The sequence below is a fragment of the Capricornis sumatraensis genome, chromosome 6 (genome assembly GCF_032405125.1).
Source record: "Capricornis sumatraensis isolate serow.1 chromosome 6, serow.2, whole genome shotgun sequence".
In the NCBI taxonomy this organism is placed as follows: domain Eukaryota; kingdom Metazoa; phylum Chordata; class Mammalia; order Artiodactyla; family Bovidae; genus Capricornis; species Capricornis sumatraensis.
In genome coordinates, this window is record NC_091074.1 from 57,269,604 (window position 1) to 57,341,692 (window position 72,089).

The following is a 72,089-nucleotide window of genomic DNA, read 5'->3' on the forward strand; positions in this document are numbered from 1 at the left end:
CTATATGGATTACAGTGACATATTGCTTTTAAGGGAAAAATAAAAGGCATATTCAAATGGAAAAGTCAAGTGATGATTCTGTCTCAGGTATAGGCCTAATGTCACCAAGGGAAAAGAGCAGATGATGCAAGGGTGTGTCCACTTGGAGCCAAGAGGCTGCCTGTGGTCAATTCATGTAGCTGGTTGGTCAACACTTACTTAACAAACATGTGTTTGTATGCCAATCACTTTATAAAGTACTAAGAAGTGTATAAAGTAACATGAGACAATTATCTTTCAAAAATATGCCATCCACCTGGGAATATAAAATATAACCACAAAGAGACAGTTCATTACGAGGTGGTGGATTCCATGTCACACTGGGTGACCTAGAGCAGGAAGAAGGGAGGAGAGAGTAAGGGTGCTTCAGAAAGGCTTAAGATAGTAATAAACCAATTAAATAGCAAAGTATAAGGCCAAGAAATTAACCAAGTTTTGTGTTTATACACTAAAGGCAAAAAAGAATACCTGGGCCCAGACTAGGTAGCCCTGAGCTAACCACTTTGGACTCTGTTCCACTTGTTTTATGGATGAATATCTGTTAAATGTGTTTCAATAGAGAAGAGACGTTATGTGACATGTTTCAGGAAAGTTAATCCAAGAAACTCTACATAATGTGTCCTTGAATCGCATATGAATTTAAATGTTGAAAGAATTACTATTATTTTTTCAAAAGTCATACCTCTCTAACATTATTGTTATTGTTGTTGTTGCTTAGTAGCTAAGTCTGTTGTTTAGTAGCTAAGTCGTGTTTGACTCTTCACAACCCCATAGATTATGGCCTGCCCCACTCTCCTCTGTCCATGGGATTTTTGAGGCAAGAATACTGGAGTGGGTTGCCACTTCCTTCTCCAAGGAATTTTCCTAACTCAGAGGTCGAACTTGAGACTCCTGCACTGGCAGGTGGATTCTTTACTGCTGAGCCAACAGGGAAGCCCCATCTGTTATTGCCTATCCCCATAATTTATTTTTTCACGTAATTTATTACTATGTGACATTATATGATTATACATGTGTTTGTTTGCTGTATCCCTCATTGGTTACAAATCCATGAATGCAAGGACTCTGTGTCACTTTTATTCACTGCTGTATCCCTAATTTCTAAGACAGCAATGGACACTGGCTAAATATTTGTTGGCATTAGAGATAAACAAACTTAGACAGCATATTAAAAAGCAGAGACATTACTTTGCCAACAAAGATCTATATAGTAACAGCTATGATTTTTCCAGTAGTCATGTATGGATGTGAGAGTTGGACCATAAAGAAGGCTGAGTGCTGTGGTGTTGGAGAAGACTCTTGCAAGTCCTTTGGACTGCAAGGAATATCAAACCAGTCAATCCTAAAGGAAATCAGTCCTGAATATTCATTGGAAGGACTGAGGCTGAATCTCTAATACTTTGGCCACCTGATGGAAAGAGCCAACTCATTAGAAAAGACCCTGATGCTGGGAAAGGTTGAAGGCAGGAGAAGAAGGGGACAACAGAGGATAAGATGGTTGGATGGCATCACCAACTCAACGGAAATGAGTTTGAACAAGCTCCAGGAGATGGTGATGGACAGGGAAGCCTGGAGTGCTGCAGTCCATGGGGTTACAAAGAGTCAGACATGGCTAAGTGACTGAATAACAACAAAATAGATACATTTATGTTGAAAGGCAAAAGGCTTGAGACAAGGAGAGCAATTAGTTGTTTATCAAAAAGTAAAACTCAATCTTGAATAGAGGAAGGAAAAGAGAGGAAAAGAGACATTCACTATTGTAAAGAATGAATAAACTAGACTTGATAACTCACTGAATGAGGCTGGGGAGGGCAGAAGAGGGATCTAAAACTGCTGAGGTTTCAAGGTTATGTGCATGGGAAGATAATGGTAACTGTAAAAGAAAATTAGGGTCATCAGTTAGAAAGTATGTGTTGGCTAGATAACAGAGTAAGCTTGTGACATAGTCCAAACTGTTGAGGGGCAGTTAGTGACTTCTGATTAGATCTCAGGAAGCAGGCTTACAGATTTTGCCTTATGGCAGAGAGGATAACTGAAACACGAGCTTAGATAAAATGTCTGTGGGATGAACACTAGAGGTAGTGAGGAAGAGAAGAGAGAACTGAACTCAAAGTTACCTAAGTTGTCTTCAAAGCTGACCTTCAGCACTGTGACCCATTCATAATTTATGCCTTCATCCTATATATGTCTGGTAGTAGTGGTGATGGTTTAGTCGGTAAGTCGTGTCTGACTTTTGTGACACCTTGGACGCCTCTGTCCACGGGATTTTTCAGGCAAGAATACTGGAGTCACTTCCCATTTCCTTCTCTAGGGGATCTTCCCAACCTAGACACTGAACCCGTGTCTCCTGCGTTGCAGGCAGATTCTTTACCACTGAAACACCAGGGAAGCCCTATGTCTGTTGAGCTTAACTAAAAAACACACGATAGGAGGATTCTGGGGGGAACTCACACTCTAGTAAGGGAGACAAACCTGAAGAAAAGATTTATACTCAAGACTCATTGAAATGAATTAGCTACCCCAGGTCCAGCCAAACATAGACCTGGCGTTGCCAGATCTTATGATCTTTTAAGACAAGCTGAGTTTTTATGTGAGAATTTCTAATACCTAAATATAGGACATTAATTAAAATGTGTGGGCCAAACAAAACATTTTTGCTGGCTGTATTTAAAAAATTACTTTATTAAAGTATAGTTGATTTACAACGTTATGTTAATTTCTGCTGTAGAACAAAGTGATTCAGTTATACATATATGTATTCTTTACCATTATAGGTTATCACAGCAAACTGAATCTAGTTCCCTGGGCTATATAGTAACACCTTGTTAATCTATACTATATATATACTTTTAATTTTAAAAGAAAAAAACCAAACTTTTTATTTTATATTGGAGTATTTGCTGTTGTTGGTTGGTCGCTAAGTTGTGTCCGACTCTTGCTACCCCAAGGAACTATAGCTTGCCAGGCTCCTCTGTCTGTGGGACTTCCCAGGTTAAGAATACTAGAGCAGGTTGCCATTTCCTTCTCCAGGGGATCTTCCCAACCCAGGGATCGAACCCATGTCTCCTGCTTTGGCGGACAGATTCTTTACCACTGAACCACCAGGTAAGCCCCTATATGGGAGTATAGTAGATTAGCAATGCTGTGATAGTTTCAGGTGGATAGCAAAGGAACTCAGCCATACATATACATGTATCCATTCTCCCCCAAACTCCCCTCCCATCCAGGTTGTCACATAACATTAAGCAGAGTTCCCTTGTTGTTTATCCATTCTATATAAGTTTACATCTGCTAATTCCAAAATCCCAAACTGGTTGGATTTAATTTGCAGCCAGCCCTATTGTTATCTCAGTCAAGAAGTGTCCTCTTTCCCCCTTACCCCTTAAATTGTGCAATCTCAGGGAAAATGCCTTAGTCCCATAAGAATCACATTAAACAATTTGGTTTGGAGGAGTGATTTAGAAAGGTCATTGTGTACTGCTAGACAGGATCTCTTTTGTACATAGGTTGTACTCATTCAATTATTTATTTAATAAACATGTCCATATGATAGGGTAAGAACTCAAAATACAAGGGTAAGCAAATTAGACAAACTGACATTTTGTTTAGGTAAACTTCATCAGGTAAGAAGAGTCTAAAGATTATTACCAACAGGAAGAAGAGAACTCTAACAGCTATCTACCTGATGTTCTGGCTGAAACTGCTTTAATTTTATAAGAAAGCAGAGTAGAAAAGAAGGAAGTATTTCTAGATGACAAGTTTATCTCTGTGAATTTGTGAGGGAGGGTGGGGAGAGGCTGTGAAAGGTCCCTAGAAATATCTAGTGTAGGCAGGAGAAAAGAAAATTAATAAACAGATGTCCCATTTGTTACCCATAGTTAAAAATGGCAAAGAATGAGTTTGATTTGAATTCTGATTAAACCAGTGACTTTCAAGCCTTTGATTGTGTCACAGTAAATAAACTATTTCTCCTTTCCACATATTATACAAAACACACACACATACATGCATACTAAAACAAAAGTTTCACATATTAATATTTATATTTACTATATGACACCTTGAGATGTTTTCTATTGTTATTTCCAGAACCAAATATACCATGTTTATTTTCAGAGACTTTTTAGTTTAACTGAAAATCAAGTTAATCATGATTTTGAAAGTCTACAAACTGAATTTAAAATAAAGGCTATCCAGGAAATTTTTATTTGTAGAACTTAAGTTTACTCTTAAAGATACTCATGAGTAAAATATTAGTGATAATTGAGAATTAATTGAGTATTGCTTAAAAGTACCACATAGTAATGACATTAGAAAAAGATGTTGAAGTTTCAGAAATATGGAAGTTTATTTATTAATATGGACTCATGCTACTATTTTTTTCATTGACTTTGCTAATTTGATGGATATTGAAATTAAAAGAGCAGAATATGACACAGAAATCACTATATGCGTATAAAGTTTCTAGAAGTTGAATTTCTGGAATGGGGTGTAGTTTAATTATAATGCTTATATTATGTTCTTTAGAAAATGACTAGTATAAGTTGAAGTGCTATAGAATTACCCTGACACTTTTCTATCAGGTAACACATTTTAGGGCAAGAAAAGAAGACAGACGCCAAATAGGAAAGAAAAGTACATGCATGTGTGTGCTAAGTTGCTTCAGTTGTGTCTAACTCTTTGAAACCCTATGGACTGTAGCCCGCCAGGCTCCCCTGTCCATGGGCTTTTCTGGGCAAGAATACTGGAGTGTCCTGCCATTTCCTCTTCCCAGGGATCTTATCAATCCAAGGATCATACCCTAGTCTTCTGAGACTCCTGCATTTCAGGCAGATTCTTTACCGCTGAGTCACTGGGGAAGCCCTAAGTAAGTAAAGTAAGGAAACAGAGAAGTGATAAACCAAGACACACCAATACAATAAAGTTTTATATTAATTCAAATTTTTGGACTACATTTCCCAAGTAATAGATAATAAACATGTATTTATACAGGAATGGTATCAGGTCAATTCCATGATACCATTTGATTTTCCTGCCTTCACATTTTATAATGTGGCTGATGCAAAAGGAAATCTTTGTGATATTTACAGAAGTCATTATCCTTTTTTGAGAGATTATATGAGAAATTCTGTAATTATTCATGATGTAATGAATGGAGGTTGATAATGTAGTTTTTGGATTCTCAATCAAATTCAAATCCTGGCCTCAAATTTAATTAGCTGTGTAACTTTAATTGTGCTATGACGACAATTGGACCCTTTAGGCAAAAATGCCTAATTTGAACATAATCATAAAGAAACATGAGACAAACTTACGGTTAACAATATTCTAGCAAAGACCTAGACTGTACTCTTTTAAAATGTTAAAGTCATGAAAGACAAAGGAAAACTGGAATGATTCTATATTGAAGGAACCTGTAACAACATGGCAACTACAGGCAATATGTTTTCTTCTGTTATAAACAACATTAACAGGCAATTTGAATTTGATAATATTAGTGTACCAATGCTAATTTCCTGGTTTGAGTCATATTGTAGTTATTATAAGCAGAGACAAAGAGAATGATAAAGGTAATGTGATAAATGTTATCATTTAAGGAGATTGTTTGAAGAGGATATGGGAATTTTTTGTACTATTCTTGAAAAAAATACCATCGAACCACAGTTAAATGCGCAGTTATACCAAACTCAAAAAGCTCTTGCTGCTGCTGCTGCTGCTGCTGCTGCTAAGTCGCTTCAGTCGTGTCCGACTCTGTGTGACCCCATAGACGGCAGCCCACCAGGCTCCCCCGTCCCTGGGATTCTCCAGGCAAGAACACGGGAGTGGGTTGCCATTGCCTTCTCCACAAAAATACTCTTATTTAGGATTAAATAAGACAATTTGTATAAAACTCCAAATAATCCTCCAAAAATGATAGAAGTTAGATGTTTTTGCTACAACACCACGTATCTGTTCCAGAAATACCTCGATTTCTGCAAAAACGTACCCCAAAGGACTTATTGGAAAAACAGGGTTTAGAGTGGATCACTCAAAAATTATTCCTATTTGTAACCAGAGTACAAACATAAATAACTAAAATCTTAATAAAATTTCAACAGTTGAATATCCATTGACAATTCTACCCTTTGCAACCTTTAGTCTCAGGTGAGGACTTCTCCCCAGGCAAATGGATTGAAGAGGGTCTTGATTTTTTAAAGAAATCAGTTTATTAGAATTTTTTTAATGGTCTAAGATATAGATTTATTAATCACTTTTTGGTTTTTAAACCACAAAGAAAATATTTTTGGAGATTCTTTATCTGCACTCTTAGTTTTACCAAATAGCTAAATATGTAGAAATCATAGCCACAAAACCAGCCACTGAGAAGACTCTTTCAGGATTTAAGGCCCCCCAGTTCTGCTAAAATCTTCAAATATTGATAATGATTCTCTTTAACTGAAAGATAGTTTGCCACTGCTTAATTTAAACATTAATATGCTGGGAGAAATCACAAATTAAATAACCAGACTTCCTTTTTGAGTCCCTGGTGGCTCTGACAGTAAAGAATTTGCCAGCAATGTGGGAGACCTGGGTTCAATCCTTGGGTCAGGAAGATCCCCTGGAGAGGGAAATGACTACCCACTTTAGTATGCTTGCCTGGAGAATCCCATGGACAGAGGAGCCTAGAGGGCCAGTCCATGGGGCCGCATAGAGTCAGGCACAACTGAACGACTAGCACTTTCACTTTTTCTTCCTCTTTAAAATAACACTATTTTCCTAAAGGATATGAGCACATTTCTTTACTAGAAACTTGCATTATAAGAATAGACTTATTATTTCCCAAATAGAAAGAATAAGAGGGGATGAATTTTGTAAAGAGCATAAGTATTATTTGATTCAGAAATAGTATTATTCAGAAATTGAATGTGTTGCTGAGTTCCTAAGTTTTGCCCAACTCATTTGCAACCCCATAGACTGTAGCCCTCCAGGCTCCTCTGTCCACGGGATTCTGTAGGCAAGAATACTGGAGTAGTTTGCCATTTCCTTCTTGGTATCTCCTTGACCCAGGGATTGAACCAGGGTCTCTTGCAGCTCCTGCATTGACAGGTGGATTCTTTACCACCGAGCCACCTGGGAAGCCCCAAGAAACAGACTCTTTCTAATAACAGTTATAGAAATGTGAATAAAATAATAAAGGGCCATTTTCCTGGAGTGGCTGAGTCCTTAGAACTGATGAATTGGTTATCTTCTTGCGTGTACTTCCAGCCCTCTAGTTGGAGTCTCTGTATTCTCAAGTCAAATCCAAACCTATTAATGCAATCATAATAATTATTCCTGGAGGCCAAGCTCTCTTTAGAATTATTTTTTCAAGAAAGAGTGGCTTTTACATTTAAGAAAATGTCAAATATTCAAACAGTACAATTTAAAAATAAAACTAAAAAAAACTCCCAGCTTATTCAGCTCAGAAATTTTTAGTAGTAATATATGAATAAAGGATTAAACATTAATCACATTGATTAATTAAAATTAATTATGTTAATTTTTAAAATTTAAAATGCTTGGAAAAAAAGTTTGATCACATGTTCTTTGCTTTAATGTTATACCGTGACATTAGCTGAATGAGAAATACATAATAAGTTGGAACAGCGTTATAATACTATGTTGAGAATTATAGTTTGTTCACTGAGAATGTCTCATTTTCTTTTTTTAAATTATGGTATATACGGTGTGTGTATGCGTGTTCACTCAGTCATGTCCAACTCTTTGTGACCCCATGGACTGTGGTCACCAGGTTCCACTGTCATGGAATTTTCCAGGCAAGAATACTGGAGCCAGTTGCTATTTCCTTCTCTAGAAGGTCTTCACAAGCCAGAGACAGAAGTTGTGCCTCTTGAGTCTCCTGGATTGGTAGGTGGATTCTTTACCACTGAGCCACCTGGAAAGCCCCTGGTAAATATATATATATATAATATATATTATATAATACTAAGTCACTTCAGTCATGTCTGTCTCTTTGCAACCCTATGGACTGTAGCCCACTAGTCTCCTCTGTCTATGGAAATCTCCAGGCAAGAATACTGGAATGGGTTGCCATGCCCGCCTCCAGGGGATCTTCCCCACCTAGGGATCGAACTGACATCTCTTAGATATCCTGCATTGACAGGTGGGTTCTTTACCACTGAGCCACCAGGGAAGCCCAATATATATATGTGTGTATATATATATATATATAGTATGTATATATATATATATCAGTTCAGTTCAGTTCAGTTGCTCAGTCATGTCCGACTCTTTGCAACCCCATGGGCTGCAGCATGCCAGGCTTCCCTGTCAATCACCAACACCAGGAGCTTGCTCAAATTCATGTCCATCGAGTCAGTGATGCCATCCAACCATCTCATCGTCTACTGTCCCCTTCTCCTCCCGCTTTCAATCTTTCCCAGTATCAGGGTCTTTTCAAAAGAGTCAATTCTTTGCATCAGGTGACCAAGTACTGGAGTTTCAGCTTCAGCATCAGTCCTTCCAATGAATATTCAGGACTCATTTTCTTTAAGATGGACTGGTTGGATCTCCTTGCAGTCCAAGGGACTCTCAGGAGTCTTTTCCATCACCACGGTTCAAAAGCATCAATTCTTCAGTACTCAGCTTTCTTTATAGTCCAACTCACGTCCATAAATGGCTACTGGAAAAACCATAGCTTTGACTAGATGGACCTTTGCTGGCAAAGTAATGTCTCTGCTTTTTAATATGCTGTCTAGGTTGGTCATAGCTTTTCTTCCAAGGAGCAAGTGTCTTTTAATTTCATGGCTGCAGTCACCATCTGCAGTGATTTTGGAGCCCCCTCAAAATAAAGTCTCTCAATGTTTCCATTATTTCCCCATCTATTTCCCATGAAGTGATGGGACCAGATGCCATGATCTTAGTTTTCTGAATGTAGAGTTTTAAGCCAACTTTTTCACTCTCCTCTTTCACCTTCCTCAAGAGGCTCTTTAGTTCTTCACTTTCTGCCATAAGGGTGGTGTCATCTGCATATCTGAGGTTATTGATATTTCTCCCAGCAATCTTGATTCCAGCTTGTGCCTTATACAGCCAGCATTTCTCATGATGTACTCTGCATAGAAGTTAAATAAGCAGGGTGACAATATACAGCCTTGACGTACTCCTTTTCCTATTTGGAACCAGTCTGTTTTTCCATGTCCAGTTCTAACTGTTGCTTCCTGACCTGCATTCAGATTTCTGAGGAGGCAGGTAAGGTGGTTTGGTATTCCTATCTCTTAAGAATTTCCCACAGTTTGTTGTGATCCACACAGTCAAAGGCTTTGGCAATAAAGCAGAAGTAGATGTTTTTTTTCTGGAACTCTTGTGCTTTTTTGATGACCCAATGGATGTAGGCAATTTGATCTCTGGTTCCTCCGTTTTTCTAAATCAGCTTGAACATCTGGAAGTTCATGGTTCACATACTGTTGAAGTCTGGCTTGGAGGATTTTGAGCATTACTTTACTAGCATCTGAGATGAGTGCAATTGTGCAGTAGTTTGAATATTCTTTGCCATTTCCTTTGTTTGGGATTGGAATGAAAACTGACCTTTTCCAGTCCTGTGGCCACTGCTGAATTTTCCAAATTTGCTGGCATATTGAGTGCAGCATTTTCACAGCATCATCTTTTAGCATCTGAAATAGCTCAACTGGGATTCCATCATCTCCACTAGCCTTGTTCATAATGATGCTTCCTAAGGCTCACTTGCCTTCACATTCCTGGATATCTGGCTCTAGGTGAGTGGTTATAACCATTATGGTTATCTGGGTCATGTGATCTTTTTTGTATAGTTCTTCCGTGTACATGTAATAAAACTTTATCCATTTATAAGCATACAGTTCAGTGGTATTAAGTACATTAACATGGTTATCCAATTGTTACCACCAGTCTTGTCCAGAACTCTTTCATTTTCTGCAGCTGGAACTCTGTACCCACTAATCAATGCCTCCTCCATTCCTTCCTTACCCCAGCCCCTGTCAAACACCAATTGTACTTTTAGACTCTATGAATTTGATTACTCTAAGTGCCTCACATGAGTGGAATCACACAATACTTATTCTCTTTGGCTGTTTTTTTTTTTCCCCACTTTGCATAATATCTTCAAGGTTGATCCATATTGTAACATGTGTTAGAATTTTTTTCTGTTTAAGGCTGAATAATGTTTCATTGCATGTACATGCCATATTTTGTTTGTCCATTTTTCCATCAGTGGACAACTGAGTACTTCTAAACTTTAGTAATAGTGAATAATGCTGCATTAAACATGAGTGTACAGATATCTATTTGAATTCCCAGTTTTGGTTATTTTTAGTATATACCCAAATGTGAATTTCTGGATCATGATAAAGGAAAAATTATCCTGATACATATTAAGCCAGTGAGGGAGACTTTATTCAGAGCTATGGTGATAGTTGTCAAGACCATCACCACAAGGGAGAGATTGGGCTCAACTCTGAATACAGTGAGGAAACCCAGGGATTTGTAACCAATGAGCAGATTGAGAGGAGCAGTGGCTGGAAAATAAATGTGAGAAAACATCACAAGTAAGGGCATTCATGCTAAACTAATCTAATAGTATTCTTGCTAAAGGCTGGCTGACCAGGAGAATCAGTTATTGTGGATGCAGAAGAAGAATTTGAACAAGGGTGAGAGATTTCCTCTAAACTGACTTAGCAAGATTCTTGCTACAACTGGACTGCAGACCCCAGGATAATGCCTAGTCAAAAAGAGGACTCAGAGAAGCCTAGTTAAATTTTTGTCAAAGATGGAATCTTTTCCAATAATGTGATAATTAAATGTTGATTTTAGCAGAGGGGCATCATGCTGTTTTCCACTAGCACTATTTTGTTCCCATCAGAAATACATAAAGGTTCCAATTTTCCATAACCTTGATCACACTTGTTATTTCTTGAGGCTTTCTGTTTCACTTCATTTTGTTTCTATAATAACCATTCTAATGGGTAGGAAGTAGTATCTCATTGTGATCTGACTTTCAATTCCCTGATTATTAGTGTTGTTGAGCATTTTCATGTGGTTTTTTTTTTTTTTTTTTTTGACCATTGCATATCTTCTTTTAAGAAACGTCCATTCAAGTCCTTTGCCCATGTTTTTCTCTTGGATTGTCATTGCTGAATTGTAAGAGTTCTTTATATTGTCTAGATGTTAATCTTTTTCAGATAAACGATTTGCAAATATCTTCTCTCATTTAATAGATTGCCTTTTCACTATGTTAATGGTCCCCTTTAATGCACGATGATCTATTTTGTTGTTGTTTTCCCCACAATGTTTTAGTATCGTGTGCAAAAACTTATTGCAAAATCCAATGTCATGGACGTTTTCCCCAAGTTTTCTTCTGATACGTTCATAGTTTTATTATAAAACTAATTTTTACTGTGATATATTTACTATTTTGAGTTAATTTTGTATATGGCATAATAAAAGGGTCCAACTCCATTCTTTTGCATCTGGAAATTGAGTTTTCACACCATTTGCTGAAAAGACTATCCTTTCATCATTAATGATCTTGGGACTTGCAGCAAAATATTTGACCATATATGTAAATATTTTTCTGAGCTTCCCCAGTGGCTCAGATGGTAAAGAATCTGCCTGCAATTCAGGAGACCCAGGTTCAATTCCTGGGTGGGGAAGATCCCCTGGAGAAGGGAATGGCAACCCACTCCAGTATTCTTGCCTAGAAAATTCTGTGGACAGAGGAGCCTGGTGGGCTACAGTTCATGGGGTCACAAAGAGTCAGACATGACTGAGAAACTAACAGATTTCATTATCATACATGTAAGGATTTATTTCTGGGTTCTTTACTCAATTCCATTGATCAATGTGTCTGTGTTTATGGCAGTACCAAACTCTTTTGATTATTATTCCTTTATAGTAAGCTTTGGTGTTTTTTTTTTTTTTTTTTTTTACTTTATAATACCGTATTGGTTTTGCCATACATCAACATGAATCGCCGCGGGTGTACATAAGTTCCCACTCCTGAACCCCCCTCCCACCTCCCTCCCCATACCATCCCTCTGGGTTATCCCAGTCCACCAGCCCCAAGCATCCTGTATCCTGCATCAAACCTAGACTGGCAATTCGTTTTTTATATGATATTATACATGTTTCAATGCCATTCTCCCAAATCATCCCGCCCTCTCCCTCTCCCACAGAGTCAAAAAGTCTGTTCTATACATCTGCGTCTCTTTTGCTGTCTCGCATACAGGGTTATCATTACCATCTTTCTAAATTCCATATATATGTGTTAGTATACTGTATTGGTGTTTTTCTTTCTGGCTTACTTCTCTCTGTATAATCAGCTCCAGTTTCATCCACCTCATTAGAACTGATTCAAATGTATTCTTTTTGATGGCTGAGTAATACTCCATTGTGTATATGTACCACAGCTTTCTTATCCATTCATCTGCTGATGGACATCTAGGTTGCTTCCATGTCCTGGCTATTATAAACAGTGTTGCAAAGACAGTATGGTACTGGCACAAAGACAGAAATATAGATCAATGGAACATAATAGAAAGCCCAGAGATAAATTCACACCTATGGACACCTTATCTTCAACAAAGGAGGCAAGAATATACAATGGATTAAAGATAGTCTCTTTAACAACTGGTGCTGGGAAAACTGGTCAACCATTTGTAAAAGAATGAAACTAGAACACTTTCTAACACCATACACAAAAATATAGTAAGTTTTGAAATCAGAAAATATGAGACCTCCAACTTTGTTGTTATTTTTCAAGACTGTTTTTGGTGTTTAGAGTCTGTTGAGATTCCATGTGTGAAACTTATCAGAATGAAAAACATTAAACAGTATTTGAAAGAAAATACTTGTGATTTATAAAAATTGAGACTGTATAAGGCTTTAGCACAGTGCAGAATATGCCATAGACCAAGTGTTGTCTATTTCACCAACAGGATAGCAGGCCAATGAAATCATTCATTACTGAGTTCCTGATCCCAGACTTAGACAGCTATGTTGGAATATCTTCCATAGGACATCTGCATGACTAATCTCCAATCACATCTCTCTAAGAGGGCTCTTGATTGAGCCCTAAATTTAATGACAAGTGCCTTAATAAATGCCACACAGAGGAGAGACTGGGAGAAGACTGAGACAGAGATTGGAGCAACACATCTACAACCCAGGAACACCTGGAGCCACCAGAACCTGAAAGAGACAAGGCAAAATCACCCCTCTAGCCCTTAAGAAAGAGAAGGGTCCTAATAACACCTTGATTTCAGACTGCTGACCTCCAGATTGTAAGTTAATATATTTCTGTTGTTGTAACCCACCAAGTTTGTGATGATTTGTTACAACATTCCTTGGAAATTAGTATTCCATCCCCGACCATTTGGTACAAGCCACACCTGACAACCTAATACATCTCCTGTATTATGAAGTCACATCAGTAAGGATTGCTCTTGTAACCAGCAGAAGTTTCAAAGTTTAAACCCATGAATTCTCTAGTAGAAGGCAGTATAATCGGAGGCTAAGAGCACAGCTGTTGTTGCTTAGTCACTCAGTCCCGTCTGAATGTGACCCAAGATCAGCAGCACGCCAGGCTTCCCTGTCCTTCACTATCTCCCGGACTTTGCTCAAGTCCATGTCCATTGTTAGCCTATTTTCTAATTTCTCTTTGGCTCAAAATTTATCTGCCAAACAGAGAAAAAAATAGCAGATCTTTTAAAAGTTGGGTATAAGAAATAATTTATATAATATGTAAAGTACTTTCAATGCTTATTCCTTGTAAGTGCACAATAAACATTAGCTGCCACAATTATTATAATGGAAAGGATTTTCCTCTTAATCAATGGGAATGCAGGGCAATTCTCATTATCGTCTACTAACAAAGCTTTCAAATGACACACTGCCAAGCAATTATTACCGATTGTCTGTAACATGAGTACTCGAAGGAGGAATTTTATATAACTATGTAATGTCTATACATTAATCCAATGTGGGGTTAATTTTACTAAGAAGGTAATACTTAAAGAAAAACTTTAGTACTAAAAAAAGTGGGGGTTTTTGGTAACTAAGTATGACGTGACTAAATGCTGGTTAGGAAAAGTTCTGCCCCTGCGTCAGAAAGTCCCTATGGTTTGTAAGCCCTTGTCAGATTTTTTTGTTGTTGTTCATATTATTTTGAGAATTTCAATATTTAGAGATATATGATGTTTTGTGAATAGGATACCATAGCTCAGGGCCTGAAGGTTACTCTTTGAGGTTTAGCACTCTCTTTGTGAGCTTGCTTTCTTCATAATGTGAGAAAGTACTTGCTATCAATGATCTTTCTTGGACAATCTCATTAAAAGCTGACTTGAAATCGTAAATAATTATGGGGCCAAAAACACCAAAGCTTTAAAGAAAAACCTATTATGTAATAACTCATAGACACCTTGACAGGAAAATGTCAATGAGCCACACACCATGTCTCTAATAACATGTAGAAAAACTAGACTGTACATGCTGGAGAGGTAGAAAAATTGATGTTTATCCTGGTCAAACAAAAACTTGATGTGGATAATTTTTTCTCAAATCAAAGCTATGAATGTCATACTCAGAAGTTCACTGTTCTAGTTGTGGAAAAACGAATCTGTCCACTTGATGAAGACTCCAGAGATGCTACCAACATGCCGGCAAAAGGGAACCTGAGTTTCCTAGTTTTTTTCATTTCATCCATCTTCCTGCTCCTGTGCTTGGTGCCCAGAGTGCTGAGAGCATGCCCCAGGTTTCCTGAAATTCACAGTAAAGCAGTACCTCTGCACCGTTGTCTTTTTCCTTCCTGCTCTTTGCTTCCTTGCTACATACCTTTCCACCACAATTCTGCTTATCAGCAGCAATTGAAAAACAGTTAAGTTTTTCCATCCTCCTTTCCAAAATAAGTTTCCACCCGACACCCTTTTTGAGACACCTTGCTCTAGGCGTAGTCCCTCTCCCTCCACTCACGCTGCAATTTCCCAATTTCCAGGATCTAATTCTGGCTGCAGAGACCTCTCCAGTCCTCTCTCTAACTCTCAAACACCCTAACCTAGCTCCAGACTCCTCCCCACACGGGTCCAAGGTCCACCCCTCACTTTCTAGAACCAGAATGTTCTCTCCCAGCCTTGCCCCAGGCCTGCTGCTTCTGCAACCACACTGTTCCTGTTTTCTAGGATAACCTCAGCTTTCTTCAAAACCTTGTCTGTCGTTCGATCCTTCCACCAGATTCCTCATGTTTGACTGCAAGATTGCTGGGTACAGGTGAGCCTTCCAAGCTTCATTGTAACTTAACTGAATGGATTTGTTGATCTCACAGCCAGTTGTTTTCTCCCCAGAAAGGACAGCAATTTGGAATGCCCCTTAGTCGTACTGAGGAACTTTTAACATGCCTCCGCCCCTAGAGATTTGGATTTAATTTATCCATTTGGGATGTGGACCCTGTAATGTTTTCACAGCTTCTGGAGGAAGCCTGATGTGTGTGTGTGTTTAGTTTTGAGAATCAGTGCAAAGGCCTTCAACTTCCTCGTGCTCTTTTCACCTAGTTCTCTTAAAGGGTTAGAGTCACCTTAATTCCATGCAAATAGGAAGCAAAAGGGTTAGAGTTCACCTTGAATTTTTGACGATGCAGCAGGCCACCCTTAGTGAGATAAACACCCTCTGTTCTCAGCCCCACTTCACCCCAAAACAACAGGAACAGAATGTGCGTTCAGAGCTTTCCAAGAAAGTTGCTTGGAAAGTTGGCAATGTGTCTGGGTCTGGTAAACTGCCAAGGAGAATGTCTTAAAGACTAAAAGGGCCCAAGTTGAAAAAGAATCCAAGGCAGTCACACAGTTACTGACATTTGTTGATGAACCGTTGACTGCTCTGGAAACTCTGGCAATTAACCCTGGACATCACACTCAGGCTTCTGTCCAGCATTTCCTTCTAACTTTGACTACTGAAGGCTTCAGCTGGCCTTCAAGGTCTTCTAGTCTGAAGGGACCATTTTATAGATGAGAAGACTGAGACCAAAAGAGACTATAATTTAATGGAGTTCCCACAGCTAAACAGCAGGAGAGGTAGGCAGGCCAACCCAGTCATCTCTGTGGGAGTCAAATCACTCTTACTTCTAACCACACCCATTCTCACCTACTTTGTAGTCGTCTGCTTTGAAAACACCAATAATAGAACTATTGTCAATAATACAAATTAGTAGTTTGGTGAATGCCTAAGAGAAATGGACTTTTTTGACATTTGTGAAAAAGCAAGTGCTCCAAGTAATTGGTGATTTGATATTAAGCTTAAAAAACATGGGAAATAGGGACTTCCCTGGTGGTCCAGTGGCTAAGACTCTACAAGGTCCTCAGTTGGGAAACTAGATCCCACATGCTGCAGCTAAGAGTTTGGACTCTTCAACTGAAAACAATAATGGAAAAAAAAGATCACCAGGCCACAATTAAAGGTTTCCCATCACAATTAAGACCTGGCACAGCCAAATTAATAAGTAAATGTATTTTTTAATGGGAAATAAAGGAGGAAAATGATTTTTTTATCTTGTGAAGCCTTTCTGTAACAGGATAATATATTACCACACAGAGGTATGAATTTTGAAAGACAGTGTGGATTAGTGCTTAGTTCTGGATCTGGCACCTAGTACCTTTCATTCCAATCCCAAAGAAAAGCAATGCCAAAGAATGCTCAAACTACTGCACAATTGCACTCATTTCACACGCTAGTACAGTAATGCTCAAAATTCTCCAAGCCAGGCTTCAGTAATATGTGAACCGTGAACTCCCTGATGTTCAAGCTGGTTTTAGAAAAGGCAGAGGAACTAGAGATCAAATTGCCAACATCCGCTGGGTCATGGAAAAAGCAAGAGAGTTCCAGAAAAACATCTATTTCTGCTTTATTGACTATGCCAAAGCCTTTGATTGTGTGGATCACAATAAACTGTGGAAAATTCTGAAAGAGATGGGAATACCAGACCACCTGACCTGCCTCTTGAGAAACCTATATGCAGGTCAGGAAGCAACAATTAGAACTGGACATGGAACAACAGACTGGTTCCAAATAGGAAAAGGAGTATGTCAAGGCTGTATATTGTCACCCTGCTTATTTAACTTATATGCAGAGTACATTATGAGAAATGCTGGGCTGGAAGAAGCACAAGCTGGAATCAAGATTGCCGAGAGAAATATCAATAACCTCAGATATGCAGATGACACCACCCTTATGGCAGAAAGTGAAGAGGAACTAAAAAGCCTCTTGATGAAAGTGAAAGAGGAGAGCGAAAAAGTTGGCTTAAAGCTCAACATTCAGAAGACGAAGATCATGGTATCTGGTCCCATAACTTCATGGGAAATAGATGGGAAACAATGGAAACAGTGTCGGACTTTATTTTTTGGAGCTCCAAAATCACTGCAGATGGTGACTGCAGCCATGAAATTAAAAGACGTTTACTCCTTGGAAGAAAAGTTATGACCAACTTATATAGCATATTGAAAAGCAGAGACATTACTTTGCCAACAAAGGTCCGTCTAGTCAAGGCTATGGTTTTTCCTGTGGTCATGTATGGATGTGAGAGTTGGACTGTGAAGAAAGCTGAGCGCTGAAGAACTGATGCTTTTGAAGTGTGGTGTTGGAGAAGACTCTTGAGAGTTCCTTGGACTGCAAGGAGATCCAGTCAGTCCATTCTGAAGGAGATCAGCCCTGGGATTTCTTTGGAAGGAATGATGCTAAAGCTGAAACTCCAGTACTTTGTCCACCTCGTGTGAACAGTTGACTCCTTGGAAAAGACTCTGATGCTGGGAGAGATAGGGGGCAGGAGGAGAAGAGGACGACAGAGGATGAGATGGCTGGATGGCATCACGGACTCTATGGCCGTGAGTCTGTGTGAACTCCAGGAGTTGGTGATGGACAGGGAGGCCTGGTATGCTGCAGTCCATGGGGTTGCAAAGAGTTGGACAGGACTGAGTAACTGAACTGAACTGAACTGAACAGGGGATAAATGTCATAGAAGCAGGAGAGGTTTCACAAAATCAGCATGCTGCAAAGCCGCAGCACAGCGATATTCTCACTGTTTTCTTCCTGAACTGAGAGAGAAAGAAAGTTTTGCAAACTGCAGCTGTTGCATTGATTAGGGACTCAAGTTTTCTTGCTAGTTTAACTGCACACTTTCCCCCCCATGAAAAGAAGTTGATCTTTAACTTTCAACCCTTAAGTTCATTCCTTAGGAAACAATGCCAACCAAGTGAGTGTAATTAGCCACATTTTATCTGTCAACTTGGAAAGGTGAAACAATCACATAAGCTAAGTAACAAGGTTTTTCTTGCATATTCACGGTGGGAGAGTTAAGATACACATTTCTTTGGTCCCTGGTGCTTTTTTTTTTAAAGTAGAATGTAAGTGTAGTGCTTTTTACTGCCCTATCATTTTCTTCTGAACTGAAAAACAAATTCATTGCTGCTAGCAAGGATGCCTCTCAGTGTGTATATGTATCTATGTATTTCATATATATTAAATTGAGTGCTGGCATACTCAAAAACCAAAAAAGAACTGGATATTTACACTGGCCAATGAGTATACTGCCCACCAATGTTATTTGTCTCAAGAACTAATTTGCCAAGTGTGAAATTCTGTTATATTCTTTCAAGGGAGAGAAAGTTTTGAATTCTCTCTGTAGTTACTATAAAATACAATATCTGGACTTCCCTTGTGGCACAGTGGATAGAAATCTGCCTGCCAATGCAGAGGACACAGGTTCAATTCAAACCCTTGTCTGAGAAGATTGCGTATGCCGTGAAGGAACATAGCCCATGTGCCACAAGTACTGAAGCACTCACACCCTGGAGCCACCCACTGCAACTGGTGAGCCTGCGTGCTGCAGCTACCAAAGGACAGGTGTCTTGAGTCTGTGCTCTGCAACAAGAGAAGCCACCACAATGAGAAGCCTGAGCACTGCAAGGAAGACTAGCCCCCATTCGCCACAGCTAGAGAAAGCTGGTCCTGCAATGAGGGCCCAGTGCAGGCAGATAAATAGATAAAATCGTAAAAATGCAATAACTAACAAAAATATTCTTCATGTCTGTTAAACTTTATTTTGCAGGAGAGAGAGGTATGACCCTCTTGGTAACAGAAACCAGTTTTAGCTAGTTTAAACAGAAAAGAATTCAGTCTGAGGACAAAATCTCATGAAGATACTAGAAACAGTGAGTACAAGGTCATGAGACCACTCTCTATCTTTTATTTCTTTTCCTTTTTACTTCATTTATTTTTCAGACCTTTTCTCACAGTTTCTCAGGTCCTCCTGGTAGGTGAAATGTCCTCATTTTATTTTCAGATTTATGTCTTATAGACCTAGCTGCCCAAAGAGAAGATGAACCTTCACAGTCCCAGTTTCATATTCCTAAGGTTCATCTTGGACTGAAGGCTTATCCTTGGATCAACCATTTGTGACTATACAGGCAGGTTTCAAACCAGTAGAATTGCTTCAGAAAGTCACTTTTACAAGCAGGCTGAGAAGTTTAAGAACAGACTAGACAGACAGCCAATTAGGTTTCTACTAAATGGCTTGTAATTCACCAAGTACTTTACAAAAAATAATTTTATTTGTTTATTTATTTTTGGCCATGCTGGGTCTTTGTTGCTGCATGGGCATTTCTCTAGCTGCAGAGAGTGAGGGCTACTCTTCCCTGCAGTGTTCTGGCTGCTCACTGCAGTAGCTGCTTTCGTTGCGGAGCATGGACTCTAGGGCACCCAGGCTTCAAGAGTTTTGGCACGTGGGCTGAGTTGTGGCTCCCAGGCTCTAGAGCCCAGGCTCAATAGTTGTAGCGTTTGGGTTTAGTTGCTTTGATGCACGGGGGATCTTCCCAGATCAGAGATCGAACCCATGTCTCCTGCACTGGCCATTAGACTCTTACTCCTGAGCCAGTTGGGAAGCCTTACCCAAGTACTTTTTAATGATGACTGCACTTCACCCTCACACAATGACAGATGGCACTCTACACAGTTTTTTTTATAGCACTTATTACTTTGTAATCTTATTTTTGTTCTTCTAGTTTCCTCCTTAATCTGTGAAATTTTGTTTTGTATTTTTCAGTGCCTGACATTGGGGTGTTCAATAAATATTTGTTGAGAAAATGTATGAATAATTTTTGTTAAGTAGAACACAGATGAGACAACTGGGATGCACTTAGATTAGTGACAGGATGAAGATTCCCCCAGCTAATGAATAGGAAATCAGGTTCTGTAGCCTCAATCCATTTGCCACCCACCAGGCTGCTTCCTACAGTGAGTTATCCTCTTCTTCTGTCCATGATGTCAACAACTGACATGAAAGGATTTAGTCTGATGGTTAGGATCATGAAAATAATAGAATTGAGATAGACATACAGTGAATTTTACAAGAATTTAATTTTACCCTCTTGGTGCATTGTTTAATAATAGTTTTCATCTGAATATAAAGAGTCTGTACTTTTCTCCTAAATGTTTACATGGAGAAAGACTACTTAGTCTATGCTTAGAATAGCAAAAATGATGGTTAAATTTTTCTATTTTAGGTGTTTTATACCTGAAAATGATGTTCGGCATGGCAGTCACTTCTGGAGAGGTGACCACTTCTCTCATAATTTTGGTGATGGTTTTTGTTTTGTAAGAGAACTAGGAAACAAAGGGAGAAAGGAGGTGTTTCCTCCTAGCCCATGGTCCCTCTCCATTGTGGAAAATCTTCTTCAGCTTGGAGACCATCCTTACCTTACATTCATGGAAATGAGGAAGAAATATGGAGATATCTTTCTCATCAAACTTGGCATGGTACCTGTCCTGGTGGTGAATGGGATGGAAATGGTGAAAGAAGTGCTACTCAAACATGGAGAGCATTTTGCAGCCTGACCTAATGTGTATACCTTTTCTTTCCTGGCACAATGAAGAGTCTTCTGCTTTCAATGGGGAGAACTGGAAACTTCATAAGAAAATTGCTTCCAATGCTTTACAAACATTTTCTAAAGCAGAAGCAAAATCCTCCACCTGCTCTTGCTTACTTGAGGAACATGTCATCGAGGAAGTCTCTGAGCTGGTAAAAGTCTTTACAGAATTGACTTCCAAGAGTGGCAGCTTTGAACCTAGAGGTGCTATTACCTGTGCTATGGCCAATGTTATCTGTACCCTTTGCTTTGGCAAGAGATATGACCACAGTGATGAGGAGTTTCTTAGAATTATTAAAACAGATGATGACTTACTCAAGGCCTCCAGTGCCACAAATCCTGCTGATTTCATACCATCTTTCAGATACCTTCCTTTGCAAACTATAAATGCTCCCCAGGAGTTTTATCATGCCCCGAATCAGGCATTTATCCTCTGCTATTTATTACTACTCTCTCTATTTATTCTCTATCAGGCATGTTTATTGCTCTACATGTACCAGATCATCTTACACGATAAGGTAAGGGTTTAAATGCATGACGCGACAAGGGATTTGGTGAGAAGGAAAAAAATAAGTTGTGAAATGCATTGAGAGCTCAGACAGTTGTATGTACTACCTTGGTTCTTTCACTGTAGTTTTTCCATAATGAACCTCACCCAAACCATTAATAAATGTGAAGTCCAGTCAGAGAGATTATAGGGCAGTATTACTTAGTTCTCATGTAGGGACCCAAAAAAGAACTTTGAATTTTTTGAAATCTCAGAATTTCCATACTGTGTAGATAAGGTGCATACTTGAAATATGAATCTGTCCTTGGCTGATAAATGATGATCAACATGTAAATGGGTTTCCTGAAGAAATGACCCAATAATTTTGTTTCTCTAATTTTATCTCTGAAACTATGAGGTCTTAAAAGTGTCAGCATAGTTTTTTCAGAAAGTTCTTTTAATAATAAGGAATGTCCTATAGGAAGCTTCCAGTTTAGTCTCATATCCCCCTTGAGTTTCTTTCCTATGGAGAAATGAACTTTGAGATCATAACACATGTAGGAATGTTTTCCAGATGACAGAAGCAAACCTTTTTGTGAGGCCATTGAAATGTTTTTGGCCCAATTTGATGGTCCACAAAAAGAAAATTTCTCTCTCGAATTATGTAAATACTAGAAAAAATCCTAGTTTTTAGGGAACTATTTCCTGAGAGTAAAGCATTGCGGGGGAAAACATGAAAAAGTAGATAATTGAACAAATGAAGAGAGTGAGGACTTAAGTCCCATCTAATTAAAAGGAATGGGCAGAAAACAATCTGTATCAAGATACCAGCTTGGAATTCTAGATCAGATACTGTAAATAAAACAGTTTGTGAAATTCATAAAAATTTTTTCATACTCCCTAACCTATTCCAATCCCACCTCCTTTTACATGGTGATCATAGTAAAATTCTTACAATAGGTTTGAAAATCTCTTATATCTATTGCTTAGCATTTTCTCTATAAGTTAGCCTCTGATTTTTCTAAGTGTGCTTCCAGACATAGGCATATGCTTTATTGATTGAAAAAAAAAAACTTTTAAGAAGAAAATTGAGTTTGATAACTTGGTTTTCTTCACTACACTCTTTTATGATTGAGCATTACCACTGACAAGCAAAATTAGCTGCAAGATTTAAAATGATCTACTTATATTCTTTACATTCTCAAGTTAATTGGGTTCATTTCAAGTTACATGGTAATATGGCTCTTCCTGCATGAGAGTCATATGTGCTGTAAAATGTAAGAAGGGATGAATAGTCATGTTAAGGTTTGTGTCCTCAAGACCATATCCAAGATATCACTGATGCTCTGATTAATGCATGCCACAACAAATACGCTGTCACCAAAACCACCACCTTAAATGAGGATGAAATTTTAAGCACTGTGAGTGACCTCTTTGGAGCTGGTATGTACGACTATTTATCAGTATTTAAGGTGAATGACAGTTAATCACAATTTTCTGTTTTCTGCTATAAAGTATTTCCCTCTTTTGATATTGGCCATTTACTACTCTTAAGTCTATGTCCCACACCCAGTCCCTTTCCCAACCCATTGACATTTATTCTTAATCTGTTTAAGCAGTTTTTTTGTCTTATGTATTCTTAGAAAATGCACTTGATTTTATATTTTATATTTTCATGTACTAGTGTATATTCTTATGTTTATCATGATCTTTAATATATGTAAATTACCATTGTTATTTGCATCTCCTTTCTAACCTTTTTCATGAAACCCTATATTGTTAAGATCCAATCATGGTTGTCAGGTGTATTTCTAATTTGCTGCTTCTAACAACTGCATAGTACTCCATGGTCTGTACCCTCCCCATATTCTACTAGTCCGTGTCTCAGTAATGCAGATATTGAATATCTTGCCAATGCCAAGATGACCATCTTTGTGCATCAATTTTGTCTCCTTTTTCATTGTACTCTTATGTTATGAAGCAGAATTTCTGGGTCACATAATAAAAGAATTCTTGAGTTTTTCATACAGATTATCAATATCCTTTTCAGGAAGATAATTTATATCGCCATCACACCACTATCACTCTTAACACTTCATAGTTTTTTGTTTTTCTTAAACCTTTTTTACCTATTGATGGAAGCAATTTTCAGGTATTGAGGTCTGGGGAAGTTATCATGGTGGGCACATGATTTGGCTTCAGCTTTGTGCTCAGGTTTGGATAGGGCTTCCCAAATGACTCCGCAGTAAACAATCCACCTCTGAATGCAGGAGACCTGAGACGCAGGTTCCATCCCTGGGTTGGGAAGATCCCTTGGAGGAGGGCATAGCGACCCATTCAGGTATTTTTGCCTGGGGAATCCCATGACAAAGGAGCCTGGTGGGCTACATACAGTCCATAAAGTTGCAAAGATTTAGACATGACTGAAAAGACTTATTCACTCTGAAGATAGGGGTAATATATCACCCCCTTCCTATGATACCAATTCTAGCACTCCTTCGAAGATGAAATTTCCTTCTCAGACACCATGTCATGCTGACTCAATGAAACTTTGAAGGATGAACCTCTCTTATGTTTGATGTTTGTTCTTTGTCTGACAAAATATAAAACTGTGGTTCAGGAATCTGTAATGGAGCTGGACCATCATTGTGGACATTGTTTCAGACACGTTCCTGCATCACTGAGAACTTGAATTTTCTGTGCTATATCAAACTCAAGGACAACACCAGCAGTTTTCAAAACAATATCTGCTAGTAGCTGCCAGCTGCAAACTTATGGTTTGAAGGTTTCTTGTAACTAAGCAACTATTTCGGACCCTAGGCAATCCTTGCTTAACAACCACACTTACTTCTTGCCAACTCCAGCCATAATTCTTGACAGACACCTTATGTAACTTTGCAGTTTTTTCCTATACAAACTTTCCCCATTTTAATTCTGGGGAAACACAATTCAAGTGCTTCTTGAATCTGTCTCCTGGGCTACAGTCCTCAGTTTAGCTCAAATGAAACTCTGTTCTAGGGACTTCCCTGGCAGTCCAGTTGTCTGGTTGGAGAGCTAAGATCCCATATGCCTTGTGATGTAATATTTTGACAAATTCAGTAAAGGCTTTAAAATGGTCCACATCAAAAATCTTTTTTTTAAAAAACCTCTCTTCTATTCCTATCATAGGTTGTTTATTATTTGTGCTAACACTATCATATTTATTATACTCTTATAAGATATTAGACTGTAGAAGGCAAATTCCCTTAGTATAACAGCTACAACAGCAAAATTCTAAAGGTGTTTTAACAGTTTCATTTTAGGTGGAGTATTCTTCAGACTTGTATTATCTTTTCTTCTTCATGCCATAGGTATTGGCGATTGGGTTCACTTTTTTTCCTAGGATCTACATATTTGTGTTCCTGAATTTCCTTTGTAAACAGAGGCATTTGTTTGTTTGTATTATTTTTCCTCATGCCAAAATAAATAATAGGTTGCTTAAGCCTTGATATAAAAAGAAAAGTTCAGGATGATCAAAATCTGAATCCTGATATTTATCCAAATAGTCCTAGGTCTTGAATATAATGTTCATGGCTCTACAGTGTGCAAAATCCATGTCTTTTATGCAGAATTCACGACTTGTTTTGTTTTCTTTTAACAACAAATAGAGACAGTGTATTCTGAATAGAATTCCATGTTCTTGTAACATGCTGTATGATACTATAGACACCATTGTTGGCAAATCCATGTGGGCAATTTATTTTCAGGATAATTCCTTGCACTATGAAGTCATGTTAGAAATTTTATGGCATAAGAACTGTTGAATCTACAGGCTCACTACAAGAGATTGCCCTGTTCAAAAGATGTAAAACCAGGTCTTAAGAAGAGATGTTTGGGAAGGAGTTCTCTTTGCTCTGAAGCTAAGTTTGGGTATATTTCTTGCACATGTTGTGATGCAAGGTTGTTTAGAGAACAAACAAATTCTGAAGTCCCAGTGCAGTGAAACCACAAATTTGAATTAGAGGCTCACTTTGTCTCCTGTGTGGTCCTGGTAAAATATTTAACCATCTCTGTGCTGCATGTTTCTCATCTCTAGAGTGGGACTAATTACAGCCCCCATTTCAAATGGCAGGGCAATCAAGTGATCAGTATTTGGAATTATCACTGTTATTGTTGTCATCATCATCATGAAAACCTTAAATGTTATATTGATTTAACCATTAATTTTTGTTACTAGATTTTGTAAGATTTGGTAGAAAACACAAATAACGTTTATAATGTTGGCAATAGTGTTAGTCACTCAGTCATGTCTGACTCTTTGTGACCCCATGAACTGTAGCCTGCCAGGCCCCTCCGTCCATGGAATTTTCCAGGCAAGAATACTGGAGGGGATAGCCATTTCCTTCTCCAGAGGGTATTCCCAACCCAGGGATCGAACCCTGGTCTCGTACACTGCAGGCAAAGCCTTTGCCATCTGAACCGTTAGGTCATCACTGAATTGAATTTATAATTAGAACAGCCTAGAAAAACTGTTTAATGTGATATTTCTGACTGTAGGTTTTCAAGAAAACTGATCACATTCTTTGATGTAAAGTCATCCTTGAGAAAAGATGAAGTTTTATATAGACCTTTTAGCTTTAATTTTCATAATAAATGAAAAACATCTTACCAATGTATAGATGACATCAAAAGTGAAGACACTGTGTCTAAAGAATGAATTTTTAAAATAAAATAACTTCACTAAAAGTTAGTATTTCAAAAACTGAATGTACTCAACCTTCCATTATGCACTTATACAAACTTATGGCCTTGAAGCCAGGTAAGTCCAAGTTTACATCCCACCTGTCTCTTCTGAGTTGAGTCACCTTAAGCAAGGTCCATAAAGTCTTTGAGGCACAGCTCTCTCCTCAGTGAAATGAGCATAGAACAGAATAAGCATTCAATAGCTATTTATGGTTTAAGATATTATTATTACATATAGATCGTAGCCATTATAACAATGGTTTATTTTGTACTGAGCTATTTCCAGTGTTTTAATTTGCCTTATAGTAATATCTGTACATTAAAATTGTTTTAATTTTATTTTTTATTGTGGTTGCAAGCCCCTTAGATTAAATTTACTATCCTAAATATTTTTATGTGTACAATTCAGTAGTGTCATGTATATTTACATTGTTGTGCAACAGATTTTTAGAACTTTTTTGTCTTTTAAAACTATAATTCTATGCCTATTAAACCCCAATTTGCCCTCCTCTCTCCTGCCAACCCTAGGCACCTACCTTTCTAATCTGTTTTTATGATTTTGATGACAATACCTCATATGAGTGGAATCACACAGTATTTTCCTTTTGTGACTAAGTTGTTTCATTTAGCATAATGTCCTTGAGGTTCATCCGTATCATAGCCAGTGGCACCATCTCCTTTTTAAGGCTGCAAAATGTTCTATTGCACGTATATACCATATTTTATTTATCCAGTTGTCTATGAATGGATGTGTGGATTGTTTCCATCTCTTGACTGTTGTGAATAATGCTACCATGAACATAGATTTACATATCTTTTTAAGTCCATTTTTTCAACTGTGTTGAGGATATTTTGAGAAGTGAGGTTGATCGGTCACGTGGTAATTCTCTTTTAAATATTTTGAGAGCTCTTCATATTGTTTTCTATAGTGATTTCATCATTTTACATCTCTACCATCAATACATTAGAGTTCCATGTTTTCTGTATTCTCACCAACATTTTATTGATAGCGGGTATTCTAATGGGCAAGATATTAAGCCTGTATTTTGAAATAAACCTTAATGTATAATCATTGTATTTGCAAATACAACTTATAATTATATTTATAAATACAAATTACAAATACAATTGTATTTGTAAATAATAATTATAAAAATGTATAATAATTGTTAATGAGCAGTTGTATGTAAATTATTTTCCTTGGATTCTTAGTATCCAAATACAAAGTAAATTGAAATCTGATTTTGCTAATACCTTTTTCCAAGGTACACTTTCTCTTTATTTTCACGGTTTGAAATAATATCAACATGTATATTTTGGAGCCTTCTTTATTTGGTATACTATCCAGAAAGTCAAGTCAAAATTCAAGAAGAAATTGGTAACATGCTTTCAGATGAAAATATAATTATTATGAGTATATTTTCATTTTAAATTAAAATTTTAAAAAGCTTTTTTTTTCCCTCAGATGGAAACATTGCGATGAAATCATCCAGATTTGAAGACAGGAAAATTTTACTCTACACAGAAGCTTTTATACCTCCTTTCTCCTTTTTACTATTCCTCATTGGTAAGGATATGCTTCTCCTTTTGGATAACAACTGTTCCAAAAGTGGTATGGGAGGAGTGTAGAATCTAAAGCATTAGAATGAATGAAGGAAGTTCTTTAAAAATCTATATTATGTTAATATTATTTTAATATTTTATTTTATTTTGAAACTCTTTAATGAAATTTAAACTAGAGCGAGGGAAATTATGTGAATGTTTTCCATAACTAAATTATGATGCCATTAACTTTTGCCGTATATTTACTAATTAAGGGGAGGAAAGAATATTGAAATTTGGAGCAATGGATAATCTAACCATAATTTATATTTGGCTATTAAGTGTCATACAGACTCACTTAACTTACCCCCATGAGCAGTCTTAGCCACCTGCTAATGTGATGTGGCTTCATTTTTAATAGCTAAGAATTTTGCTAGATAATAGATGGAGGAAGCTAGTGTTGCCACAAATAGATTGAACAGAGTATACACTTATAGGTATTTGAAAGTTTACTAAACTTTATGCCAGACTCTCCAGCTCCCAAAGGCATGCCAGTATAGGCTAAGTAGATAAGCTTTATTAAATATGTATGTAAACAACTTAAGTTATAGTAGTTCAAACTGTTTCCATTCCTTATAGTTAAAATAAAAAAATTAAACTCAGTGCTTTTTTCTCTTCCCATCTTTAAATAGTCAAAGTATGGGAATATCTCTCACCGCATGTGGTAATTGGCACAGCAGAATGCAGTGACCTCAGCCCAGGGACCTCAAAGGGGAAGACCACTAGCTGAGCAGTCAAACCCAGACAGTTAGCCACTCAGTCCCCTGAATTTTCCCTCTCTAGTTTGCTCTCCATATTTCACATGTGATGCTACCTATTCACAGTGATCTCTTTCCTGCAGATCCCCTTTCTGGTTGAAGCAGATTTCATCTTTAACTTAATAGAAAGGTGAAGTGTTAGCTGCTGAGCCATGTCTGACTCTTCGCAACCCTATGTACTATAGCCCACCAGGCTCCTCTGTTCATGGAATTCTTCAGGCAAGAATACAGGTGTGGTTTGCCATTTCCTTCTCCAGGAGATCTTCCTGACCGAGGGATCAAACCCAAGTCTCCTGCATTACAGGCAGATTCTTTACCATCTGAGCCATCAGGGAAGCCCCCCCAAAAGGGCCTACATTTAAAGATGCAGTTCTGTCCCAAAGGCTTCCGTAGGGTGACTTTGGGAACTACATAAAAGAATACAATCTACAAGCTTTACTAATCAGGAACAGAGAACAAATTTACCGCAGGCATTTGGGGTGAAATGAAAGTGATCATATATTTTGGGATCCTGAAAACACATCTGAGGACCTCACTAATAGGGAAAACATATTTTAGAAAATAGGTATTCATTATATTATTAAAAGTGAAGAAATGAAGTAATATATAAACTAAAAAGATCAGATGCATTGGCCAATGAGAGTAGTGTGATATGACCCAAGAATTTTAGCACAAACCTATTAATAAAAGGCATCTTATATATATCATTTGGGACTAATCCATTCTATATTTGGATATTTACTATTTTCCATCTAAAAGGACAAGGGATCAAAAAGCAGAAAATAAGTTAAAATGAAATAGATTGAAGCAAAATAAATAGGACAATCTTAGGTAAAGGGGGCAAAATTTTTGCTATTACTTATACCATATGTACACACACATGAAGGCTAAACAGTACCCTAATAAGTATTTATTGGATATACACTCTTTAAAAGTTGTGTAGAAAGGCACTTTTATATGGGAAGTTTTGGAAACATATATACAGAAAGAGAAACCCTACAATGAATGCATTAACATATTGAGTCCCCCTTTAGAATATATAATCACTCATACTTTCATATTAGTGAAATCAAATTTTACATGCTAGGTTTCCAAAGAGTAGGAACATGTGCTTTTTTATACGGATTAGAATTTGAGCAGCTGAATGCACAGAGGGAGTGACAGGAATGTACTGAGAAAGGCAAGTGGCTACACATAGGAACAGGTAATCCTTCCAACAAATAGGTCCATCCCTTTTTTGGTCTTATCCTTTGTTGGGTTTTGAGGACATCCAATGAGTAATATCCATATTATTTGCCAAAGTTCAATACCAACTACAAGATGAAAGGTCAGAGAGAGTTTCAAATATTAACTTTCTAAATTAACAGAACTAGTTTGCACAGTTTGGCTGAGAGCTAGACTACGGAGGCTTAGTCATAGTTTTCACCTGAATTAGACATGCTTCTCCACTCATACTCTGCTGAAATTGGACGACTGCAGTCTTCCTGGGAAGTATGAAACTGGCTCCTCAGTTTAGTCCATTAATAACTATAGATGAGATGTATCTTCTCTACATGTTAGGTAATCAGAAGAGAGAACCCAGAAGTGGCTAAGACAATTGTGTCCAGTGTCCATTCTCAAACTTATCACATTGAGATGTCACTGAGAATGAGGGCCATTTTGGAAGTTAGGGAGTACCATATGGAAACATACCATGACAATTTAAGCCATGCATAATCACAGAAGTATAAAGGGGAAAGGTGTACAGTAAGCATAAAGTCTGAGTATGGCACTAGAAAAATAAAATACCTGTTCTAGAAGCAACTTAGTTCCTCCAGGTACAACTAATATCATTTCACAGCTAGGAAATGAAATCATAGAGTAGATATGAGATTTGCCCAAAATCGCACTTAGAACAATAACTAGAATTCAGATTTCCTAGTTCCAATTCTATTCCAATTCCCAGATACTTCTATCAAGTACTAACTGATGTATATTTTTTTAATCTATTAGTAAAAGACAAAAACATCCTGTATACAAAGAAAATTCTTTATAATTTCCTTAAAAGTTTCTGGTTGTAATTGCATGTCTACTTATGACCAACTCTGTCATAGAAATACTGTGATGATTTTCTGGAAATTTTAGCTCATAGCAATGCCCTCAATGTATTAAATGCTCAATATGTCTAACAAATACAAAATAAAGAATAAATTAGCAATTTGACAATAGGTATAAGATACATCTGGAGAAGGCAATGGCACCCCACTCCAGTACTCTTGCCTGGAAAATCCCATGGACAGAGGAGCTTGGTAGGCTGCAGTCCATGGGGTCGCTAAGAGTCGGACATGACTGAGCGATTTCCCTTTCATTTTTCACTTTCATGCATTGGAGAAGGAAATGGCAACCCACCCCAGTGTTCTTGCCTGGAGAATCCCAGCGATGGGGGAGCCTGGTCTATGGGGTCATGCAGAGTCTGACACAACTGACGTGACTTAGCAGCAGCAGCAGCAGCAGCAGCAGATACATCAATTAATGAATGAATGGAGATTTATAGAGATGTCATATCATTATTACAGTAAAAAATAACTTTAATGGCTCAGTGGTAAAGAATCCACCTGCAGTGCTGGAGACACAGGTTCAGTCCCTAGCTTAGGAAAATCCCCTGGGGAAGGAAGTGGCAACCAACTCAAGTAATCCTGCCTGGGAAATACTGCGGACAGAGGAGCTTGGTGGGCTACAGTCCAAAGGGTTGCAAAGAGTCAGACATGATTGAGCGACTAAACATGGAGATCAGAAAAGATATATCAATTAATGAATGAATAGGCATTTATAAAAATGTCATATCATTATCTCAGTAGAAAATAGCATTTATAAAAATAGTCCATGCATTGTGGGAGGCAGCTTAGCGATGGGTTATTTGAGTTTGCAAGATGTGTTATAATGCTGTATTTCTCTTTCTTATAGTGCTACAACAGACACTACTCTGAATGGCTTTCATTCCCAGGAAAACATGCACCTTTATTAATATGTATCAAGTAAATCATGATGAGTAAGTCACCATTAGCTTTTGAACTAGGTGTTGGAGAAGACTCTTGAGAGTCCCCTGGACTACAAGGAGATCCAACCAGTCCATTCTAAAGAAGATCAGTCCTGGGTGTTCACTGGAATGAGTGATGTTGAAGCTGAAACTCCAGTACTTTAGCCACCTGATGTGAAGAGCTGACTCATTGAAAAAGACCCTGATGCTGGGAAAGATTGAGGGCAGGAGGAGAAGGGGACGACAAAGGATGAGATGGTTGGATGGCATCACTGACTCAATGGACATGGGTTTGGGTGGACTCCGGGAGTTGGTGATGAACAAGGAAGCCTGGCATGCTGCGGTTCATGGGATCGCAAAGAGTCGGATATGACTGAGCGACTGAACTGAACTGAAGTCAGCATTTATTTCTTGAGATAAAATTTGCTTAGTTCTTTGTTTGTTCTTTATTAATTTGGGAAAAGTTTTCATTCTTCTTAACCAAACTTCATCCCCTCTGTTTCTCTTGAAAAAAGTTGGAGAGAAATTCAGTTTTCTTTCTTCACAGATAATGGGAAGGATGAAATCTTAATACAAATTCATTCAGAATAAATCAAATTTCAAAAGTGGGCTCACAGGGAGAGATGTGAGCCAAGGGCTTCATGGGCTCACACTCTACATGGGTAGGACCAGCCCATATTTGAAAAGCAGCCTGAAATTCCCCACTGGCGTGTAAGCCACTAAGCAGGGGTTTGTTTTTTCTCTCTCTCTGTCTCTCTCTTTGTTTATTTTCTTTTTCCTCAACCCAAGCACCTAGGTCGGTGCCTGGCACATAGTAGGCACTCTAAATATTTGTGAAGAAAATGCAGCTAGAGGCTTGCCCATATCAATTACAGAAGGTCAGGCTGAGCTGAAAGTACCTCAGGCAGTGAAAAATGAGACTGATGGGTGGTGATGGCAGTGGTGGGAATAATGAAGAGTACAACTAATATTTAGAGAAGCAGAAGATATTAAGAAGAGGTGGCAGGAATACACGGAAGAACTGTACAAAAAAGATCTTCACGACCCAGATAATCATGATGATGTGATCACTAATCTAGAGCCAGACATCTTGGAATGTGAAGTCAAGTGGGCCTTAGAAAGCATCACTACGAACAAAGCTAGTGGAGGTGATGGAATTCCAGTTGAGCTGTTTCAAATCCTGAAAGATAATGCTGTGAAAGTGCTGCATTCAATATGCCAGCAAATTTGGAAAATGCAGCAGTGGCCACAGGACTGGAAAAGGTCAGTTTTCATTTCAGTCCCAAAGAAAGGCAATGCCAAAGAATGCTCAAACTACCACACATTGCACTCATCTCACACGCTGGTAAAGTAATGCTCAAAATTCTCCAAGCCAGGCTTCAGTAATATGTGAACCGTGAACTCCCTGATGTTCAAGCTGGTTTTAGAAAAGGCAGAGGAACCAGAGATCAAATTGCCAACATCTGCTGGATCATGGAACAAGCAAGAGAGTTCCAGAAAAACATCTATTTCTGCTTTATTAACTATGCAAAAGCCTTTGACTGTGTGGATCACAAGAAACTGTGGAAAATTCTGAAAGAGATGGGAATACCAGACCACCTAACCTGCCTTTTGAGAAATCTGTATGCAGGTCAGGAAGCAACAGTTAGAACTGGACATGGAACAACAGACTGGTTCCAAATAGGAAAAGGAGTATGTCAAGGCTGTATATTGTCACCCTGCTTATTTAACTTATATGCAGAGTACATCATGAGAAATGCTGGACTGGAAGAAACACAAGCTGGAATCAAGATTTCCAGGAGAAATATCAATAACCTCAGATATGCAGATGACACCACCCTTATGGCAGAAAGTGAAGAGGAGCTAAAAATCCTCTTGATGAAAGTGAAAGAAGAGAGCAAAAAAGTTGGCTTAAAGCTCAACATTCAGAAAACAAAGATCATGGCATCTGGTCCCATCACTTCATGGGAAATAGATGGGGAAACAGTGGAAACAGTGTCAGACTTAATTTTGGGGGGCTCCAAAATCACTGCAGATGGTGACTGCAGCCATGAAATTAAAAGACGCTTACTCCTTGGAAGAAAAGTTATGACCAACCTAGATAGCATATTCAAAAGCAGAGACATTACTTTGCCAACAAAGGTCCATCTAGTCAAAGCTGTGGTTTTTCCTGTGGTCATGTATGGATGTGACAGTTGGACTGTGAAGAAGGCTGAGCACCGAAGAATTGATGCTTTTGAACTGCGGTGTTGGAGAAGACTCTTGAGAGTCCCTTGGACTGCAAGGAGATCCAACCAGTCCATTCTGAAGGAGATCAACCCTGGGATTTCTTTGAAAGGAATGACGCTAAAGCTGAAGCTCCAGTACTTCGGCCACCTCATGTGAAGAGTTGACTCATTGGAGAAGACTCTGATGCTGGGAGGGATGGGGGCAGGAGGAGAAGGGGATGACCAAGGATGAGATGGCTGGATGGCATCACGGACTCGATGGACATGAGTCTGAGTGATCTCTGGAAGATGGTAATGGACAGGGAGGCCTGGTGTGCTGTGATTCATGGGGTCGCAAAGAGTTGGACACGACTGAGCGACTGAACTGAACTGATTGTGTTCTAGGGGCTTCCCTAGTAGTTCAGTGGTAAAGAATCCCCCTGCCAACCTGGGAGACAGGGGTTTGATCCCTAGGTCTGGAAAATCCCCTGGAGAAAGAAATGGCAGCCATCCCACTCCAGTATTCTTGCCTGAGAACCTCATGGACAGAGGACCCTGACAGGCTATAGTCCATGGTGTTGCAAGGAGTCAGACATGACTTAGCAGCTAAAACAACAACTGTGTGCTGGGTACAAAAAGCTCAGATATATCTACTCTGACCTCAAGAGTAATCCTACATAGTGGTGCTATCATAATCCCAGTTTTACTGATGAAGAAACTTTCAGCCCCGTTGAACAAATTGTTTAAGATCACATTTTCAGCAGGTAACAGAAGCAGGATTCACATCCAGTGCAAATCCTATTTAATATGCAAATCTGGTTTGATGGAAATTATATGCTCCATGTAGTAAGGACTTGATGTTTCCAGCAAACTGATAAAGACTGCATTCTTTCTTTCTTTCTTTTTTGGTTTCCTTTGGCTACAGTACATGGCTTGCCAGATCTTAGTTCCCCTCCTGAGGGTCGAACCTGGGCCCCAGCAGCAGAAGCACCTAGTCCTAACCACTGGACCAACAGGGAATCCCAAGACTGCATTCTTATACACTCAGCTAGCCATATGTACAGTACTCTGTATAGCTTCTCCCTCTTTACCCAAGACCTCATCTGACTGATGGCTTAGATGCTAGGCTTTTAGGGAGGGAAGTTATCATCCTGTGCTCCTAATAGCACCTTCACGATCTCTGTAACCAGCAAACTGGTGGAATACACCGCATAGTCTGTGCCACTGGAAAGCTTATTGTCAGAGAGATTGATACATCTCTCCTCCACCCAGTGATTACACTGGATAAACCTAAACATTTTTAAACCCACTATGAAAAGAAATACAGTCAATGTAAACTGAAAGACATTTATTTTCTGTTAGTACAACCCCAAGTATCTCAAGTGTTCTAGTATCCTAAGAACTTGTGATTCTATTGACTGTTGAGTAATGAGCAAATAAGCTCAGTTAACACAGGTGCTAATAAAGAAATACTCTTTGTAAGAAGGCACTTGTTTCAGTTAAATGAGTATGTAATTCAAGACTTGATATTAGGGGGAAATTATTCATGTTTAATCTAAAAGGTCACCAGTTCAAGCACACATTGAGCAATGGAAAATAGGAAAGGTGCATTGTGTGTTGAAGCAGTGAGGAGAGGCCATCTGTTGTATCTATCCAGCCCAGTAAACTATCGGTGAGCAGGGCATATCGCAGTGTTATCAGCCCTTTCAGTTAGAAATGGAGATTTTCTTGTGGAATCTTCTGATTTTTAAATGTTAGCAGCAATGAATTACTTTTAAAAGATTATGAGAGCAAAACGAAGTTTGTTGGAGGACTGAATATTATTTGTAAACCTCCAGGTCTATGACCTCCAGTGCAGAGAAAACAAATTTTTCTCCTAGGAAGAGGGTGACATCTATCGACAAAGAGACCCAGTTCTTTATGAAGCCAGGTGAGTCTCTGATGTATGGCTAAGGATGCAGGTAATACACTATCATTAGTTGTAGATGAGCCTGATGCCGCGCTTGTAACAAAAGATGGAAGGAGGAGGGAGAACCAAATGTGGGCAACCCCCTCAGTCAGAGTTGCTTTCAGGAGACCTGGCTCCTCTCTGTGATAATGTGTGAAGGTTATTTCCTAAACACGGTGAAAGAGCACCAGAGTGAGAGGCGTGGCCTCAATAGTCTAATCCTTCCTGTTTTGCTTAAAACCAAGGAGATTAAAATATTTATTACCTTTTATTTAACCACAATTTTGTAATATTCTATTGAGACTTTTGTGGAATTATTCATTTAAAATAATAAAAAATTAAAATACGTTTCATGTATTTTTTTCACTATTTAATGAACCAGAAACCATTTTTGTGAAAAATAGGTATAATTGTACTGTTTTATGATAACTAAATCTGTCAACATATTAAAGGGAATAATGACATATATATCCACAATAATTATCTAATTATATACTTCCATAACTATATACATATACGTTTGCATACTCAGTCATGTCTAACTCTTTTCAGCCCCTAGACTGTAGCCTGCCAGGTTCTCTGTCCATGGAATTTTCCAGGCAAGAATATTGGAGTGAGTTGCCATTTTCTTTTCCAGGGGGATCTTCCCGACCCAAGGGTTGAATCCACATTTGCATTGGCAGACAGATTCTTTACTGCTGCACCACCCGGGAAGCGCCATACCCACGCGCACACACACACAGATATATGTATATATAACTTTATATACATTGTTCTGAACTTGTATGGAAGACTTATCCAAAGCAAAATTATTATGGAGAAGTTGGCAACAAAAGCAAAAGTGATAAAACGAAGTCTTTAAAAATTTTTTTGTCTATTTTATACAGAACTATTTGGGATAATTCCAACTTGCTTAGACCTGAGAGATTTCTGAATGAAAACAGGGAACTGAATAAAAGTCTTATTGAGAAAGTCTTCATTTTTGGAATGGGAATCCAGAAGTATCTTAGAGAAGAGGTTGCACAAAATGAATTGTTCATTTTCATCACCGCAGTTCTGCAACAGCTCACACTGAAGAAATGCCCCATGGCTGAGCTTGACCTGACACCCACATATGGATTAGTCATGAAGCCAAAACCATACCAACTTCAAGCAGAGCCCCGTTCCATGGGTAGTTCCTGTTCTTAGAATCTCAGACCAGATGGAAGTTTTCTTGTTTAATTTAGAAAAATTTGGGGCTTCAAATTCACTTAGCAAGCAGTTTATTAATAAAATTTGTCCCTCTAAGCTCAGTTCAGTTCATTGTATGTCATCCCAGTGTAGTGGTTTTTTGTGTATGGTGTAGCCTGCCTCCTCATATGAGAGCTCTTATGAGGATATTTTAAGGTAATGAATTGTAATGTGATTCAAGGGTTTTAAACCCATGTCTCATGCACTGGTGTCCCAAGCGTCACTGTGAGCAATAGAGAAGGGAATGAATGAGCGCTGGTAGGTGGAGCAAGCCGGCAAGGGGCTTCTGTCTTCCTTCCCTCCGTCCCAGCTTCAATAGACAAATATACTGATATTAGTTTTCAACATTGGGGTCAGAGTAAGAACAAAGTTCTGATGTTGAATATATTTCTTTCACTGGACTAGGAACTAGGTACTCAAGAGGTCCAGAGAAGGGAGTTAAAGTTGCCCAGAGCAGCAGAGAACATTCCATGGGATAATAGATGAGCTGTGCTAGATTTGGAGAGACGAGGGAAAGCATGTAAAGAGGGGATGTCTTCAAAATCCATTTTTATATTGGCTCTGTGTTTTCTGGATTATGAATTTAACTTTAGGGCAAATTGGTATTTTTCCAATGTTATCAGTTCCTTTCGATAACCTACTAAATATACATGTGTATTAGTTTGCAAGGGCTGCTGCTGAAACAAAATATTAATACCACAGTCTGAATGGCTTTAACAACAGACATTTGTTTTCTCACAGTTCTGGAGGCTGGGGGTCTAAGAACAAGGCGCCGGCAGGACTGGTTCCTCCTGAAGGCTGTTACTTGAGTCTGTAGATGGGCTGTCCTCACGTGGCCTTTGGTCTATGCCCACACATCCCTGTGTCTCTCCTTTTTCTTGTTAAGGACAACAGTTATCTTCAATTAAAGCCTCATCCTAATAGCCTCATTTTACCTTAATTATACCCTTAAAGATCTTAGCTCCTAATGCTGTTACATTCTGAGGTACTAGGGGTTGAGACTTCAACGTAAGAATTTAGGGAGGAGATACAATTCAGACCTTAATAAACTGTTAGGAGGAAAAAAAGATAGCAACTAAAACTTTTTCAGTATAGTACCCAGCACTGTGTGCTTCTTTTAATTGAACTTGTTAATGAGCTAACACATATAAGGGACATAAAATAGACAGTGAAAAACTACTTTAGACTGAAGGTTTAAGGGGAGTTGCATTATAAAGGGCTTGAAATACAAGCAGGAAATGAGAGCATTATCTGGGGTCTAATTCAAATACAGAGAGCACTTAGGGATAACAACCTAAGGCCATCTAGATAAGGACCATCTTGACCAGGATGTCCCAATGGAAATGGAGAAAGTAAACAACTGACAGACCTGGAGGATTAAAATTAGGAGTTCATCTTTCTTTTCCAGGTACACATAAATTCAGCATTATTCTTAGAATAAACAAATTGGATGGCCTGTCCTTGTTTGTAAAAGCTTTTGAAATTGTTTGTATTATCCACGTGACAGTGTGTCAAATTGAAACTATTCTTTCATTTTTTTCTGTAAGAAACTATCAAATCTGGGTATGCAATAATAGTGGGGATGACAGGAGCACAATAGGAATCTTGCTATCTGTTTATCCGGTATTTTCTTTAAGGAATTGTGTTTATCGAACCTCTTGTTTTTGTTGTGTTTTTCAACAGTTAGCAAATGATTCATTTATTTTAACACACTGTATTGTAAAATGCTAATTTCTACTTTGACTCTGCTCCCAAGGCATAATTAGTGTACTATTACACTTTTAGAAAATTTGTGTTTGCAGTTTATGCAATTTTAGACACGTGGATAAGACTAAAACTGGGAAAAGAAAGTTTAAAAGCAAAATGGAAATAGCTTTCCTTTGTCATTTAATATGTAACAATGAGCTATTTTTAACTATATGTATTTATCTGGAAATAGTCATTTATTTTATAAAAATATAATTGGAAGCAACACTGTACCACAATTTTATATTGAAATAAATTAATTGAATAACTTAAATTTATGCTTTCAAATTTTGGTGCTGGAGAAGACTCTTGAGAGTCTCTTGGACTTCAAGGAGATCAAACCAGGCAACCCTGATATTCATTGGAAGGACTGACACTGAAGCTGAAGCTCCAATACTTTGGCTACTTGATGCAAAGAACAGACTCATTGAAAAAGATCCTGATGCTGGGAAAGACTGAAGGCAAAAGGAGAAGGGGGTGGCAGAGGATGAGATGGTTAGATAACATCACTGACTCAATGGACATGAATTTGAGCAAATTCTGGGAGATAGTGAAGATCAGAGGAGCCTGGAATGCTTCAGTCCATGGAGTTGTAGAGAATTGGACATGACATAGCGACTGAACAGCAAAAAATTAACATAAACCTTTTAATTATCTGGAAACCTACATGCAGAATTCATTATGAGAGAGAGCAATAGATAACAAATGGATATCAATGGCAATCTAAGATGAGTAAGATCTTTAAAGTCATTATATATGAAGTAAAAAAGTAATAGAAATTAGATATACTGCTACATGCATGTGCATGGTCAGTTACTCACTTGTGCCCAACTTTTTGCAACCCCATGGACTGTAGCCTGCCAGGCTCCTCTGGCCATGGAATTTTCCCAGGCAAGAGTACTAGAGTGGGTTGCCATCTCCTGCTCCTGGGGGACCTTCCCAACCCGGGGATTGAAACTGTCTCCTATATTGGCAAGCAAATTCTGTGCCACTGGACGCAAGTACATATAGATACTTATAACTCTGGGCCTTTCTTGCATTAATAGCTACAGCCCCTGGAGGCTTTTGGTAACACCATGAATATGAAGTTCAGACTAGAAACTATCCACTGCATGATGTGAGTGAAAGAGAATGTGTCTGGTCCCAAGTGTTTTTCAGGAAAGAAAACTTGCACCAAATTTTATAAAAACATTTATATATTCCGACATTGAAATTCTCTATTTCTTCCCAGTTCAGTTCAGTTCAGTCGCTCAGTCGTGTCCGACTTTGCGACCCCATGAATCGCAGCACGCCAGGCCTCCCTGTCCATCACCAACTCCCGGAGTTCACTCAGACTCATGTACATAGAGTCGGTGATGCCATCCAGCCATCTCATTCTCGGTCGTCCCCTTCTCCTCCTGCCCCCAATTCCTCCCAGCATCAGAGTCTTCTCCAATGAGTCAACTCTTCGCATGAGGTGGCCAAAGTACTAGAGTTTCAGTTTCAGCATCATTCTTTCCAAAGAAAACCCAGGGCTGATCTCCTCTAGAATGGACTGATTGGATCTCCTTGCAGTCCAAGGGACTCTCAAGAGTCTTCTCCAACACCACAGTTCAAAAGCATGCATTCTTCGGTGCTCAGCTTTCTTCACAGTCCAACTCTCACATCCATACATGACCAGTGGAGAAACCATAGCTTTGACTAGATCGACCTTTGTTGGCAAAGTAATGTCTCTGCTTTTTAATATGCTGTCTAGGTTGATCATAACTTTCCTTCCAAGGAGTAAGTGTCTTTTAATTTCATGGCTGCAATCACCATCTGCAGTGATTTTGAAGCCCCCCAAAATAGTCTGACACTGTTTCCGCTGTTTCCCATCTATTTGCCATGAAGTGATGGGATCAGATGCCATGATCTTCGTTTTCTGAATGTTGAGCTTTAGGCCAACTTTTTCATTCTCCTCTTTCACTTTCATCAAGAGGCTCTTTAGTTCCTCTTCACTTTCTGCCATAGGGTGGTGTCATCTGCATATCTGAAGTTATTGATATTTCTCCTGGCAATCTTGATTCCAGCTTGTGTTTCTTCTAGCCCAGCATTTCTCATGATGTACTCTGCATATAAGTTAAATAAGCAGGGTGACAATATACAGCCTTGACGTACTCCTTTTCCTATTTGGAACCAGTCTGTTCCATGTCCAGTTCTAACTGTTGCTTCCTGACCTGCATACAAATTTCTCAAGAGAAAAATCAGGTGGTCTGGTATTTCCATCTCTTTCAGAATTTTCCACAGTTTCTTGTGATCCACACAGTCAAAATCTTTGGCATAGTCAATAAAGCAGAAATAGATGTTTTTCTGGAACTCTCTTGCTTTTTTGATGAGACAGTGGATGTTGGCAATTTGATCTCTGGTTCCTCTGCCTTTTCTGAAACCAGCTTGAACATCTGGAAGTTCACAGTTCACGTATTGCTGAAGCCTGGCTTGGAGAATTTTAAGCATTACTTTACTATAGTGTGAGATGAGTGCAATTGTGCAGTAGTTTGAGCATTCTTTAGCATTGCCTTTCTTTGAGATTGGAATGAAAACTGACCTTTTCCAGTCCTGTGGCCACTACTGAGTTTTCCAAATTTGCTGTCATATTGAGTGCAGCATTTTCACAGCATCATATTTCAGGATTTGAAACAGCTCCATTGGAATTCCATCACCTCCACTAGCTTTGTTCATAATGATGCTTTCTAAGGCCCACTTGACTTCACATTCCAGGATGTCTGGCTCTAGGTGAGTGATCACACCACCGTGGTTATCTTCATCTAAAGATCTTTTTTTGTACAATCCTTCTGTGTATTCTTGCCACCTCTTCTTAATATCTTCTGCTTCTGTTAGGTCCATACCATTTCTGTCTTTTATCAAGCCTACCTTTGCATGAAATGTTTCTTTGGTATCTCTAATTTTCTTGAAGAGATCTCTAGTCTTTCCCATTCTGTTGTTTTCCTCTATTTCTTTGCATTGATTGCTGAGGAAGGCTTTCTTATCTCTCCTTGCTATTCTTTGGAACTCTGTATTCAAATGGGCATATCTTTCCTTTTCTCCTTTGCCTTTAGCTTCTCTTCTTTTCACAGCTATTCGTAAGGCCTCCCCAGACAGCCATTTTGCTTTTTGCATTTCTTTTTCATGGGGATGGTCTTGGTTCCTGTCTCCTGTACAATGTCACGAACCTCTGTCCATAGTTCATCAGGCACACTGTCTATCAATCAGATCTAGTCCCTTAAATCTATTTCTCACCTCCACTGTATACTCACAAGGGATTTGATTAGGTCATACCTGAATGGTCTAGTGGTTTTCCCTTCTTTCTTCAATTTAAGTCTGAATTTGGCAATAAGGAGTTCATGATCTGAGCCACAGTTAGCTCCTGGTCTTGTTTTTGCTGACTGTATAGAGCTTCTCCATCTTTGGCGACAAAGAATATAATCAGTCTGATTTTGGTGTTGACCATCTGGTGATGTCCATGTGTAGAGTCTTGTCTTGTGTTGTTGGAAGAGGGTGTTTGCTATGCCCAGTGCGTTCCCTGGCAAAACTCTATTAGCCTTTGCCCTGCTTCATTACATACTCCAAGGCCAAGTTTGCCTGTTACTCCAGGTAGCTCTTGACTTCCTACTTTTGCAGTCCAGTCCCCTATAATGAAAAGGACACCTTTTTTGGTGTTAGTTCTAAAAGGTCTTGTAGATCTTCATAGAACCATTCAACTTCAGCTTCTTTAGTGTTACTGGTTGGGGCATGGGCTTGGATCACCGTGATATTGAATGGTTTGCCTTGGAAATGAATGGAGACCATTCTGCTTTTGAGACTGCATCCAAGTACATCATTTCGTACTCTTTTGTTGACTATGATGGCTACTCCATTTCTTCTAAGGGATTCCTGCCTACAGTAGTAGATATAATGGTCATCTGAGTTAAATTCACCCATTCTAGTCCATTTTAGTTCACTGATTCCTAGGATGTCAATGTTCACTCTTGCCATCTCCTGTTTGACCACTTCCAATTTGCCTTGATATCAACCTACATGACAGGGTAAGAAATCAGAACCATTTTGAGAAGCAGCAGGGGTCTTTGAGGAATTTACTATTTAAATAATTATTAATTAGAGTCTAAAATCTACAGATACTTCCAGGTCTCTAGATATGTGGATACACAATTTGATGTTTCAGATTCACACAGGTCATCCCCATAAATTCCAAGCTTCATACTCTAAACAAACAAAAATGCATGGTACAGTGTACACTTTAAATCAGAAATAGTTAAACGGTGTTGCTTTACAGCTTAATAGGCTATAAAAATAAATGCCCTGTGACAGCATCATTGATTTCCACTTCAGATAAGGATAAAAGCAGGGTATAGGCAACTGATTCTCTACGATACACATGTTTAATAGTGGGAAAGTCAAAACAAAAAATCATGAAGTTTATAGGTCTTTTACTATCCTTCCGGTTATTTACAGAGAGTAGTTTGCCTTAATCCAACGTTATATCAAGTCCCATCAACCATAAACTGCACACATACATGCAATACTGTTGCCTTTATTTCTACCCCTGTGGATGAAAGCATGTTGCATGGATGAATTTTCCAGCTAAGTGTGATGCCCAAGTTCTAAAATGCTCATTTTACTTAAAATCTTTCTGATGTTTTAAAATGCATTCAAATAAATAAATAAATATAATTTTATCTTTTCCAGCCTTGATATTGACATTTCTAAGGGTCCTGCACTCATCTATATTCATCTGTTACACTCTTGATCAGTCCTCCATCCCTGACTCAATACCAATTTTATTCATTATCTTATCAGTGATCTTCCCAACTCTGTGCAAGCTCTACAAATGCAGGACCAAAAGTCTGCTTGGCTTCCATCATACCCCTAGTGTCCAGCACTGTTTGAGGTACATAGCAGCCAATCGATAAATGGTTGCTTAGTGAATATAGGAATGAATTAATGATTAAATAATGAATCTAGTAGAGGAGCCAGAAATGCTTTAGCAAAGGAAGTATCTGAAACTTTCTAGTATGCATAGTATTTCTCACATTTCTGCTCCTGTTTTGATTTCGATCTTGTTGCCTACGTCTCCTCAGTCTGAAAATCTGTTCAATTCTCTTACTCTTCTTTAAGCTATAATATCCAGATTTCATCAAATATACCCTTAATTCTTTTTTTTTTTTAACTCACATTTATATGGCATCAGACCACAGCTGGATATTATTAGCCACCCCTCCCTTCTCTCTGCAGGACCACTGTCAAAGTGCATCCTAGCACTTAAGAAACTTTCAAAAGTAACATCTCAAATGTGCTCCAAAAAGTCAGCATTTCTCCCACTCTGACCTCTTCATCTTGCCAACACACATAAATAAAGACAGGCAGCTGACCATGTCATTAACTTCACCATGAAACTGTGTACAAGGCCATGTGTCCTTGTCTTTTAAAGTAAAATGCTGATTCAAGAGTTAATGATTGGGAAATATGAAGATGTAGAAATAAAGAATAGCTGTTGGGCTAGGGAACTTGTAACAATTTAGACTATGATTCTGCCACATAGCAGAATTGCTGAACTCCTAGTTCCCTGAAAGATAGAGATAAAGGCTTGACACACATTCCTTCATTGTTTTTACAGGAAGCAGACCCCTCCACCAGATGAAAACTGCTGACCGTGAGAATATAGACCCTAGATTGGTTGAAGCCAGAAAGTTGGTTGATGATGCTCGAAACCTCACCTTGGTGCCAACAAATCCAAGAAATGTCCGTGAGCTTTTCACACCCTGCTCCTTGAATGCTATAAAAAATGATGTCCTGTCCTCTACTGCTTCAACCTAAAACTAGATTGTCCCTAGGCAATTCCTTGCTCTCTTTTCTCCTTGTGGACAAGAGCAATTCTCTGACTCTCTATCTACTCCCTATACCCAACCACAATTCCTATAGAATCTGTAACTTGTGCTTTCTCTCTCTTTTTTTTAAGTTAACCTAGCTAGATATTTATCATTTTTATTGATCTTTTCAATAAAAATTATTTTGGTGCCATTTATTTTCTCTCTAGTAAAGTCTTTTGTTTGATTCCACTGGTTTCTGCTCTAATTTTTATTTCTTTTCTTCTGCTTACTTTGGATTTACCTTTAGTTCAGTTCATTCGCTCAGTCGTGTCTGACTTTTGTGACTCCAAGGGTTGCAGCACACCAGGCTTCCCTGTCCATCATCAACTCTCGGAGCTTACTCAAACTCATGTCCATCAAGTCAGTGATGCCATACAACCATCTCATCTTCCGTCATCCCCTTCTCCAGCCTTCAATCTTTCCCAGCATCAAGGCCTTTTCAAATGAGTCAGTTCTTCGTATCAGGTGACCAAAGTATTGGAGCTTCAGCTTCTGCCTCAGTACTTCCAATGAATATTCAGGACTGATTTCTTTTAGGATTGACTGGTTTGATCTCCTTGCACTCTAAGAGACTCTCAAGCATCTTCTCTAACACCACAGTTTGAAAGCATCAGTTCTTTGGTGCTCAGCTTTCTTTATAGTCCAACTCTCACATCCATACATGACTACTGGAAAAACCATAGCTTTGACTAGATGGACCTTTGTTGGCAAAGTAATGTCTCTGCTTTTTAATATGCTGTCTAGGTTGGTCATAGCTTTTCTTCCGAGGAGCAAGTGTCTTTTAATTTCATGGCTGCAGTCACCATCTGCAGTGATTTTGGAGCCCAGAAAAATAAAGTCTCTCACTGTTTCCATTGTTTCTCCATCTATTTGCCATGAAGTGATGGGACCAGATGTGATGATCTTAGTTTTCTGAATGTTGAGTTTTAAGTCAACTTTTCCACTCTCCTCTTTCACTTTCATCAAGAGGCTCTTTAATTCTTTGCTTTCTGCCATAAGGATGTTTTCTGCCATAAGGGTGGTGTCATCTACATATCTAAGGTTATTGATATTTCGCCCAGCAATCTTGATTCCAGCTTATGCTTCTTCCAGCCCAGCATTTCTCATGATGTACTCTGCATATAACTTAAATAAGCAGGGTGAAATATACAGCCTTGACATACTCCTTTTCCTATTTGGAACCAGTCTGTTGTTCCATGTCCAGTTCTAACTGTTGCTTCCTGACCTGCATACAGATTTCTAAGGAGGCAGGTCAGATGGTCTGGTATTTCCATCTCTTTAAGAATTTTCCAAACTTTGTTGTGATTTACACAGTCAAAAGCTTTGTCTTAGTAAATATAGCAGAAGTAGATGTTTTTCTGGAACTTTCGTGCTTTCCAATCATCCAATGGTTGTTGGCAATTTGATCTCTGGTTCCTCTGCCTTTGCTAAAACCAGCTGAAACATCTGGAAGTTCATGGTTCATGTACTGTTGAAGCCTGGCTTGGAGGGTTTTGAACATTATTTTGCTAGTGTGTGAGATGAGTGAAATTGTGCAGTAGTTTGAGCATTCATTAGCATTGCCTTTCTTTGGGATTGGAATGAAAACTGACCTTTTCCAGTCCCAGGGACACTGCTGAGTTTTCCAAATTTGCTGATTTATTGAGTGCAGCACTTTCACAGCATTATTTTTTAGGATTTGAAATAGCTCAACTGGAATTCCATCACCTCCACTAATTTGTTCATAGTGATGCTTTCTAAGGCCCACTTGACTTCACATTTTAGAATGTCTGGCTCTAGGTGAGTGATCACCCCATCGTGATTATCTGGGTCATGACGATCTTTTTGATATAGTTATTCTGAGTACTCTTGTCACCTCTTCTTAATATCTTCTGCTTCTGTTAGGTCCATACCATTTCTGTCCTTTATTGTGCCCCATCATTGCATGAAATGTTCCCTTGGTATCTCTAATTTTCTTGAAGAGATCTCTAGTCTTTTCCATTCTATTGTTTTCCTCTGTTTCTTTGCATTGATCACTGAGGAAGGCTTTCTTATCTCTCCTTGCTATTCTTTGGAACTCTGCATCCAAATGGGTATATCTTTCCTTTTCTCCTTTGCCTTTCCCTTCTCTTCTTTTCTCAGCTATTTGTAAGGCCTCTCAGACAACCATTTTTCCTTTTTGCATTTCTTTTTCTTGGAGATGGTCTTAATTACTGCTTCCTGTACAATGTCACGAACCTCTGTCCATGGTTCTTCAGGCACTGTTATCAGATCTAATTCCTTGAATCTATTTGTCATTTCCACTATATAATTGTAAGAGATTTGATTTAGGTCATACCTGAATGGTCTAGTGGTTTTCCCTACTTTCTTCAATTTAAGTCTGAATTTAGCAATATGGAGTTCATGATCTGAGCCACAGTCAGCTCCCAGTCTTGTTTTTGCTGACTGTATAGAGCTTCTCCAACTTTGGCTGAAAAGAATATAATCATTCTGATTTCAGTACTGACAATGGTGATGTCCATGTTTAGAGTCTTCTCTTGTGTTGTTGGAAGAGGATGTTTGCTATGACCAGTGCGTTCTCTTTGCAAAACTCTGTTACTCTTTGACCTGCTTCGTTTTGTACTCCAAGGCCAAATTTGCCTGCTACTCCAGGTAGCTCTTGACTTCTTATTTTTTATACCAGTCCCCTATAATGAAAGGACATCTTTTTGGGGTGTTAGTTCTAGAAGGTCTTGCAGGTCTTCATAGAACCATTCAACTTCAGCTTCTTCAGTATTACTGGTTGGGCATAGGCTTGGATTACTCTGATATTGAATGATTTGCCTTGAAAACGAACAGAGATCATTGTGTCGTTTTTGAGACTGAACCCAAGTACTACATTTCAGACTCTTTTGTTAACTATGAGGACTAATCCATTTCTTCTAAGGGATTCCTGCCTACAGTAGTAGACATAATGGTCATCTGAGTTAAATTTACCCATTCCAGTCCATTTTAGTTCACTGTTTCCTAAAATGTACTGGTTCACTCTTGCCATCACTGTTGACCACTTCCAATTTACCTTGTTCATGGACTTAATACGCCAGGTTCCTATGCAATATTGTTTTTATTCATCAGACTTCACTTGCATCACCAGTCACATCCACAACTGAGTGTCGGTTTTGCTTTGGCTCCATGTTGTCGTTCTTTCTGGAGTTATTTCTGCACTGTTCTCCTGTAGTATATTGGGCGCTTACTGACCTGGGGAGTTCATCTTTCAGTATCCTATCTTTTTGCCTTTTCATACAGTTCATGGGATTCTCAAGGCAAGAACACTGAAGTGGTATTTACCTTAGAAAACTAGAAAAATAGGAGCAAAGTAAAGACTGCAAGGGAGCATTCAAAGCTGAGGGGCTCTGGAATGCTGGTGGTGTGCAGCTTGTAAAAGTTCACCAAGTTTTAAAATTCAGCACCTTGGGAAGTGAGTTTAACAGTGCTGGAGGGCAAAACTTCACCTGTCATCTTAGCAGTACTTGCTTAGCTTAGTGTCTGGAACGTTTTCAAAAGCCTTCAACACGTACTCAGAGGAGTCACTCCCATTCAAATATTTATTGGCAAGGCACTTCATTGAGCCTCTGTGGGCCAGGGAATAGCATCATGTGAAAAGACTTTCCAAAGTCAAAATTGCTGCAGGCAGTGAAGTGATTTACAAGATGATATCTCTTTGGTTAGCAATATTCTTACTCTACATATTTCTGAAAATTGGGAAATGAAGCCAAGTGACATGAAAACTGTTCTTTGCAGTAGAAGCAATAATTGCTTTGGGTTTGAAATAAGAATCAAAGGGGGTGTTTTCCCCAGACTAATGGGCAAGATAGATATAAACTCAGATTAGTCTATGTATAGAAAGTTGTTGCTTGTTTTTTAGTTAAGATTTGCATAACCTATTTACTCTACTTAAAGAAAGTTAAGTACTCACTTCTTTTCCCACAGCTTCTTGCTCTATACAGCAAATGCAAATCTAATGAGGAATTTTTATTAAGATGTAACATCCATACATAAAAGTACACAAAATATAAGTTTAACACAGTGAATTTTTCCAGACTGAACACTGACAGCATTCCAGAGCCCCTCAGGCTTTCATATCTCCAATCTCTATTTTCCAAGAGTGACATTTATCCTAACTTCTGGTGCCATCATTTGCTTTGGGCTTGTACGTTAAAGGAATCAAACATGTCCCCTTTTGTGCTTGACTTCTTTTGTAGCATATCATACTCTCAAGACTTATCCATGTTCTATTTGAAAGAATAATCAAGTTGTGTGTAGTTGTATTTCATTCATCCTCATTTTTCATTGCTATAGTGTCCCATCAGATGCTGCTGCTAAGTTGCTTCAGTCGTGTCCGACTCTGTGCAATCCCGTAGATGGAAGCCCACCAGGCTCCCCCGTCCCTGGGATTCTCCAGGCAAGAACACTGGAGTGGGTTGCCATTTCCTTCTCCAATGCATGAAAGTCAAAAGTGAAAGTGAAGTCGCTCAGTCGTGTCCAACTCTTCGCAACCCCATGGACTGCAGCCCACCAGGCTCCTCCATCCATGGGATTTTCCAGGGAAGAGTACTGGAGTAGGGTGCCATTGCCTTCTCCCCCCATTAGATGACTCTACCACAGTTTATGAATGTATTCTATAGATAGAAGCTACTTGGGTAATTTCTAGTTTGGATAATTTTGAAAAGTGCTGCTATGAACATTATTGGGCACATTTTTTGGTGACTATATGTACACTTTTTTTGGCCCATGTATTGGAAGGACTGATTCTGAGGCTGAAACTCCAATACTTTGGCCACTTCATGTGAAGAGTTGATTCGGTGGAAAAGACCCTGATGCTGGGAGGGATTGGGGGCAGGAGGAGAATGGGATGACAGAGGATGAGATGGCTGGATGGCATCACCGACTTGATGCGCATGAGTTTGGGTGAACTCCGGGAGTTGGTGATGGACAGGGAGGCCTGGCGTGCTGCGATTCATGGGGTCGCAAAGAGTCAGACTCAACTGAGTGACTGAACTGAACTGAACTGAAATGTAGGACCGGAATTGCTGAGTCATAAACATTTGTTTGTTTAACTAAGAACTTCCCACTTAATTTTTCCGTGTGATTGTACCAATTCACTCTCCCACCAGGAAGGTGAAAGAGTTTTCTGGTTTCAACTGTTAATAAATTTCATCTTTCAATTGTGGATAAATTCTGTCTTATTTTCTGTATTTTTGTTTTAGCCACAGTGATGGAAAACATATCCTTGTTAAAGAGACAGCTGGTCAGAAAAATCCCTGGGCCTGTTGCCTTACATGAACTTCATTTTGGCAATGTTAACTAGTTCATTCTGTCTTAATGAAATGAATCTAGGACAGATTGAGTGCATTCAGCCTCTGAAGTCCTTCAAAAGTGAATGATCACCCCATCCTCTGCCACCTTCCTCTAAACACAGATGATCTTAGCTCACAGTTACCAGGGCTCGTGAGAAAGCAGTTTTTGCCAAGACTGTTTTTTTTCTAGTTTTCTTAGGAAGAGATTCTACAGGCTTTCACTCATTAATCAAAACTATCTCTGCCTTTAAAATGTATCTCGGTTGTTATAACATCTATGTTTTATTTATAATTTCAGAGTAGTCTAGAAGTGGTTTTTTATATGTTTATGTTTTGGCATATGCCTTTTATACTTTTCAGAATTCTACTTTTCACTAAAACAGCTGGGAAAAAATATCATGCTCTCTCCCTCAACTCACATTTCTAGAAATCTTTTTTGGTCAACAGTGTAAATCTGCTGACCTTTCCACATTTTGTCTTTCTGACAAGAAAAGAAAATCTCAAAGAGAACATTTTGAGATCTTATTAATTATTTTCCATTGCCTTTCTGTTTGTTTTGCTCTGTTTCATACTATTATCCAATTAATACTATCCTGCCTATTATTTACTTTAAAATAGACTTGGAATAATTTTTCATATTTTTTGAGAAGACTCCCTTAATGAGAAAGGTACTTCTGGGCAATAAAAATTTTAACTGTGAAGTCCTGTCAATAATCTGAGAAAGTTTGAAATATCTTTCTGTTGTATATAGAGTTAGGTGATCCCATGAATTCTACATGAAATTTACACAAAATGATCTTTCAATAACTAGTCTCTAAGAAGAATAGAGCCTTTTCCATACTTAATTTACAAACCTATCTTTAAATTTGCCTCTTCATTTTGTTTATGGTAACTTTTGCCATAAAACATAAGTGATTTTAAAATAGACAAATATATCTAGTTTTATCTTTATGGTTTTTGAGATGTCTGTCATACTTAGGAAAGTCTTCTCCATCTCAGATTTATACCAATAGCCTCCTACAGTTCCTTCCAATATTTTTATTTTAAAAAGAAAAAGATCAGTGTCCAGTATTGTTTTCTTCTGGATATATCTTTCCTTCTGATACAGTGTATCAGCACCATTTGTTAAATTAAACACTCTTTCTCACTAAGTTATATAAAAAGCACATATATAATTATCTTTCTGTGGATGCTCCACCATATCTAATATATTTATATATAAATATTATATATTTTTGATTACAGTGACTTTATAATTATCTTCAGTTCAGTTCAGTTCAATTCAGTTGCTCAGTCATGTCCGACTCTTTGCGACCCCATGAATCGCAGCACGCCAGGCTTCCCTGTCCATCACCAACTCCCAGAGATCACTAAGACTCGCGTCCATCAAGTCAGTGATGCCATCCAGCCATCTCATCCTCTGTCGTCCCCTTCTTCTCCTGCCCCCAATCCCTCCCAGCATCAGAGTCTTATCCAATGAGTCAACTCCTCGCATGAGGTGGCCAAAGTATTGGAGTTTCAGCTTTAGCATCATTCCTCCCAAAGAAATCCCAGGGCTGATCTCCTTCAGAATGGACTGGTTGGGTCTCCTTGCAGTCCAAGAGTCTTCTCCAACACCAGAGTTCAAACGCATCAATTCTTTGGCACTCAGCTTTCTTCACAGTTCAACCCTCACATCCATACACGACCACTGGAAAAACCATAGCCTTGACTAGACGGACCTTTGTTGGCAAAAGTAATGTCTCTGCTCTTCAATATGCTATCTAGGTGGATCATAAGTTTTCTTCCAAGGAGTAAGCGTCTTTTAATTTCGTGGGTGAAGTCACCATTTGCAGTGATTTTGGAGTCCAAAAAAATAAAGTCTGACACTGTTTCCACTGTTTCCCGATCTGTTTTCCATGAAGTGATGGGACCAGATACCATAATCTTCTGAATGTTGAGCTTTAAGCCAACTTTTTCACTCTCCACTTTCACTTTCATCAAGAGACTTTTGAGTTCCTCTTCACTTTCTGCCATAAGGGTGGTGTCATCTGCATATCTGAGGTTATTGATATTTCTCCCGGTAATCTTGATTTCAGCTTGTGCTTCTTCCAGCCCAGCATTTCTCATAATGTACTCTGCATATAAGTTAAATACGCAGGGTGGCAATATACAGCCTTGACGCACTCCTTTTCCTATTTGGAACCAGTCTGTTGTTCCATGTCCAGTTCTAATTGTTGCTTCCTGACCTGCATATAGGTTTCTCAAGAGGCAGGTCAGGTGGTCTGGCATACCCATCTCTTTCAGAATTTTCCACAGTTTATTATGATCCACACAGTCAAGGGTTTTGGCAGAGTCAATAAAGGAGAAATAGATGTTTTTCTGGAACTCTCTTGCTTGTTCCATGATCCAGCAGATGTTGGCAATTTGATGTCTGGTTCCTCTGCCTTTTCTAAAACCAGCTTGAACATCTGGAAGTTCACAGTTCACGTATTGCTGAAGCCTGGCTTGGAGAATTTTAAGCATTACTTTACTAGCGTGTGAGATGAGTGCAATTGTGCGGTAGTTTGAGCATTCTTTAGCACTGCCTTTCTTTGGGACTGGAATGAAAACTGACATTTCCAGTCCCAGGGACACTGCTGAGTTTTCCAAATTTGCTGGCATATTGAATGCAGCACTTTCACAGCATCATCTTTCAGGATTTGAAATAGCTCCACTGGAATTCCATCACCTCCACTAGCTTTGTTCATAGTGATGCTTCTAAGGCCCACTTGACCTTACGTTCCAGGATGTCTGGCTCTAGGTGAGTGATCACACCATCGTGATTATCTGGGTTATGAAGATATTTTTTGTACAGTTCTTCTGTGTATTCTTGTCACTTCTTCTTAATATCTTCTGCTTCTGTTAGGTCCATACCATTTCTGTGCTTTATTGAGCACATTTTTGCATGAAATATTCCCTTGGCATCTCTAATTTTCTTGAAAAGATCTCTAGTCTTTCCCATTCTGTTGTTTTCCTCTATTTCTTTGCATTGATTGCTGAGGAAGGCTTTCTTATCTCTTCTTGCTGTTCTTTGGATTCAGATGCTTATATCTTTCCTTTTCTCCTTTGCTTCTTGCTTCTCTTCTTTTCACAGCTTTTTGTAAGGCTTCTCCACACAGTCATTTTGCTTTCTCGCATCTTTTCCAGGGAGATGGTCTTGATTCCTGTCTCCTGTACAATGTCATGAACCTCCGTCCATAGTTCGTCAGGCACTCTATCTATCAGATCTAGTCCCTTAAATCTATTTCTCACTTCCACTGTATAATCATAAGGGATTTGATTTAGGTCATACCTGAATGGTCTAGTGGTTTTCCCTACTTTCTTCAATTTAAGTCTGAATTTGGTAATAAGGACTTCATGATCTGAGCCACAGTCAGCTCCTGGTCTTGTTTTTGTTGACTATATAGAGCTTCTCCATCTTTGGCTGCAAAGAATATAATCAATCTGATTTCAGTGTTGACCATCTGGTGATGTCCATGTGTAGAGTCTTCTCTTGTGTTGTTGGAAGAGGGTGTTTGCTATGACCAGTGCATTTTCTTGGCAAAACTCTATTAGTCTCTGCCCTGCTTCATTCCGTATTCCAAGGCCAAATTTGCCTGTTACTCCAAGTGTTTCTTGACTTCCTACTTTTGCATCTAGTCCTCTATAATGAAAAGGATATCTTTTTTGGGTGTTCTAAAAGGTCTTGTAGGTCTTCATAGCACCATTCAACTTCAGTTTCTTCAGTGTTACTGGTTGGGATACTGGTTGGGATCCTGGTTGGGATCCTAATTATCTTAGTATCTGAAATTCTCTCACTTTTTCTTAATTTTTCTTATTCAGTATTCAGAAATTTCTTGGCTTCTTTTAGAGACTTATTCTTGCAGTACACATTCCAGAATTATTTTATATCATTCCGTAGAAAAGTTCATTGAGATGGTAATTTGAAATGGATAAACATTTATATGTTAATTTTAGAAGCACCAACATGTCTATATTAGTTATTATTCCAGTTTATCTTCTTCATTTGGACTTCAAATTTTAATTTTTATGTCTTAAACCATTCTTGCTAGATTTAGGTCTAAGAATTCTATTGTTTTGTCCCTATTATAAATCTATCGTTTTTTTCTACTTTAACTTTAAACATTATTGTTAGGACAGAGAAAAAGTTATAGAGTCTCATAAAGTGTCCAATAAGAATTAATTTGGGGACTTTTTCAGAAGCTGCTGGGAGGAGATGCTCAAAATGAAAAACATCTTGTCATGAGGAACTTGGGGATCAACCCCACAGGTAGGAAAATAGAGTCTAGAGATGGAGACATAGTAGGTTCTAAAGCTAGTATTTGAATGTATGGAACAAAGCATATCTGAAACCATTATCACTTACTCTTTTCAGTTTCTCAAGTCAGTAATCTTCCCCCACTTCTATTTGGTTTTCACAAGTTTCAGTCAGTTGGATCTCTTTGCAGCCCAAGGGACTCTAGAGTCTTCTCCAACACCACAGTTCAAAAGCTGTTTAAGTGGGTCTTATTTTTCTTTCCTATCAAATAAGACAGGTATAGACATCATATTAAAAAGCAGAGACATTGCTTAGCCAACAAAGTTTCATCTAGTGAAAGCTATGGTTTTTCCAGTAGTCATGTATGGATGTGAGAGTTGGATCATAAAGAAAGCTGAGTGCTGAAGGACTGATGCTTTTGAACAATGGTGTTGGAGAAGACTCTTGAGAGTCCCTTGGACCTCAAGGAGATCCAACCAGTCTATCCTAGATAAAATGAGTCCTGAATATTCATTGGTAGATTGATGCTGAAGCTGAAACTCCAATACTTTGGCCACCTGATGTGAAGAAGTGACTCATTGGTAAAGGCCCTGATGCTGGGAAAGATTGAAGGTTGGAGGACAAGGGGACGACAGAGGATGAGATGGTTGGATGGCATCACCGACTCAATAGACATGGGTTTGAGTAAACTCGGAGAGTTGGTAATGGATAGGGAAGCCTGGCGTGCTGCTGTCCATGGGGTCACAAAGAGCTGGACACGACTGAGTGACAACTGAACTGATAAATATTTGAACTGGACTCTTCCAGATGATTTTGATGCTGGGGATTTTCAGAAAAATGCCAACTAACACTCTAATACTATCATGGAAAAAATAATTTAATGGGAGTAGAGGTGAACTTGAGAGTTGTTGCAATGTTATAAAAAATGTGATAAAACCAAGATTGCGTGATAAAATGTGATAAAACCACCATAAAGAGCCCAATAAAAACCATAATATAAACCACATTAAAGAGCCCAATTTTAAGAGCTACTGATACAATAAAAAGTAGTGGTGGGGGGGGGGGTCCAAATGCAAAACTAAAAATATAAAGCAAGTCACTTGTGTGAAAGGATGAGGAAGGGCACTTATGTTCTACTGTGTGTAAAATATAAATTGATATTTTAATATTTCCTTTCTAATAGCAAATTTAGAAATTCATTTGACAATCATTATTTTATTCAAGGTGCTTTTATTAATTGAAAACAAACATTAATTATATGTAGCATAATTATGTTCCTTTACTCAAAATATTGCTTGAACCTACTATGATGTTATGAAGTTTCTTATGTACCCGGTCTTGCTTATCTGTCAGGCTAATTTCTTCATTACTGGCTTCCTTACAACCCATTCCTCAACTCTGGTTTTGTGTTTCAGTTTGAAAGTCACTCTGAGACCAATCAATAGCTTTCAAATATTTGATCATGGTTGAGATTATATTTAGGGAAATCTTTTGATTCCTGTTGAAAAACAGTTGAAGCTCAAGTAGAATTTGGACTGGCCATTTACCACTCAGAGTTTCAAAACACAATTTCTGTATCATTTGATAACTCACATATTCATTCTTTCATTTCACTCCACATATGTTTAATTGGCTGTGACTATAATCCAGATGCTTTTCTAGACAGAACAGAAACACCACCAGAAAATAGACAAATATCTTGTTCTCATGGGACTTAGATTCCAAATAAGACAGAGCAAATAAATCTATAAGAAGCATGTAAATGATGTCAAGTGGTGTTAAGTACTATGAATTAATGTGAAGTAAGGATAGAGAATGCTGGTGGAGAGGGCTAAGGGTGCCCTTTCATATGACAGTGAGGTGGGCTTTACGTAGATATTTAAGGAGAGCACATTTCGGACAAGTGAAGAGACTCTGAGACAAGAGGATGCTAGACAAAGAGTATGCTAAACATATTTTAAAAGTAGCAGAAAAAAAGAGTTGGAGTAGAATGAGGATCCAGGAGAGACAGAAAACAGGTGTGAGAGGCTGGATCATGAGAGACATACTTGTTTTGAAGGAGGAAAGAGAACAGGCTGTATCTTGAAAGCAGGACTCCATCTTGGGCTGGACTGTGGACTTTGAGCTATATGTCCAATATCTATGGAAACAACTTACCAACAGGAAAACCTACAGGAAAACCAGGCCCTGGGAAGGAAGAGCCCCAGGGCTCTCTGTCACCTAAAAGAATACCCTAATTATCTGTGTAACCGAACAGAATCATACATTCTATTATGCTTATTGGGGTATGACCACAGGCCTATTGATAATTGTCCACTGTTAACTACCTAGGCTTAAGGCATATGAATCACAGGTTAACTTTGACTGTATCTTTCTTTTGCTTTGTTCAGACTAGTTCTAGGGAATTTGGGGAAGTGGGTTTGGGCACATACACTTAGGGTATATAGGGTTTTCACAAAAACTGGTCAGGGTCCTTCGCTAAGAGGAGACTCTGCCTTGGGTCCACCGGTGTAATAAACTGCACTCCGCTATCTGCATTGTTCTTCTGAGTGAGTCTGTTTCCCGGAACACGTGGCTACAACAATTTCAGAAGGCTGCTGTTTTTGTGTTTGAGAATAGACTGTAGAAAGGCAACTATAAGCTATTTTATTATATACCTGCAGGATCGTTACCAAGAAATGACATCAAATTCTTCAGTATGGAGGTCGTTAATGACTTCGACAAGATCAGTGTAGAAAAAATAAATTTTGTATTTCAAAAGATAGTTATACACTTTCTATAGCATGCTCTTCTGGGCTTTCAGAATGCAGTGGTCTCTGGGGGCAAAACCACTACTATTGCAGTAACACGGAAGAGAGAGATGATGGTGCTTGGACAGGGAAGTGTTTGTGAGACGTGGTAAAATGATAGTTTGGAAACTGAAGAGGAGAATTTGCTGGATGTGAAACAGAGGGCTTGCATCAGTGTTCTATCACAAAAGACATGGCATATTAAAGTATGATAACCAGCAATGTGTTAACAAAGGAATTATTTAAAAAGATGAAAGTAGGGTATAGAGGAATCCAAGGCATAGTGCAACGCCCTGGAGAATGAATATAAAAACTTGCATTAAGTGGAATTTTAACAGAGCAATCTTAAGGAGAGCACCCAGCTCAAAACTGCCCCGTGAGGATGTGGATGAAGGAATCAGTACTTTGACTTCCCTCGCCTTCCCCACTCCAAACTTCAGCAAAGGCTCCCCACTCACTGAAGCCAATTGCAAAACAAAGGGCAATCTTCATTTAGTTCCCATAAGTCCGTTTTCATTGTCACAAATTAGAGAGTGGAAGGATGGAGAATGAGTCTCCTGAGACAAACGGAAGACATCTAGGATGAGTCTATACATTTGGCTTGAGTAACTAGAACTGCAGGTGGACCAGTGGGGTGTATATGTGTGTGGTGTTAAAAAAGGATTGATCAAAAGAAATCGAAGTATAATTTTGGATAACACAGTTTTAAGATGGCAATGTGACAGTAAATATGAATTTTTAAAATACATGTCAGGAGTTCCCAGAAGAAATTAAAATTGAAGATATAATATTAGGAATTGTAAGCACATAGTTGGCATGTAAACCCCCAGAACTGGATTAAATCACCTGGGCAATGCGTATCCATGGAGAAGAGCTTATGAAAACAACCAACAGGAACCAGCAAAGGGGACAGCAAAAACTTTTTTTTTTCAAAAAGGAGGAAGTTGTTAGTTATGTCAAAAGCTGTTAGTAGCTAGAGCAAGATAATTGCTGAGAAATGATATCAGATTTTTCAGTGTAAAGGTTATTAATGACCTTAACAAGATTAGTGTAGATAAAAACTTTATGTCTTAATAGAAACCCTTCTGGGTTACCAGATTCTAGCCCAGTTCATTGTCTTTGAGCCATTTTGCAGCACTTTGTAAATGAAGGTAATTGTTAGGTAAATTCTGACTTGTCTGGTAGTATTGAATTAACATTTTCTATCCAGTTTGGTAGTAACTTGAATGACTTGGAAAAACAATAGTTTTGTTTCCATTTGCAATTCAGGTCAACATTCCTTCACTCGAATAAATTTGGGCTGTTTTGATTTTCCTCTGAACTGATTATGACATTAGTCTGGTTCTATCACAAGAATAAAATAAATCCTTTAACGTGTATTCATTTTTTTATCTGTATGAAAATTATGATTTTTATCTTTTTCTGAAAACTATCTTTTAAAATTAGTTTGGTATAGTGATGCAGGCAAAAAAATTGATTCAATTGTATTTAATGAAAAATGGGGTTAAGGTAGTTGACTTTCTATCCAGAAAAACCTATTTTGGTAAAACACATTAAAAACTCCTAATGCTATATAACAATTATTTTTTAAAAGCTTGGTGGGTAAGCAGAAGGCTTTCTTATAAAGTGACAAAGATGCAGGGTGTGTCAGTATTAGGTGTGCCCTTGGAACAGGAAATGAAGCTTGGGAGCAATGCTGAGTAAGGGGATACCAATAAGGACCCTTGCATAATGCTGGGGTTCTTCAAAAGGCAAAATCTCAAGGGAAAAAGCTGCCAATTTCACAGACAGGGGGGCCTGGCAGGCTACAGCCATGGGGTTCCCAAGAGTCAGACACGACTGAGCACGCACACACATTCACCATTAAAGCGGAGATGGTGAAAGTACTTGCCTGCTTTGGCCTTAGCTTTAATGGAGGTAGGATGAAAGAGGAAAAACTACCCCCTGAGAATTCTAACCACAAGCTAGCACACACCTTGTTTGTTTGAAGAACTGAAAGAAGGCAGATTCAAAGAGAATGGAATGAACTGAATGAACAATAGTGTGACCCAAGGTATGCCCTTGTCTAGTTTGATGACTCTCACCTACTTGTTGCCCTAATGTAGAATGTTGCCAAGGATAACTTCTCTATTTCAGTGGATAAACTTAGCCATAAGGGTGTCTCTTGATTCACGTTATGAAAACCCAAACAGGATTCTTTTGTTGCAGTACACACACACAGGTAATGAGGTGATTAAAATCTACAGATTCCATCCTTCTGATCCCCATTTCACAAAAACTGATTTGTTATGAAATAATATTTACTGGAGTTTTTATTTTATCATTTGATCCTCCAACTAAAATAGTTATCCAAGCAAAAACATTAAAATAAAACAAAAAGAATTGTTCTCATATAATTTCCTCTTCTCTCCTTACATTTTTTATTTTCTTTGAAACCAACACTATTTATTCCTTGGCTGAGATGGACAGTTAGTTAAAATGATAATTCCTAGGGAAAAAAAAAAATCTCAGAATGAGAACATAAATTTGAACTAAATTATAAATGTCATCTTAGTCCAAAATCTCAGAAGGGGCATTTATTTTAAGAATAAACTTAGAACTTTCTCTGGGCTCCAACCTCATGATGATTCATTTTGAATCTTCTTAGGTGCTCTCTCATTCACATCCATCTGATGAAACATGAAGCATGTGTTTCAAAGGGGGAAGTCCTTTGGTCTTTGTACCCATTTGGTTACCTCTAGATGCCTAGTCTTAGCTCAAACAGGTTACTGAAATCTGAGAGTCTTGGGCTTCTCTGTTCTATCTGGAAGCCCAGCAAATTTTGTCTGAACTTCAGTCTCTTAAACATACCATGAAGCCATCAATTCCCACCCAACCAAAAACTTTTCTCACCTCCTGGGATGCTGTTAGGAAGCCAGCGGCAGGCTCTAACTGGGAACTTCCAGCTCCCCCTTTGCATCCTCAACTTCAGGAGGTCACCTCCCTTTCCCCCTCCTCTTTTCCAGGAGGTACTTTTCTCCCTTTCATTTCCTGGGCATAATCTCTTTGTATTGGGCAGACAATTATTCTTTGCGTCATACAGAAAAACCTCCTATGAGATAAGAGAGCATGAAAGGACTGACTGAAGGGATCGACCACCTTCTCAAAGTGGATGAGAGTGGGATAAAGTGCAAGAACAAAGCACAAATTAACATCTCAATCACTTATCACTTGTCACTTATAGTGCCTCACCCATTGTGGGAGTGCCTCCCCTCATAACCTGAAGTACCTGTAAAAGAAGGAAAGGACTGTCACTAGTCATGCCACTCAGCTCTTAGGTGACCAAAGCAATGCCCTAAACCTCCAGTCACCTAGTCCTTATAATCTGATTACAACCATCATTTTCTTTATTCCTCAAATTTGAAACCAGAAGGAGGAAGGAAACTTAAGTTACAAATGTCACCACCCATTTATTTAAAAGTCGTGTCATTCTGCGTATGCAAACGCATGATATTCACTTGCAAGCTACCTAACTCCATTTACACTAGCTATACCCTTCAGGATATCAAAGAAGTGCAATTATCTCTTAACAGCCCATGGGCAGGTGAGACTGAAGTGAAAAGATTTTGCCAGGAATAACAGATGAATGTTGACTTTAGTAGGGCTTCTCAGGTGGTTCAGTTGGTAAAGAATCCTCTGCCTGCAATGCAGGAGACGCGGGTTCGATCTCTGGATTGGGAAGATTCCCCTGGAGGAGGGCATGGCAACCCCCGCCATTACTCTTGCCTGGAGAATCCTATGGACACAGGAGCCTGGTGGGTTACAGTCAGTCAGATCACAAAGAATCAGACAGGACTGAAGCAATTTAGCATGCAAGAGTTTAGAAAGAGACCAATGGAGATTATGTTTATTTTTTATAAATGGCTTGTCAAATATTCATTCATAATTAAACTGACAAGGAAAAATAAACCCATTTGAATACAGAGTTCCAAAAAATAGCAAGGAGAGATAAGAAAGCCTTCCTCAGTGATCACTGCAAAGAAACAGAAAAAAAAAAAAAAAAAGAATGGGAAAGACTAGAGATCTCTTCTGGAGAAGGAAATGTCAACCCACTCCAGTACTCTTGCCTGGAGAATCCCAGGGATGGAGGAGCCTGGAGGGCTGCCATCTATGCGGTCGCACAGAGTTGGACATGACTGAAGCTACTTAGCAGCAGCAGCAGTGGGACCAGAGACCTCTTCAAGAAAGTTAGAGATACCAAGGGAATATTTCATGCAAAGATGGGCTCAATAAAAGACAGAAATGGTATGGACCTAACAGAAGCAGAAGATATTAAGAAGAAGTGGCAAGAATACACAGAAGAACTGTACAAAAAAGATCTTAATGACCCAGATAATCAGGATAGTGTGATCACTCACCTAGAGCCAGACATCCTGAAAGGTAAAGTCAAGTGGGCCTTAGGAAGCATCACTATGAACAAAGCTAGTGGAGGTGATGGAATTCCAGTTGAGCTATTACAAATCCTGAAAGATGATGCTGTGAAAGTGCTGCATTCAATATGCCAGCAAATTTGGAAAACTCAGCAGTGGCCACAGGACTGGAAAAGGTCAGTTTTCATTCCAATCCCAAAGAAAGACAATGCCAAAGAATGCTCAAACTACCGCACAATTGCACTCATCTCACATGCTAGTAAAGTAATGCTTAAAATTCTCCAAGCCAGGCTTCAGCAATATGTGAACCATGAACTTCCAGATGTTCAAGATGATTTTAGAAAAGACAGAGGAACCAGAGATCAAATTGCCAACATCCGCTGGATCATGGAAAAAGCAAGAGAGTTCCAGAAAAACATCTCTTTCTCCTTTATTGACTATGCCAAAGCCTTTGACTGTGTGGATCATTACAAACTGTGGAAAATTCTTAAGGAGATGTGAATACCAGACCACCTGATCTGCCTCTTGAGAAATCTGTATGCAGGTCAGGAAGCAACAGTTAGAACTGGACATGGAACAACAGACTGGTTCCAAATAGAAAAAGTACGTCAAGGCTGTATATTGTCAGCCTGTTTATTTAACTTATATGCAGAGTACATCATGAGAAACGCTGGGCTGGATAAAGCACAAGATGGAATCAAGATCGCCAGAAAAATATCAATAACCTCAGATATGCAGATGACACCAACATTATGGCAGAAAGTGAAGAGGAACTATAGAGCCTCTTGATGAAAGTGAAAGAGGTGAAAAAGCTACCTTAAAGCTCAACACTCAGAAAACTAAGTTCATGGCATGTGGTCCCATCACTTCAAGGGAAATAAATGGGGAAACAGTGGAAACAGCGGCAGACTTAATTTTTGGGGGCTCCAAAATCACTGCAGATGGTGACTGTAGCCATGAAATTAAAAGATGCTTGCTCATTGGGAGGAAAGATATAACCAACCTAGACAGCATATTAAAAAGCAGAGACATTACTTTCCTGACAAAGGTCCATCTAGTCAAGGCTATGGTTTTTCCAGTGGTCATGTATGGATGTGAGAGTTGGACTGTAAAGAAAGTTGAGTGCCAAAGAATTGATACTTTTGAACTGTGGGGTTGGAGAAGACTCTTAAGAGTCCCTTGGGCTGCAAGGAGATCCAACCAGTCCGTCCTAAGGGAGATCAGTCCTGGGTGTTCCTTGGAGGGACTAACGTTGAAGCTGAAACTCCAATACTTTGCCCATCTAATGTGAAGAACTGGCTCATTTGAAAAGACCCTGTTGATGGGAAAGACTGAAGATGGTAGGAGAAGGGGACAAAAGAGGATGAGATGGTTGGATGGTATCACTGACTCAATGGACATGAGTTGTGTAAACTCCAGGAGCTGGTGATGGACAGGGAGGCTTGGCGTGCTGCAGTCCATGGGGTTGCAAAGAGTCGGACACGACTGAGCTACTGAAGTGAACTGATTGTTGTATTGAAAATGATGAGTGACCGTTTGTCAACATACTGGAAAGTCTATCTTGGAGCATCAGGGCTCAATGAACATGTCTTTGTAGGAGGCTGACCTGGGTGAGGAATGAAATAGCTGTTAGCTCTGTCAGGTCTTTAGTTTCCTGAGAATATATAACTGTGACAATTGATTGAGAACTATGATTTTGTTTTGTTTTGTTTTTTAACATGTTAGTGTGTTCTTAACTAAAATCAAATTATATGAACATTTTATTGTTCTATTTATTTCATTGTGAGAAACGGGTCAGGGAAGTGAGCAACTGTAAATGTCCTTTTACACTGCATTTACTGTGTGGAACTGGGAATCTCTAAAGTTCCACTGACTCTGACTTATGAAGTGGCCACGGAAAACATCTGCGAAAACTGAAAGAAAACTGTAGAGGAATGTTCCTAAATAAAGGATTGTGACGTATGTTGTCAGCATTCCAGCACTTCCTCACAACAGCACCACATTACAATCTGTTTTTCATTATATGGCTTAAAACATAATTTAGGGCTGGCTTCACTAACTAAGAATCACATCTCAATTCCCAGTGTCTGATTGATTGTGGGTTTTTCCGTTTTGTTTTGTTTCTGTGTGTGGGAGGAAAGGGACCCGGCCAGCTCTTTTGACTATTGGAATAGATGTACTCTAGCACCACCTAATGGGCATTAGTTTGTAGTGTCCCAAAGCTATGGTTTTTCCAGTGGTCATGTATGGATGTGAGAGTTGGACTGTGAAGAAAGCTGAGCGCCAAAGAATTGATGCTTTTGAACTGTGGTGTTGGAGAAGACTCTTGGGAGTCCCTTGGACTGCAAGGAGATCCAACCAGTCCATTCTGAAGGAGATCAGCCCTGGGATTTCTTGGGAAGGAATGATGCTAAAGCTGAAGCTCCAGTACTTTGGCCACCTCATGTGAAGAGTTGACTCATTGGAAAAGACTCTGATGCTGGGAGGGATTGGAGGCAGGAGCAGAAGGGGACGACCGAGGATGAGATGGCTGGATGGCATCACTGACTCGATGGACGTGAGTCTGAGTGAACTCCGGGGGTTGGTGATGGACAGGGAGGCCTGGCGTGCTGCGATTCATGGGGTCGCAAAGAGTCGGACACAACTGAGCGACTGAACTGAACTGAAATTACAAAACAAAACAAAATCAGATTCTTTTCCCAAACTTTCACTTATTTTCTTGCTCTTTTTTTCTCCTTCCTGCATCTTCTTAGTTCCTGCTGTTCTCTATTCAGTGTTATTTACTTCCTTCTACCTATTCAGTTCAGTTCAGTCGCTCAGTGGTGTCCGACTCTTTGCAACCCCATGGACTGCAGCATGCCAGGCCTCCCTGTCCATCATCGATTCATACTCATGTCCCTTGAGTCGGTGATGCCATCCAACCATCTCATCCTCTGTCGTCCCCTTCTCCTCCTGTCCTCAATCTTTCCCAGCATCAGGGTCTTTTCCACTGAGTCAGTTCTTTGCATCAGGTGCACAAAGTATTGGAGTTTCAGCTTCAACATCAGTCCTTCCAATGAATATTCAGGACTGGTTTCCTTTAAGATGGACTGGTTGGATCTCCTTGCAGTCCAAGGGACTCTCAAGAGACTTCTCCAACCCCACAGTTCAAAAGCATCAATTCTTTGGCGCTCAGCTTTCTTTATAGTCCAAATCTCACATCCATACATGACTACTGGGAAAACCATAGCCTTGACTAGACGGACCTTTGTTGGTAAAGTAATGTCTTTGCTTTTTAATATGCTGTCTAGTTTGGTAATAGCTTTCCTCCCAAGGTGCAGGCATCTTTTAATTTCATGGCTACAGTCACAATCTGCAGTGATTTTGGAGCCCCCCAAAATTAAGTCTGCCACTGTTTCCACTGTTTCCCCATCTATTTCCCCTGAAGTGATGGGACCAGATGCCATGATCTTCGTTTTCTGAGTGTTGAGCTTTAAGCAATGTTTTCACTCTTCTCTTTCACTTTCATCAAGAGGCTCTTCAGTTCTTCTTCACTTTCTGCCATAAGATTGGTGTCATCTGCATATCTGAGGTTATTGATATTTTTCTGGCGATCTTGATTCCATCTTGTGCTTCATCTAGCCCAGCGTTTCTCATGATGTACTCTGCGCAAAAGTTAAATAAGCAGGGTGACAATATACAGCCTTGACATACTCCTTTTCCTATTTGGAACCAGTCTGTTGTTCCATGTCCAGTTCTAACTGTTGCTTCCTGACCTGCATACAGATTTCTCAAGAGGCAGGTCAAGTGGTCTGGTATTCCCATCTCCTTAAGAATTTTCCACAGTTTGTAATGATCCACACAGTCAAAGGCTTTGGTATAGTCAATAAGGCAGAAGTAGATGTTTTTCTGAAACTCTCTTTATTTTTTGATAATCCAACGAATGTAGGCGATTTGATCTCTGGTTCCTGTGCCTTTTCTAAAATCACCTTAAACATCTGGAAATTCACAGTTCATGTACTGTTGAAGCCTGGCTTGGAGAGTTTTGAGCATTACCTTACTAGTGTATGAGATGAGTGCAATTTGCTCTTTCTCAGTATATTTCTCATATGCAATTGTCTCAAAAAAGTATTTTTACAATTTATGCACAGGTTGAAGATGAGGAAAGAAGAGGTCCATGTCAGGTCTTCATCTTAAAATGGTGACTCATGGCTAACTAAATTCAGAAAGGCATTGTTATGTATAGTAAATATTAATGTTAATGTTTAACATTTCTACACATAAATGTCTTTGAATCTCAACTTTTCTACTAATTAGCTGTGAGGTAGCACAAATGCCCCAAATGTCTATCTTCTCACTTGGAAAAAAAAGCAATGCTAATAGTACATAACTTGTAGCAATACTGTGAGAACTGAGTGATATATTTGCACACAAACTCTTTGGCACAGAACCATTTCATGCAGTAAATGTGCAAACAATGCTTTCTATTATTATCATCTTTCTGAAGTAGTAATTCAGATTTTCAGTCATCTCATCACCTTAGAGTGCATGAGGGAGTTATGCATGGTAAGAACTTAACAAATGCCTTTTGATTAACTATTTGGAAAACATTAAATTATTTGCAAATGAATAATGATTATTCTCATCCTTGAAATTCTAATGTTTTTCTTTAGTAAGCTATTGAGAACATTTAATCACTATTTTCTGTCTGAATATATAGCAGAATATCTATTGTGTATGGTAAAGCAGAAACAAAGCATTATTACCAGGGTTATGAGCCAGCCACTCTACTAATCCCTTTGTGAATATTATTATATTAACTGGACAGAGGGTCCAGAATCTTGATTTTACTCTCAGTTTTATGGTTAACTTTAAGTAAAAACTGAGCACTGAGGCTTAGTTTCCTTGAGAGAAGGGTAGGCTATCCAATGTCTAAAGTGTCCTTCAGCCCTAATATCCTTACTATTATTCTGCCAACCTTTTCAAAAGCAGAGACATTACTTTGCCGACTAAGGTCCGTCTAGTCAAGGCTATGGTTTTTCCTGTGGTCAGGTATGGATGTGACAGTTGGACTGTGAAGAAGGCTGAGCACCGAAGAATGGATGCTTTTGAACTGTGGTGTTGGAGAAGACTCTTGGACTGCAAGGAGACCCAACCAGTCCATTCTGAAGGAGATCAACCCTGGGATTTCTTTGGAAGGAATGATGCTAAAGCTGAAACTCCAGTACTTTGGCCACCTCATGCGAAGAGTTGACTCATTGGAAAAGACTGATGCTGGGAGGGATTAGGGGCAGGAGGAGAAGGGGATGACAGAGGATGAGATGGCTGGATGGCATTACTGACTCGATGGACGTGAATCTGAGTGAACTCCGGGAGTTGGTGATGGACAGGGAGGCCTGGCGTGCTGCAATTCATGGGGTCGCAAAGAGTCAGACACGACTGAGCGACTGAACTGAACTGAACTATAGATTAGAGCTGAAATGAAATGTTATTGTTTAGTAATAATTCAGCATTAATACTGGCTGTCATTCTGCTTGCCTCTATTCTAAAATGACAGGAGCAAGTGAGATAGATGACCAAGCTAAATTATACCTCAACTCATGACTCATAGAAACTGAGATATTATAGTACGTAGTTTTAATCAATTGAGCTTGTGGTAACTTGTTATAAAGCACTAGGAAATTAATATACCTTGTACATCAATTCAATTTTAAAACATCAAAACAGCATGATGAGGAAATGCGGATAAGGAACATTTAAGAGTGATGAAGTATCTATATCATATCATGATCATGGTATAGATTACATAAGTGTATGTATTTGTTAAAACTCATTGAACTATAACACTTATTGGTCCATTTTAGTGAATTCATTTCAGCGAAATTATACCACAATAAAGCTGACTAATGAAAATAGTGTCTGGTTATAGTAAAACATTCAATATATATATATATTTGTGAATGGATAAAATTTTACTGAAAGTCAATTTTATTCTTTAAATAACTTGAAAATTTAGGAAAAAATTATTTTCTATAATAGACCATATGAACCAGTGTATAAGCAGACATATAACACACAGTATGGATTTTGAAGGTGTACGTTGCGTGTCAGTAATTATTAATCTCATGTGTCTGTGATGGTGAGTTATCTGTAATAAATAATTTGAAGAGTTTGTCCTTTCAACACAATCCAATGTTATTTTCTTTAGATTTTGAGGATTCACACAAGTTTTTAGTCATTCTAAAATTTCTGAAAAGGTTTTTCACAAAGTGATCAATTACAGTTTAGAAAGTCACAAAGACTGAGAATTCTAACAGTACATTTTGATACTAGAATTAATGCAGTCTGAGTAACAACAGAAAGCATATTGTGTTAAGTAAAATAGGTTTACAAATGGGGGGTCCCATTGTTTCTTAGGAAATAATACTTTTCATATCTTTAGAGATATTAAGATAGGGTCAGATTTTTTTTTTTTTTTTTTGTGGCTCTGGGTCCTCATTGCAGTGCAGAAACTTCTCTCTCTCTCCTTTTTAAAAAGATACAGCCACTATGGAGAACAGTGTGTAGATTCCTTTAAAAACTGAAAATAGAACTGCCTTATGACCCAGCAATCCCACTGCTGGGCATACACACTGAAGAAACCAGAATTGAAAGAGATGTGTACTGCAATGTTCATCGCAGCACTGTTTATAATAGCCAGGACATGCATGGAAGCAACCCAGATGTCCATCAGCAGATGAATGGATAAGAAAGCTGTGGTACATATACACAATGGAGTATTACTCAGCCATTAAAAAGAATACATTTGAATCAGTTTTAATGAAGTGGATGAAACTGGAGCCGATTATACAGAGTGAAGTAAGCTAAAAAGGAAAACACCAATATAGTATACTGACACATATTTATGGAATTTAGAAAGATGGTAATGATAACCCTGTATGCGAGACAGCAAAAGAGACACAGATGTATAGAACAGTCTTTTTGACTCTGTGGGAGAGGGAGAGGATGGGATGATTTGGGATAATGGCATTGAAACATGTATGATATCATATAAGAAACGAATTGCCAGTCTAGGGTCGATGCAGGGTGCAGGATGCTTGGGGCTGGTGCACTGGGATGACCCAGAGGGATGGTGTGGCGGGGGAGGTGGGAGGGGGGTTCGGGATTGGGAACACGTGTACACCCGTGGCGATTCATGTTGATGTATGGCAAAACCAATACAATATTGTAAAGTAAAAAAACATAATAATAATAAATTTTTTTAAAATCTAAAAAAAAAAAGATTTTAAAAATCTGTGTAATCTCCCCTCCTTGGCTGTGGATAGAACTGTGAATATGATGATGTATTATTCGTATGATTATGTTACACTTTATGCAGGATTTTTTGTAGCATAATAAATATGGTAAATAAATATTTTTAAAATTTATTTTAGTTTTGGTTGCACGGGGCTTTCATTACTGTGTGGGCTTTTCTCTAGTTACAGCAAGCGAGGCCACTCTCCAGTTGCTGTGTGCGGACTTCTCATTGCAGTGGCTTCACCTGTTGCAGAGAACTGACCCCAAAGTGAGCCAGTCCAGAGGTTGCAGCTCCTGGGCACGAGCACACAGGCTCATCGTTCCACATGGGCTTAGTTTCTCCTCAGCATGTGGGATCTTCCCGGACCAGGGAGCCAAACCCATTTCTCCTGCATTGCCAAGTGGATTCCTCACCACTGCACCACCAGGGAAGCCCTAAATCGCCAGACTAAAAAAAAAGAAGATCCCAACATTGAGAAAGTAAATATTCACATAGAATAAAAATAAATATATTAAGATATTTTGTAGGAAATTTGGTAATGCATATTAAAAGTCAGAGGAATATAACTGAGGACTCAAACTAGTTTTCCTTTCCTTGTGTTGCTTTCTGGTATTTCATGAGATTGTCTTCTTTATCCAAATCTCAAATAAGATAGGATTGGTTAAAAGCTATGACTCCACACTGAAATTTTATGTGGAGTGATTTTATTAATGAATGATTGATGTAAAAATAAAGTCCAAGAATATATCTCATAAATTCACAAGGCCTCAAAGTACCTTTCAAGATCCTCTAGTATCTCCTTCCAAAATGCTTTACGGGATCAGATGTTCGTTGCCCATAGGCAATTATCTCTTTACCTGTGCTCAAACATCTCAGGAACATTGTGTGTGTGTGTGTGTGTGTGTGTGTGTGTGTGTGTCTGTGTGAGCAGGTAGTGGATTCTTTGCTATGCAACTCAGATATCACAGTTTATAACATGGACCTGATAAAAATAGACCACTTTGTTTTTTAACAGAGACTTTGAACTTTCTCCTTAGCACTATTCACCTATTTTCTTCCATCATAAGAGACATGCAGGCAGTTTAAATGGCCAGTAGGCTGGGAAGTTATTAGAAGGATTCAGGAATAAAGAAGTTCAATGGATTAGATGTCATTTGAAGTTCATTATGACTCAGATTCTATGATTCTGTAATTTTTCTGAAGGCATATTTATTCTGCGCCCCCTCCCTAAATTCAAACTAGTGAGCTGGGACTGTGTTTTTCTCATGCAAAATCCTGGTTTTTGCATCTCTCTGTGTTGAGAAATACCATATATTTTTGTAACTCACCCCATATAACTTGAGGAAACTACTGTATTTTGTTTGGATATAGTTATGCACTGTCGTAGCACAGTATTTATTATCACAACTTTTTTAAGCAAAATATTGTTCACATTTTGTAAATAGTGAAAATCTTTTCTCCAATTTTATGTTTCTTTTTTCAAGGCTGTGAGAGTTTGTATTATGTGCTAAAATTTCCTAATTTCTCTTTTATGAAATAGTGGATGATTTTTGAAAATGCATATAGACATATTATGCTTTAAAAATGATTCAGTTGTTTTATTTAAAGATATGCCCTACTGTTGAGATTTTTCCCTTAAATGTCATTTTGTCCATGGATATTCTCTAAGCTTCAACCATTTAAATTATTCAGGCTCTAGACTTGACTACTCCTGTACTTAGGTACTTAGTTATAAATATTAACTCTAAGAACAAACTTTATCATTAAGCTGGCATTAACCTATCCAACTTTATTGACAAGAGAAAACAAAACAAAACAGGCATAAAATTTGAAACATCATTGTGACGTTAAAATGTTTATTAAGACATTCATATTAATGATAGGATACTTTATAAATACATATAAACTTCATAGTGGCCATCATAACTCCAGCATCTGTTTTTAGTAGGCTTTCAAGGTTTAAGATATCAATCCAACATCTTGCCTTTAGCATTTGAAAGATAATTAGTGGCTTCAATTAAAGGCCAATGAGGGACTTATACCATGCAACCCACACAGAAATCAAACCTATGATTATTCCAGTGTTATAATCAACTGTACTACAGACACAAAAAACCTCTTAATGAGGTAAAAAACACAAGGAAAAGTCTATGATAAATGTCACCATGTCACCTTTTACCATGTTATGTCAAATAAATTATTAGCAAACAGTACTATGCCAACATGTTGTGAAAAACAGCAATAAAATTACTTATAAAAAGCAAAGAATCCTGTATGAAATAACATATACTTTAAATTTTGAGACGTGCATTTTGAAAATATTTTTAAATGTTCCAGAAATTTGTGGGAAATGGCTTAAAACTATAAAAATCAAGGGGGTCGTTGCTGTTGTAGTTAAATCTTTTCAAGTAACTGGGTGCTCATTTGAGGGGAGAAAAACAGCTGTAAGAATAACTTTATAAAACACAATACCAGACTTTTAAAGACTATTTGTAAATATGTTTCACAGAAAGTTTCTACCTGTACTCTAAACAGGTAACAAACAGAAAGGGTAAATATAAAAAAGAACATTTTATTAACTAAAGTATCCCAAGAGGATAGCCAATATTAACTTAATAGATAAGTGTGGAATGAATGGATATGCAATCAAGTGTAGTGTTTTAAGTCTTAAAAATGTCTTGAAAAATTTTGTATTTTCAATCATATTTCTAAGACACTTTTCCACTTTATTTATTCCCTGAACCTTGGCTATCTGCAAGAATCGTGAAAGAAAAGCATACACCATATTTATGGTTGAGTCTTGTCTTCTAGAGATAAAGTCATTCTTCCATAAAGAACACATAATTATTTTAAATAATGGTCTAAATGTTAGTGGTGTATCACCATAAATTTTAGTTGTATAAACTAAAAATTCTACAGTGCATAAAATTTTTACAGTGACAAGATTTTAAGCAATTAATGTTACAACCAGTGGGAATCATATTTTTATATTTCCTCTAAATCACAATGTATAATGACAACTGATATTTTATTAATAAAAATCATTTGTTCAAATGACTTCAGCCAGCCATCATCTTGCTTAATTTGCTCTAATGCTATCAAACATCAGTGCTTTAAAGAAGTGTGGAATGAGAATAGTGATTTGAGGTGATAAAAATAAGTTAAACGAAAACTCATGTTTATAACTGCGTGCTATTTTATTTTTTGTCATAAAATTAATTCTTTTCCAAGACTTGCAAACTCAAAACTTGAGTGTTTCTCATAACATTTCATGGGTTTCTTGAGCTTTGAACCTAGCTTAGTAACTCATTAACTTTCAGGTCATCTTGAAATATTTCTTATGGAATCCATGCTGATTTATCAGGTATGATAAAGTTTTAAAAAGCAAATAAATATTTTAGGGATACTATATACATTTATGGGAACACTATTAAATAATAATGAGATTACTTTCATGAAACTTTTACCTCTT

The 72,089-nt window shown here is 38.4% G+C and overlaps 1 pseudogene; it reads left to right on the forward strand.

Moving 5' to 3' along the window:
• The first annotated feature begins 20,605 nt into the window (after nt 1–20,605).
• Nucleotides 20,606–36,945, forward strand: LOC138080721 (cytochrome P450 1A1-like; annotated as a pseudogene).
• The last annotated feature ends 35,144 nt before the right edge of the window (nt 36,946–72,089 follow it).